At 45.4% G+C, this 72,089-nt stretch overlaps 1 protein-coding gene across 4 annotated transcripts; it reads right to left on the bottom strand.

Moving 5' to 3' along the window:
- Positions 1–20,379: 20,379 nt before the first annotated feature.
- Positions 20,380–66,363, bottom strand: URAD (ureidoimidazoline (2-oxo-4-hydroxy-4-carboxy-5-) decarboxylase). Of its 4 annotated transcripts, none has more exons than XM_088460158.1 (2): positions 63,025–63,270; positions 20,380–21,217 (listed from the first exon to the last, which is right to left on the bottom strand). In XM_088460158.1, exons 1-2 carry the CDS (start codon positions 63,197–63,199, stop codon positions 20,862–20,864), a joined length of 531 nt encoding a protein of 176 aa, XP_088316284.1. In that variant the 5' UTR covers positions 63,200–63,270; the 3' UTR covers positions 20,380–20,861. The 4 variants fall into 4 exon arrangements, 1 of the variants encoding a protein (XP_088316284.1); XR_015873083.1 differs by lacking the exon at positions 63,025–63,270 and adding an exon at positions 66,122–66,363 and having other exon boundaries at positions 21,135–21,217; XR_015873084.1 differs by lacking the exon at positions 63,025–63,270 and adding an exon at positions 24,707–24,895 and having other exon boundaries at positions 21,135–21,217.
- Positions 66,364–72,089: the final 5,726 nt, after the last annotated feature.

Genomic DNA, 72,089 nt, shown 5'->3' with positions numbered 1-72,089 from the left:
AATTAGCAGCTGAGTAGTTCACCTGCGTTCGGATTTTAGCAACTAAAAAAAGGCTATTAACGAAACACCTTACAAGCAGATTAACAATTACATGATGATTGTTTATGTGGCCGCAAATGATACATCGCCACACCATCGATGAGCCCGGAGAAGGCCCAAGAGACCATCGTCATTGCGGTAGACTATACCAGACCACAAGCTGAGCGAGCAGTCTTACTGAAAATTGGATCAGCCAGTGACATATGACTTGTTCCGTTCACATTGCCGCTCGCATCAGATAATTTATGTACGCCCAATAAACGCCTCGACACGCCTGCATTTTCCCATCTCCACCCCCGTCACCGCCCCCAAAACGGACAGTTCTGTCAATCACATTTGACATGTCACTTCCTGTTCGCTGTTCGCCGAACGAATTAAAAATGATCGCAATCAGCCGTACGCACATGCGCACTGTTACACCGACGCATGCGTGGTTGTACAACATCGGATCGCTACGAGCGAACGTCTGCTTACGAGGGGCTCTGAATGAGGGCCACTGACACTTATCAGAAAATGCATGTAGCCATAGGGATCATTGTGTCTTAGTTATATCCAATGCAGGGAAATTATACTAATGATCCAATTTCAATGTATATATCTCTTTTATTTTCATATATTTTTTTTAATATAACATCTTCATAATGGGGGTAAGGTGCAATCAGGGAGATTGCTATGCTCTTCAGGGACACAGGGAGATTGCTACTATTTCAGGGAGTCTCCTTGACAATCAGGGAGAGTTGGCAAGTATGATGCAATCAGTTTTGTTACCTCCCATTGTTTTCCTTTAAATGTACATCATTAAAAAATTACCTATTTGACATTCCCAATATTATTAACCTTTGGATAGTAATTATGTGTTACCCCGGAGTAGTAAGAGTAGTAAGGGTGATAATTTTGTGGGGCACACCCTACTTGCACGGCGATGGGGGGAGGGTTTCTGAGTACCCAGAAACCTCCCCTGCACGCCGATCCACTGCCGCGCAGGTGAGCGATATATATATATATATATAATTTTTTTTAAATACCAGAGCTCAGGCAGCTGCCTGCTCTTATTTACCTGCTGGGCTGGCTGAATATAGGGGGAGCTGCAATGCGCAGTCCGTCCCAGGCAGTTCCCGTGGGGCACTGAGTGAGAGAATGCTGAGAGCTGCTGCCGGGTGACCCACAATAAATCATGCTGTATTTATTTGCCTGCAGCATTAATGTTTTTAAGGGGCCTATTTATCATCACTTAAGTTTTACAAAAGCAGGGGAAAATGCATATTTTCACCTGCAATTGTAAAAAGTAAGTTATCTGACCATTCATCACGAAAGTAAAGCAGGAGATATCACCTTCCTATTGCGGAATGGCCCGCTGTCCCCATACACTAGTATGGGGACAGAATTCATCAAGCTCCGAAAATATAATATATTAGAAACTTGAGTGTGGTAGAATTTCCCATCTTCGGATGGCGAATGCTCCTGCTCCGGGCTCGCAACCCGCTCCATTCCTCCATTCCACTCCTTCTGCCGGACGTCAGGGCTCTTGTGCTGATGCGTGACAAGATTCACTGCTCCAAAAAGGATCAGTGAAGCCACTCGCAGGGACAGCTGATTTCACATCAGCTGCCACTGCGCCACAGCAATGATGATCTGGCAGCCGCGGCGAGTTAGAATGTTAATTATCGGGATCCTGATAATTAACATCATGAATAGGCCCCTTAGTGATAGAGGTGTGTGTCTGTGTCAGTCAGTGTGTGTGTACCCTGTCACAGGCTGAGTGGTATATTTTACTGTAGCGGTCCTAAATCCTGTGTAGGATGTTTCAATATTTATATATATATATATATATATATATATATATATAAATATTACACATGGACCGGCACTCCTCTGCTGCAACAACAACTTGCTCCGGTGCCCTCAGAATAAAAGAACTGATAACGAAGCTGAAAAACTGCGGCACTCGTAGAAAATATACTTATACTTATTTTCATAACAGTCTACGAGTACCGCAGTTTTTCAGCTTCCTATATATATATAGGAGGGAGGGCGGCACTCAGAAAAAAAATACAGATTACCAGCAGGTAAGCTTCTCCAACATTTCGGAGCACCTTTTAATACTCCATCTTCAGGGAACAATAGATAATAATACAAAATAACTTACAGTCAGGTGCATAAATATTGGGGCATTGACAGAATTTTCATATTTTGGCCTCTATTCACCACCACAATGACTTTGAAAGGAAACAAACAAGATGTGCTTTAACTGCAGACTTTCAGATTTAATTTGAGGGTAATTACATCCAAACAGTGGCATAACTAGGGTATTTGGAGACCAGGGCAAAATTGAAAAGGGAGGCCCTCCCCAACATCCTGATATGTGTGCGCGCCTAAGGCGCGCGGGGGGGGGGAAATGGGTGTGGTCACTTAAAATGGGGCGTGTCAACATGACACACCCCTTTATTTTCACGCTGAACATTCCTATCCAATGCAACTTAACCCCAGTAGTACCCCTTATACAGTACCCCCAGTATGCAGTTGTGGTCCCTCTTATGCAGGCCCATAGTAGTGCCCCTTATACAGTATCCCCAGTAGTGGTCCCCCTTATACAGCCCCCAATTAGTTCCCCTTACTCAGTGCCCCCAGTAGTGGTCCCCCCAAATGCAGTGCCCTATGTAGTGTTCCCCCTTATGCAGTGCCCCCAGTAGCAGTCCCCACAGTGCACCCAGTAGTGGTATCCCCTTATGCAGTGCCCTTTATATAGTGACCCCAGTAGTATTCCCCCCCTATGCAGTGCCCTTTCCCAGTAGTGGTTCCCCTTATGCAGGCACACAGTAGTGATCCCCCCTATCTAGTGCCCCCTGTAGTGGTCCCCGCAGTGCCCCTAGCAGTAAGCACCTTATATAGTGCCCCCAGCAATATTTCCCCCCCCTCCCATGCAGTGCCCCCAATAGTGGTCCCCCCTATTCAGTGGTCCCTGTAGTGGTCCTTCCTGTTATTGCCCCAGTTGTGGTCCCCCCAGTGCAGTGCCCCTAGTAGTAGGGCCCTTTTATAATGCCCCCAGTAGTAGTTCCCCCCCCTAGTAGTGGTCCCCAGTTGAGGTTCCTCCTCCTGATTAAGTGCCCCCTGTAATAGCCCCCCCAGTAGAGGTCCTCCCAATAATGGTGCCCCCAGTAATAGCCCCCCCAGTAGAGGTCCTCCGAATAATGGTGCCCCCAGTAGTAGCCACCCCCCCTGTTGTGCCCCCACCCCAGTAGAGGTCCCCCCAGTAGTAGTCACCCCCCTCCCCCATTGTGCCCCCAGTAGTGCTGACAGGTTTTAAAAAAAAATATATAAAAACATACTTACCTGAATCCACGCTGCTGCTCCGGACCGCGACACCTCTCCCGCCAGTCCTCCCGGGCTGGCGCGCTCAGCATAATGGGAGAGACGTCATGATGTCATGACGTCTGTCCCATTACCCACTGCAAGAGCCGGACGGAAGTCCGGATCTTGCAGTGGGTGCTGCAGCAGTCAATGAGAGTCTATCTGACTCTCATTGGCTGCTGTTTAACACACGCATCGCCGCCAGCGCTGGAGGCGATGCGTGTGTTATGCACAGCCTGAGCCCGCATTCTGGCGCTATTGGGCAAGCACTCAAGGGGAGGGAACGGGCTCAGATGTGCAGCACAGGAATGACGCTGGAAGCCTAGCGCCGGTCCTGTGTAAATGTGTAGCGCTGACCGCACTCACTGCGGTCGGCGCTACACTGGTGGCTAACTAGGGCAGACCGGACCATAGCCGGCGGCGCCCTGCCCTAGTTATGCCACTGCGTCCAACTCAGGTGAATGGTGTAGGAATTACAACGGTTTCTATATGTGCCTCCCACTTTTTAAGGGGCCAAAAGTAATGGGACTATCAACTCAAAAGCTATTTCATGGACAGGTGTGGGCTATTCCCTCATTATTTCATTATCAATTAAGCAGTTAAAAGGTCTGGAGTTGATTCTAGGTGTGACATCTGCATTTGGAATCAGTTGCAAGCCATTATTAGGCTGAAAAATCAAAACAAACCCATCAGAGAGATAGCAAAAACATTAGGTGAGGCCAAATCAACTGTTTGGAACATTCTTAAAAAGAAAGAACACATCGGAGAGCTCAGCAACACCAAAAGACCCGGAAGACCATGGAAAACAACTGTGGTGGATGACAGAAGAATTATTTCCCTGGTGAAGAAAAACCCCTTCACAACAGTTAGCCAAATCAAGAACACTCTCCAGGAGGTAGGTGTATATGTGTCAAAGTCAACAATCAAGAGAAGACTTCACAAGAGTGAATATAGAGGGTTCACCACAAGATGTAAACCATTGGTGAGCCACAAAATAGGAAGACCAGATTAGAGTTTGCCAAACAACATCTAAAAAAGCCATTACAGTTCTGGAACAACATCCTATGGACAGATGAGACAAAGATCAACTTGTACCAGAGTGATGGGAAGAGAAGAGTATGGAGAAGGAAAGGAACTGCTCATGATCCAAAATATACCACCTCATCAGTGAAGCATGGTGGTGGTAGTGTCATGGCGTGGGCATGTATGGCTGCCAATGGAACTGGTTCCCTTGTATTTATTGATGATGTGACTGCTGACAAGAGCAGCAGAATGAATTCTGAAGTGTTTTGGGCAATATTATATGCTCATATTCAGTCAAATGCTTCAGAACTCATTGGACGGCGCTTCACAGTGCAGATGGACAATGACCCGAAGCATACTGCAAAAGCAACCAAAGAGTTTTTTAAGGCTAAAAAGTGGAATGTTATGCAATGGCCAAGTCAATCCCCTGACCTGAATCCGATCGAGCATGCATTTCACTTGATGAAGACAAAACTGAAGGGAAAATGCCCCAAGAACAAGCAGGAACTGAAGACATTTGCAGTAGAGGCCTGGCAGAGCATCACCAGGGATGAAACCCAGCGTCTGGTGATGTCTATGCGTTCCAGACTTCAGGCTGTAATTGCCTGCAAAGGATTTGCAACAAAGTATTAAAAAGTGAAAGTTAGATTTAGGATTGTTTAGTTTGTCCCATTACTTTTGGCCCCTTAAAAAGTGGGAGGCACATATAGAAACCGTTGTAATTCCTGCACCGTTCACCTGATTTGGATGTAATTACCCTCAAATTAAATCTGAAAGTCTGCAGTTAAACACATCTTGTTTATTTCATTTCACAGCCATTGTGGTGGTGAATAGAGGCCAAAATATGAAAATTCTGTCAATGTCCCAATATTTATGCACCTGACTGTATATAACACCACCACCGCACCTTGTGCAGACCCATTCTCCAGCATCCGGCCACTTCCGGTAGACTGGAGCCCACATCTACTGTTGCCGTTGCCATATAGATCACTAAAAACAAAAAGTGCATACAAAACAGTGTTTACATGCGTATTATAAAGATTATAAAGAACTATTCAATACAAGGCAGTATCTAATATATATATGGTATATTAGTAAACGTAGATGCAAGTAGCATATGCGCCATAAGATCCACATAATGTGGACAGTGTACCATAGCCTCACAGAGCCACAAACACAATGGATTTAAAATCATATTATGACAGGTATCTAACTAACTGTTAATAACTAACCTTCTTTCTGCAGTCATTTTTTACCACGGTCCATCCCTCTTTTTAGGGGTTTGATCTGTATCAATGGCATGAAACGAAAATCCTTAATGTTATGCCCAAGTTCTGCAAAATGTCTCGCAACAGGAGGTGTACTCTGGTCTACAATAGACAAAGCCTTCTTGATAGACGAATGGTGCATGGCTATCCTCTCCTTCAGCATGCGAGTGGTTTTACTAATATACAATTTCTGACATGGGCACATAATAACGTAGAGCACATATTTACTTTCACAATTCAGGCCCTCACGTAGATTGAATTTTAGTCCATTCGTGGGATGCAAAAATTTGTCACCCACCAGGAGCAATCTGCAATAGACACTGCATCGGAAAGCACCTTTTTTAAGTGATTGCCAGTCCTCATTCACAGGACCCAGACTGATATCTGCATTGGTCACTAGGTCTTTTAAATTACTGCTTCTTTCATAAGCAAACAAAGGATTATTCTGGCAAGAGTCCTTTAAAATAGGATCAGACTGGAGAATATACCAGTGTTTTAACACTGATTCCCTCATCTTGCCTGAAGAGATAGAATATGTTGATGGAAAAATCAGCCAGGTAGATTGAGTTGAGTCTTCCTTAGGTCTAAGCAGGGACTCCCTGTCAAGAGAAAGACACTTGGCAATTGCTTCAAACACCTCACCTTAGTTGTAGCCACGTTGTACAAAATCAGACCCCATGTTTTTAAGTGTCTGTTTAAGGCTCTCCCTACCTGAGGTCATTCTCACAGCTTGAATGAACTGTGAGAATGGTAGACCATGTTTAGGAGGCATTGGATGAAAACTGTCAGCCAGGAGGATCGTATTGAGGTCCGTCGGTTTTTTGTAGATGCTTGTTACAAACTTATGATCAACAATAGTTATTGTGACATCCAAAATATTGAGTGCTTGAGGGCTGCTAGAGCAGGTGAACCTGATGGTGCTGTTTAACCCATTAAGTCTCAGGATAAATTGATCAATTTCTGCAATATCCCCCATACAGATAAAAAAAGATATCATCAATGAATCTGGAATACAATTTGATATACTGGGAAAATGGGCTTATATTCAGAATATGAGTTGTTTCATAATCATACATGTAAAGATTGGCGTAGCTCGGGGTCATATTTGACCCCATAGCCGTCCCTTGCAGCTGGAGGTAAAAGGCGTTATCAAAAAGAAAAAAGTTTTTGTGTAAAATCACATCAATGAGGAGAAGGAAAAATTCCATAGGTGGGCCCGTATAAAAGGTATTGTTTGAATTAGCTTTTCTAACTGCATTTTTGCCCTCATCATGATTGATGTTAGTGTACAAACTAACTATAGCAAGGGTCACTAACAGACAGTCTATTGGTGGAGGCCCAAACTCTTTTCATTTCAGTAGGAAATCTGTGGTATCCCGGAGTATTCCCGGGGTATTGCTAACAACCGGCTGGAGGAAAAATTCAACATACTGAGATAGTGGTTGACATAAAGACCCGTGGGAGGAGATGATTGGTCTCCCAGAGGGCTTCGTCAAAGATTTATGTACTTTAGGTAAAATATATAAAAGAGGTGTCACTGGGTGTTCTTGTCTCAAGAATAAACCTGGATGTTCATCCAGCCAGTTGTTAGAAAGGCCCACCTGAATAATAGTCAACTTCCTGTTTAAGGGCAGTGGTGGGATCAAATCTCAGTACTTTGTAGCATGTAATGTCTGCTAGCTGTCTACGTACCTCACTGACATAGTCACATTTATTCATGACCACCGTACTACCGCCTTTATCGGCGGGGTGAATGATGATCGATCTGTTATTTTTAAGCTGTTGAATAGCTAACTTCTCATTCCTAGTTATATTTGAGAATGAGGTTCTTTGTATATGCAGGTATGGAATAACATCCTGTTTTACCAGTCTCATAAATGTTTTGATCAAAGCATTCGAGCAAGAGGGGTCAAAGATACTTGGTACATGGAAGGGGGAATATGTTGTAACAGCACTCTGATTTTTATTAAAGAAATCCTGCAATTTAAGCTGTCTATGGAACTTATAGAGTTCCACTGCACAATTGAAAGGTTTCTACTTAAACGTCTGAAACGTCTTTATATATATATAAAATTGTGGTTAGATGCTTTTTTATTGGTTCGTTAACCAAGGATTTGGAAACCCCCCTTTCAAAATCCTGCATTTGCCTCTGCACATACAGATCAGAGTTACCTTGGTGGGGGTCTTCTTTCAGTAATGGCTCTTCACTAATGCCACACCCCAGCAGAGGGGCAAGATTTCCCCAGACACAGAGAGATGCAACACAGTTCAGATGTAATTTAACAATAATATTTATTCCACAATCTGGTGTAATAATAGGAACATTCTCACCTAGTGCTGAGTATCACTAGTGAATCAGCTCTCTGGCTGTACTTGGGTAATGTCAGGTATAATAACAACTGCTGGCTCCCTGCAGTAAGTGTGACTCTGGATGCAGGGTTGCTCGCAGTCCGATCTGTTTTAGCTTTGTGCTATTTCCTCAAACCCCTTTCTCAGTTCATTGATTTCTCCTATTTTCTTACTCTCAGCGGTTGTGTGTAATTCACTGCCAAGCCCTGGAGCTGTCTTTCTCCCTCTCACCTTAATGTGCAGATCACCCAGCACCTCCTTGACCAGCTCTGCCTCACCTGTAACCGTCACTAACTGTCGTCTTTGTTAAGGCACATATCCACTACACGATATAAACGAACCATTGAATGATAACGTCATAGTTATCTTTCAATCGTTCATTTATCGTGCAATGAATATGCTGGCTATGACCAGCGATGGGCGCTCCCACTGGTCGTTGTCGGCATCTGTCATCGCCTGAACCTGCTGTCCAGCTTGAACGATATATCATTCAGTGTGGGTTCAATGTCCACTGCACAATATAATGAATGACTGAACGATAACGATGTCGTTATTGTTCAATAGTCATTAGTCATGCAGTGGATATGAGCCTTAACTGTCTCTTCAGGCTGTGCATGTGCTCATCTCCCTAGATGAGCCATAATAGTTCAATATGACTGCAGTGGCCTGAACAGCACTGGCAAACCAACAAACTGGTACCTTGAAGTGTTTGGATACCACAATCACCTACATAATCTAATGATTCGCTCAGAAACACGGGTAAGCACATGCTATTTTTTAGGAATAACAATTATTTAAATAACAGATGCTTACACTGGTGCGCTCCACCTTCTGGGTTTTATATGTTGGTTAGTACATAAGGTCTTTGCACATTTTGCAAGATTCAAGTCTACGGGGAAGATGTACTAAGCCTTGGAGAGAGATACAGTATATGTACAGTATATTTACTAAAGTGAGAGTTTTTAGAAGTGGAGATGCTGCCCATAGCAACCAATCAGATTCTAGCTATTATCTTCTAGAAGGTGCTAGATAAATGATAAGTAGAGTCTGATTGGTTGCTATGGGCAATATCTCCACTTTTGAAAACTCTTACTTTAGTAAATTAGAGAAGAGAGAGATAAAGTAGCAGCCAATCAGCTCCTAACTGTCATTTTTCAAGCACAGTTGTTTATGTATCAAGCAATAAAAAGCATGGAGAACTTATGTAGACCAGTGGAGAAGTTGCCCATAGCAACCAATCAGCTCCTACCGATTATTTTATAGACTCTACAATTTAGATGTCAGTTTGGACACCTCCCTCCCAAATCTAACTCTCTCTGCACATTTTAAATCTGCCCCACCTGCAGTGCAGCATGGTGTCACCAAGATGATCAGTTGAGAGAGGTATCTCACTCTATTCCCAACGCTGAGTCAGGCCCTTTATCTCTTTCCAAGGCATAGTACATCTCCCTGTATGGGAAGGATGTGGGTAACATTTAAATCCAGACTATTTTGGACCCTCCATTAACTGCAATGTTTTATTTTTACAATCCAAAAGTTCTGCTTTCAGGAGCATCAATAAGGTATTGATTTTGAGTAATAAGATTTCGTTCTGTCATATATACGTACATTTGACATGTGCACATATAAATGCACTTTGCCTTTTAATTTGTGTCTAGATGGCGTTAAAAGCGTTTTGTAAAAATAATGGGCAGTGGGCTATAGCACAGGATAGCAGAGGAGGACCGGCTCTGACCAATTTGTTGCCCTAGGCAAGATTTTAGCTGACACAGAGGCATCATGCCAATGTGAGGTCTCAGTCTCACTCTTCCACACCCTCTGCTAAGGCTCCATCTCTTCCTGCCCCTCTTCAAACACCTCCTCCTCACTGGCTGACTCCTGCTGGCAGCCACTTGTACCCAGGACATCTCTCATGACACTTCCATAATCCTGTACTAGCGACCTCTTCACAGCTGGACATTTCGGTGTATGATGTATAATCACAGCGACTGCCAGTGCCTAATGCGATAACAGAGGAGGCAGGTGGTATCCTTCCCTGCCCCGTGATGGTATAGCAATATTTTACCTATGCTATGTACTTATGCTATGGTTATCTGTTATGCAATGTTTGTGTGCAACCAGAAACCTGTGTCTGCGGGTGAGCTGTGCATGCAAATTGAAGGTAAACCCATGGACTTAAGAATTGGTTCCATGTTAATTAGTCGTGGAGCCAACCAGAGGAGCTCAGGCTCTGCATACCACTTGGTCGCTGGCAGGGGAAGGTACAAAGTCCCTGACCTAGGGGCCCAGGGGACAAATAAGCACAGCCACACCCTTAACATTGTGCAGATATGCCTCCCAGCACCTATGAAGGGGGCCTGAATTTCCCAGCATGACATGATTACATCCCCATAGTGTGGCCACACCTTCTTCAGGGTCGGCTAGAAGACTGTTCATGCGGATCCGTCGCATAGGGCAGTACCCGTCAAGTTTACTGGCCGCAAACTGACTGGCCCTGGAAGTCTGCAGGAAGAGATCTGCAGCGCCCAGCAATAAAGAACTCCACCCTCCACCCACATCCTGCCGGTAAAAGTATGTGCTAATGGGGGGGGGGGCAGGAGGTGTGCAGCGCTGTGGCACAGGGGGCACTGTCGCCCTGATACAGTACTGTCCCAGGGCTACACAGACGCTGTAATAATTCTTGCACTGGGTGCAAGTGGACCTAGGGCCAGTCCTGTCTCTTCATGCAGTGTCATGGAATTTTTTATGGTCACCTTGGTCACTGGAGCTAATGGAAAAGACATTCATTCAGTTCTACTTCCTCACTGGGATTCAAACTGTGATGTAAAGTGAGCTGGCCTTTAGTAAGGTAAGGAAGACGGCCGATAGGCACTATGTGAAAATTTATTAACTAAAGGGTCATTGGCTGGGCTATTTTTCTGAATAAATAGGTTCAGGAACTGTGGGTGGAGCTATAGAAAAACTATTTTATATATATAATATAATTATATACATACATATTATATATACACATATATATAGTAATTAGAAAAGAAGGCACTCAAAGCCACATTTAAAATAAAACTTAACATATGTAAAACACATTTTGACCCAGGACATTATGTCATAGCTAGTGAGAGAGGGTCAATAATAATAAGTTACTGCTTGTTCCTGCTGAGAGAGAGAGAGAGAGAGAGAGAGAGATTGATTGCCGTTACCGGCCAGCAATAAAAATTTATAGTTTTGTCAAATGGTAGAGGAATTGGGATTGGCACCTCACAGTGGCGAATAATAACTGCATCAAATTCCAAAAATTCATAATTTTCGGAATTTGATGAATACCACAATTTCCACATCCCCATACTAATGTATGGGGAGTGTGGAAATTAACGCAGGGGAACTTAGCAAGGAGATATCTGTGACATCTCCTGTGCTAAGTCTGTTCATGAATACCAAAATAATGTTATTTAAGGAAAATGTCCTTAAAAACGTTATTTTAGTGTTGATGAATAGGCCCCTGTAACATAGCAAAATATGGCAAAAGTGAAGCGCTGTAAATGCTTTCCGGATGCACTGTATATAACTTTATGGCCATTTACCCTGCTTCTGATGTACACAGCAATGCCTCATATATGGCATTTCATGTTTGCTATGTGCAGTTAATATCAATGATTTACATACTAGTGGCAATTATTAAATGTGTCCCGTAATTCATGTAGCATTCCACATAAAGCCACAGTCAAAGGAGCATAAAACACACCCAAATTTGCATAGATCATGACCATATTTATCACAGCGCACTTAGCTTTTTCCTGGTTCCTATAGTGCTGAAGTTGAGTCCTACATTTTTCTCAAGCATTTAAAGTAAACTTTCTAGCCCAGGGCGCCCCTGATTAGTAAGTCAATTCCAATTAATGTAGTGTCGGGTCTATTAATTTTATATTTTCTAGTAGATAATATATAATGAAAAGGTCCAAATTCGTAGCCAATCTATTACTAGTACACACTTGATTCACATAACTTTCATATATGTGTACGGGTATACTCTTTAGAAATAGTTAATGTTGCAGTTTTATTACCTTGTGTTTTTGTACTAAAAACAATGTAAAGAAGAAAACACTTTTTCTTTCTTGAGAATCCTGCACCTGCTTCTGCAGCTAAGAGTGGATTTTCATCCCAGAAGGGGACCATGAAGAGTGCTTCCAAAAAACAATTAACTCAAATAATCCTTTGCAAACCTTCTGTAAAAACATTTTCCAACCTGTACAGGGACATTAAAAAAACAGAGTTAGTTAGAGGCCTTCAAACTGCCGTTGTTCCCACTGTCCACCATATCAGATATGTGAACAAGTGGAAAAGAGCATTAAATGCCGCATTTCAGATTTATGGTTTAAATCTTACGTTGTGTCTTTCTTGGGAATTCTTTCTTGAGCACCATGCCTGCTTGCAGGGAGTGGATTTTTGTCATCCCAGAAGGGGACCAGGAACAGGAAGTGTGCTTTCCAAAAATAGATAAACAGTTGCCTTAAATAATCCTTTGCAAACCTTCTGTTCTGTAAAGGAATTTCCCAACCTGTACAGGGACATTAAAAAAAACAGAGTTAGTTAGTGGCTTTCAAATTACCGCTGTTCCCACTGTCCACTTAACCATATTACTTAGATATGTGAACAAGCGGAACAGAGCATTAAATGCAACATTTCAGTTTAAGGTTTAAGTTTAACGTTGTGTCTGGAGATAATTTAGAAAGCAGAAAAAGAACTCTATAACAAGTGGCAGATGACTAAACTCACACACAAAGGTTTAACAGAAATAGATACAACACCAGATCAGATGTTTACCCTGGAGGATCTGTCTGATTCTTCATGGTGCCCCCAAGACCAAGATTGTGCAAATTCTGCCAAAAGAGAGACTGACACCACGGATAGTAAACATAAGAGTCACCTTCTGGATGTGAATTGTCTCATTTGCATGGGGAAAACCCAACTCTCAGATGAGATGGATCTCAGCCAGTGGACGACATTGAAATCACCATTAAAAAGTCACAATAGAAGATTACAGTGTGGAGATTCTTTCTTCACAGTCAGGAGAGGCCTCAGAGAACATGTAAAAAGATGCTCTAGGTGCTGAACTTCAAGGGATTTCTCTGTCATGTTCTGCAGTGTGGAAAGGTTTCATTCATATGTTTTCTATAAAGCAGTTCAAAGTTACAGCCTTCAAAGTGTCTGGCTATAACGCTCACCTTTACAAGGAATTACCAAAGATTATCACAAGAAAAGGATTCATCTGTCCAGAATCTGTCTGTGAATCCATGGATCATAGCTGGCCTTAATGCACTAAGATATCCAGTGATTCTGTGTTCTGTAGCCGACTTAATTCCTACCTGAATCGCAAACTGAAATACGCAATAGTGAGCGTAGACAACATGGAGGCCTTTGTTATTCCGCTGCCTGCATGCCAACCAATACATCCCAGACTACACCCACTGGGGGACCAGGTCATGATAATGACCGTCCTCATCTGTTGCTAGACCTTCTTCTTCCAAACCATCCATCCTGGACTTCCTGTCCAAAAAGGGTGAGCAGGGTACAGAAAGAGGAGCTAGATGTCCACAATGACATTTTTTTCATCTATAATAGATAGATGTTGTGAAGAGAGAAGAGCTTCAGATGTTGGAACAGGGGCTCTCACCTATTTGGCTTCCATCCAAAGAGCAGAGCTCTGTTCCTCAGGAAGTGTCTATGCCTGATCTGATGATAGGTAGTGTCTGTCTTTTGGTAAACACCCTTCAGGAGATGGCAACCCAGAATAACAACAACTATAATAATGTGTCCACTGATAACCAGCCTGATCCCTTAACAGTAACATACCCCATATGGCCAACTCATAACATGACACCCAGTTTGCAGCCTCCTCTTCATTATGACACTAATCCAGTCGCCGTGGTTAATCAATCAGCCATGTATGGTGCACCCAATTTTTGGCCTTCTACATTCTAACATCATAATAGCACACTATAAAACACTATACCAGGGGTTCCTAACCACGGTCCTCAAGGCACACTAACAGTCCAGGTTTTAAGGCTAGCCATAGCTGGGCACAGGTGACTTAATTAGTACCTCAGTTATTTTGATTTAACCATCTGTGCTTAAGCATGGATATCACTAAAACCAGGACTGTTAGTGTGCCTTGAGGACCGTGGTTGGGAATCACTGCACTAGACTTATAATCTTTGCTTTTGTTTATGTTTTTGAATAGAACAGTTTTAGCATTTAGGATGTCCACTCTATATAGGTTTGTAAATATAGGCTTTAGTTTGTTAGAGCATATTACTTTATAAGCTGTTAGGATAACATTTCTGCTATGTTTAAGATTAAAAAAACTACTTTTTGTAAACTAATAACTTAAAAAAAAAGTTTTCATTGCAATATTCATGTTTTTTTTTTTAAAAAAGATATTTTTTATTACTGTTTTTTTTGTTTACAAAATGCAATAAAAATATTTATCAAAAAAAAAAAAAAAATTGTTTTTATTTTTTACTGATGGTGTGGCTAACACGCACACAGAAAAAAAATTATTGTTTTTTTCACACTGGGGGTGAACCCCTGACAGAGGCAGCAGCCCCTTGACAGACAGCAGCACAGCACCCCTGCGCAGCTACGCCGATGACAGTGACAGCCAAGTGTGGCTGACATGCACAAAAAAATATATATATTTATTTTTTGGGCAGCAGCCCCTCAACAGACAGCAGCACAGCACCCCTGCGCAGCTATGCCAATGACAGTGACAGCCAGGTGTGGCTGACACGCACACAAAAAAATTATTTATTTATTTTTTGGGCAGCAGCCCCTTGGCAGACAGGAGCACAGCACCCCTGTGCAGCTACGCCGATGAAAGATATGGCTAACATGCCACACAAAAAAAAATGTTTTTTTTTTAACACTGGGGTGAACCCCTAAAAAGAGGCAGCAGCCCGTTAACAGACAGCAGCACAGCACCCCTGCACTGGTGGCTAACACTAATTTTTTTCTTATTTTTCACACTGGGGGTGTGTGAAGAGAACTCCTGAAGGACAAAGCACCCCCTGGACAACACAGCACGACAGCGAGCCAGTCCCTATGGACAGGACAAGTACAACAGCCAGCCCCTATGAACAGGACGACGACAGCCAGCCAGCCCCTATGGACAGGACAACGACAGCCAGCCAGCCCCTATGGACACGACAACAGCCAGCTCCTCTATAGACAACAGCCAGCCCTTATGGACAACAGTAGCCAGCCCCTATGCACAGCGTCAGTGTGCAATTAACAATAACACAACAGCACAGCACAGCTCCCAGCTCCCTCTTCACTCTCCACAGCTGGAATGAAAAATGGCAGCCAATCGCGGGACCTTTATAGAATCCAAAACCCGCGAGAATCCGACAGCGGCATGATGATGTTTTGCCTCGTTTTCATATGAGTCAGGCGGGAAAACCCGAGCCAACTCGTATCTGCCTTGGATCCCCATAATTCAGGTGGGTTTGGTTCTCAGGGAACCGAACCCGCTCATCTCTAGTAAAAATATGGTCAACCATTGAGATGTGTAATGTGATCAGATTGTGTCTATAGGGCACATCAGCAGCTGAAATTCATAGCCAACTTGTCGAGGTATACGGTTATAATGTCATGTCATGGAAGCAGGTTTAGATTTGGTGCACTGCCTTTGATAATGGCAGGACAGACATTCAAGTTGAGCAGCAATCTGACCAGACAAACACATCCACTACAGATGACAATTTGTGCCGCATTGAATGTCTGATACAGGAGGACAGACGCATGCGAGTTAGTGGAATTGCTGACTACTGTGAATGCTGTCCGTTATTGTGACACATTGAGCTGGTTGCGGAGGGCAATTCATTGTAAATGACCTGGGTAGCCTGCGAACAGGCGACGTATTGCTGCATGATAACGCCAGGCCATACTCAACCAACTACACGCATCAGTAGTTACAGCGCTACCATTGGAAGATACTGGATCATCTTCCCTATAGCCCTGACCGGTGCTGAGTGATTTCCATCTCTTTGGACCATTGAAGAAGCACTTGGCGATTTGCAACAGGCAGTGATGGTCAGCAAGCCTTCATGTCCTGTCTTCAAGCGCTTGACACTGACTACTTCTGTGGAACAAATGCTTAGAAAAGTATGAGGAAAAACAATTTGTACCAACTACCAAGGACATACTATTGATTATTCGAGTTGAATACGTTAATGCAATGAGAGGTCTTGTGACCTTATTTATTGAACCACCTTCGTATTTCTCAGAGATCAGTGGTATGTTACTCCCCTTGCCCTCTAGTATGCATCAGGGACATCATGGTGTTCAAGCTAACAAGCATAAGGCCAAGGACGCTTTGTTCTGGCCCAGCATGTCTGCTGATATTGATTGTGCTGTGGTGTCTTGTGCCCCTTGCAATGCTCTGTATCCCTATCATGCCAGGGAACCCATAATGCTGCATGAGAACCCAGACTTCTATTGTCACTGCTGACATTTTTAATTGGGGAGGTGGGACGACAACCTTGTATTGGTGGATTCATACTCTGGTTGGTTTGAACTGGACTATTTGCTCAATATCACCAGTACAGCTGTCATTAACTAGATGAAGAGACATTCTCTTCATACCCTAGCAGATGTTCACAGACAATGCCATGCAGTTCATGAGCACAGAGTTTAAAATATTTGTATCTCAGTGGGACATCACACACAAGACTAGCAGCCCAAGGTACCCCCAGTCAAATGTGATAGCTAAAAGAGCAGTTTGCTCAGCCCAACATCTCCTTGTGAAATGTTCCAGGGATAGGTCAGACCTGTTCTTGGCACTTTAAGCTTGAGGTACACAGTGCTCTGACTAATTCCAGGAAACAGTTAAAAATCGAGTTATGACAGATCATCACAGCGCTTGGTTAACTTGGCCAACCTGTGCACATAGAAACCCCAGTGGACTTTGACAAATTAGTACAAGGACTTGACAATAGACCCAACCAGTGGTGGATTTTTTTTTAACTAGGTGCTGCAATGCATCTGGCAGGAGCCGAAGAGAGAAGAGGACAGAGCCGGCTGGGCAGCTGAATGAGCAGCGCCCCTTCAAGAAAAAGGTAGAAGCCACAGCTGAGCCCAGCAGCTACATTGTGGAAGCTGAAGGCACCGTGTATGAATGCAACAGACGCCTATGACTATGTGTGCCTAAGTCCCCAGCTACAACCAATTCAGCTGTCATTTGTACCAGGGAGCCCATTGCTCCACTCTAATACTACAGCTAGCTCTATTTTTCTTTATCAGTTCTGGTGGGGTCTCAAGACACAATCCCAAGTTCTAGGACTTTGCTCTTTAATTTCCTACTCATCCCTTCTGGCATTGTGTATTCAAGTTCCTGTTTGCATACTGTTATGCTTCCAACATTATCACACTGTTTTACAGGCACACAAGAATTGTTATTTTCTTCTGCTGTAAAGGAGGGATGTAGATATATAGGTATATAGCTGGTGGAGGAAGTGATCTCCTGACCAACCAGTGCGCTGGCAGATATGTTGTTTAACCGTTAAGTGTTAGTGCATTAAAGGCATGCTAATCAAAACTCTTGTGTCCTATCATCTTTGGGTCATCTCTAGCAACAAAGCTGCATGGATCATAAACAACCTTCAGGGCTACATCACCAGTAATTCCATTTTGAAGAGAAAATTTTTGGTATACAGGGCTGTACCAAGGGTAGTGCTATTGTTTCCATCACCCAGGGTGCAAGGCAGAGTGAGAGAAGTATAGTTGCTGACTTGGTGGCTCTTACCTGTAGCTTTGGGGTGTCTGGAGAAGTGCCCTGTAACTTGGAGAGACGCCATTCACACCCTTACAACACACCCGGCTGTCTGATCCCTGCCCCCTTTTCTGTGATGACAACAAGTGCATAAGGATCCAGCCTATGGTGCTTCTGCTATATAGTACAGCATTGGTGCAATACATTCAGTGTTCAATGATGATGACAAAGGGCATGCACTTTTAATTGGCTGAGTGTGTCTTGATCCCTCCCACTGATGCTATTATTATTGTTAGGGATTGTCTATGATTGATCAAAGAGTGAGAGCTGTGTTAGGCAGTAGACTTTCAGGTGGTTGTAGAGATGTCACATTTTAGCCTTCTTAGTACTAAGGTGAGTGCACATGATTATTAAAACAGCATTTTAATGGTGCATGAAGCACAGATATATGACTGTAGGGACTTACAGAAAAATAGGCATCCTTGACATAGGTTGTGAGTTTAGATGTCTTGATCAAAATGTGAATCAATATCTAATTTCTCTATTGTGCTAGATGTATGCAGATTTGTACTGGTAATGACAAGCACTGACAACTGTCCTCTTCATGCTCATACAAATAATTATGTTGATTTGTATAAGAGATGAAACTGGTCATGCAAGTTGCAGCCTCAGGCAGAAGGATAGCTAGGCATAACCCTGGGCTTAGACGTAATTTACATAGGCAAAATAAACAGTATTGATTGTGATTATTGTGTCTCATGGGTTACTTCACACTTAGCACTTTTCAATTTGTGGTTTTATTCATATTAAAAATTGACCAGTTCAAAAATAAGTTATTTGGTATTTTTCAACTGTGAAGAAATTAATATAATGGTATGAGAGCTTTCATCCGAGCACCAGTACCCAGGAAGTTCCAGAAAATAAAATTAAAACAAGTTGTATGTATGAATTTTACGAATTTTACATAACCATCTTTAAAAATGTTATTTAGTACTAACAGTTATTTACATATACCCATATGTTCTGTAGAATGCACATTTGCTATTAGGCATTATTAAAACTGCTAAAATGTTGATAATACAGAAGGAACAGCTCTCCGTCTTCTGTCTGAAATTTTTGAAAAGCTGCCACTTTAGAAAATATATCCCTATTTAGTTTAGTCCCTGGTAAATAAACGTTTGCTTTCCAAATCAGTTTCCCAGGTTTATTTTAATGCCTCCTCCACCAAGTTAAATCTTGCTTAAATTCTGTAATTTAATAAAAATATAAAGTGCAGATAATTAATTTATGTAGTGTATTAAATTGTTTTTCTTAAAAGTCATATTTTATTGATTTTTTTTATTGCATAAAGATTACAAACATTTAAACATTTTGGGAAAATACTTCAAGTATCTTAGTTTCAAAATTAAAAAAAAAAACATTTCAAATTTCACACTCAGAACAAACATAAGAAATACAGTATAGGAAGAGATTTAATAATTAAATTATTTTATATTCATTATTTTTTGACAAATCAATTATAATTTGAAGGAAGTTGAAAGAAGTGTAATATTGAAAAAGTGGAGTAAAAAGTGGATTAATAATTCTTCATAAATTTCCCCATCCTGCTCACCAGAATACTAAACACAATCAGGCATCCATTCACCATCCTTTAAATTTATTTTTTAGCGCCCATTCTACTTCTTTATGTCAATTTTAAGTTCCCATGCTTTTCATGACTGTAGTAACGTAGGAGATATCATTGATACCTCCTGGTTACGTGTGCAGCCATGATCATTTCCACACTCCCCAGGGATTATTATTATTATTATTATTGCCATTTATTTATATGGTGCCACAAGTGTTCCGCAGTGCCTTACAAAAGTACATAAACAAAAAAGTGACTTACAGTACAATATAATACAATGCAGGACAAGGACATGGATAATACACATTGCTACAATGGTGACCATAACACCCAAATAAGCAACAGAGCATTAGCAACCAAGTGTTAGGTGCCAGTGGGGAGTAAGAAGTAGATGAAAATAAAGTAAGGAGAAGCACAAGAGGGTAGAGGGCCCTGCTTGCAAGAGCTTACATTCTAAAGGGGAGGGACAGACAAATAGGTATGACACAGATGGGGTAGACAGACAGGAAGGAGCATGTAGCAGCAAGTTAGGATTAGAGCTGGAAAGCTTTGATGAAGTAGTGGGTCTTGAGAGCTTGTTTGAAGGATTGTAGAGAGGTCGAAAGTCTGATGGGGAGAGGGAGAGACTTCCAAAGGTGGGGAGCATCATGGGCAAAATCTTTTAGGCAGGAGTGGGAAGAAGTAATCAGTTGGCATGAGAGGCAGCGTGCATTTGTTGAACAAAGAGGGCGGGCAGGAAAGTGAATGTAGAAATTATGCAATTCATCAAATTCGAAAAATGTATAATCAAAATTTGACGGTGTTGCTGTACGCCATTCTCAGAGGGCGTACAATCCCCGTAAGGTTTCCCAAGCTGCCGTTTACAAGGCAGCTTGTGAAGCAGTGGGACCACAGCAGGACTCTGCTCCTCCTCCCTCCCCCTTCTATGCTCCGTAGATCCCGGCTCCCTCCCCCGCCGCTGCATGTCCCTGCAGTGCAAAATGTCTCTCCCCTCTTTCCATTCCCCAGTTGCACTTGTAAGTGCTCAATTAACTGTTTAAAATAACACAATTGAAAAGCACTTCCAAGTGCCACAAGGGAACAGACAGAAGAGGGGAGACGCTTCACGCTGCAGTAACATGCAGCGGCAGGAAGAGCAACGAAAATATATATTTTCTATACTTACCGCAGCTGTAGTGAGTGCTGCGCATGTGCCGCTTCAGTGAACGGAAGCGGCACATGCTGAGCATGCAAAACAGCTGCGCTAAGATAGGAGCAGGCAGGGAAAAGTATCTATTTCCAAAAAGCTGTCATTGCAAAAATGACAGCCTTTCAGAATAGATAATTATGAGCGATGGAATGATGAATTCCTCCAGTAATTAGGTAGAACTTCATGTGAGTGTTAAACCTATTTATCTCCCTATATTATTTTGTAGTGGTGAATAGACCCTTCATTTTCTAAACTTTACAGTTTTGTAGGCAATACGGCACCCTTAAATAATATATCTTGTAGTCTCAGGTGACAAATCTTTTTAACCTCATCAATCCCCTTGAGAAGTTCTGTTGATGGATCATTTTGAAGTCGAGACCTTAATTCCTCCATTATTTTTCTTTTGTCAGACATTTTAGCGCATATGACGAAGGGAAACCCAAACTTGTCCTTGTATTGTGAGTTGAGAAGGACTAATATCTCCTGTTCTCCGGGGCTTAGCGAAGTGAGCCCAGCTTGTCTCTGTTCCTGCTGTGATTCTACTGTCAGTGTTCCACTTGTTAGCTCTCTCCCGGCCAGGTCAGGGTGACACCTCAGGATCCCTTCTTTGCCTGCGTGGAAAACCAAAAAAAAACTGAGACAAAAAAAATATATATTGGGCACAACTTTTTGTAATCTATCGGTTCACGAAATGTCCACAAGCATTAACGCTTTTGCAAATATTTGCAAATAGTCTTCACAATACCTATCACAAAATAGGTTGCCATTTATTTGAGGGCTACCAGCCAGGTCTTTGTTGGCAGGGTAGTGATTATCTGGCAGTAAAAACATTCAGTCACTACACTGGGTAACCAGGAGAATAATGCAATGTGCTTGTGGAATTTATGACTTCCCTGGAGCAAAGACAAGATAAGAAATTTAGGATATTTCCAGTCTTTTCAAGTAAGCTGTTGAAGGCTTTGATGTACCTCATAGCCACAGAGCAACTCCATTCTTATTCTGCTGTGGTTGGTGGGGACGTCCTGAGACTATTGTTGAACACTAGGAAATATTTGCTAAGGTAACTGTATGTTTTTTTTTACATGGTCCCAGTACAGAGGGGGAGGTCTGAGCACTCATTGACTGCTAGAATAATGCAACATTGTCTCATTCATGCACATCTGTTTTTGTTTTTGCTTTAGCCAGGATTCTATAAAATCACAAGAGAAAAAATATATCTTATTGCATTTAGCTGTATCTTGATTTAGAGGCAATTTTTTAAACTGTGTAGTTTGCACAGCTTTACACACGATAAAATGTTTATTTTATCTACAGATGTGCGTGAACCCCCGTGTTTTGGTTATGGATCTGGATAAAGCTTCATATTTGGGTTTTGGTTTTGCAAAACCACCCTCACGTGTTTTGGTTTTGGATCTGTATTTATAAAAAACTAAAATAAAATAACAAAATAAAGCTAAGAGTAGTAAAGGATAGCGCCAATAGCTTATCCCGGACCCAAAAGACACACTTCACCTCTGGATATATGTAAAAAACAATTTATTATATTATAAATATCAGATATGAATAGAAAACTAAATGGACAATCAAAGGACAGAATTACAATGTGTGTAAATAATCTGCATATAAACAGTTTACTGAATTATAAACAGACCAAAAGTGATAAGTGAGACACTCAAATAGACAGTATACAGTCTCATCCGGGATTGTATATGAGGAGCTCCAGCTTTTTGCTCCAATATTATACAATTGAAGTTGTTCTTTAGTATCAGTCAATCTTTGAGTATAAATAAATAGAAAAGTGGCATATGCATATGACAATGTATCAATGTATCACTTTCACCAATGTAATGTAGCCAGCTCTGACCAACTCTTGGTAGATCTTAAGGGGCCTATTTATCATGTTAATTATTGGCGTCCGAACGGACCCAGACAATTTACATCCTAACTCGCCACCACTGCCGGAGAAATTCATCATTGCTCAGGCGCGGTGACAGCTGATGCGAAATCAGCTGCCCCGGTGAGCGGCTTCACTGCTCCGACTGGTCACACATGCGCACAAGAGCCCCGATGCCCGGCGGAAGGAGGCGGACAGGGGTGGAGGGATCCTAAAGGATCCCTCTTCACAACCTGGACCTTTTTCCCATAAGGAAGGAATGGGTTGCGATGCCGGAGCAGAAGCATTCACCATCTGAAGATGGCGAATGTTCCCGCAGTCAAGCTCTGTAAATATTATATTTTCGTAGCTTGATGAATTCTGTCTCCATACTAGTGTATGGGAACAGCGAGCCATTCCGCAAGAGGAAGGTAAGTAGGAGATATCTGTGATACTAGTGTATGGGGACAGTGGGCCATTCCGCAAGAGAAAGGTAAGTAGGAGATATCTGTGATACTAGTGTATGGGGACAGCGGGCCATTCCGCGAGAGAAAGGTAAGTAGGAGATATCTGTGCTACTAGTGTATGGGGACAGCGGGCCATACCGCGAGAGAAAGGTAAGTAGGAGATATCTGTGCTACTAGTGTATGGGGACAGCGGGCCATTCCGCGAGAGAAAGGTAAGTAGGAGATATCTGTGATATCTCCTGCTTTACCTTCCTGATGAATGGCCTGATAACTTAATTTTCACAATTGCAGGTGAAAATGTGCATTTTCATCTGCTTTTGTGAAAATTAAGTGATGATGAACAAACCCCTTAGTGGGATTCCAGTTACTGATATAATACTTAGAACTCAGGTGCTACTTCACAAAAAATCCAAGCTAATGCAAGTATATAGTGAAAGGCTGATCAGTAGATCTCATGTCTCTGTGCACTGAATGTAAAAGGGGAGAAGGACACAGGGACCGAACTTACAAATAATCGTCGTGCCCGCTGGTGATAGCAATAACCAGGGAGTGTATGCAGATAAGCTGCTCACCTGGTGTCAGTCCCCGGCCGTACAAAGTTGGATCCCGCCGCCGCACCTACGAGTGTGGAAATGGTTGTCACATGATGTAGCGGTTCTCCTGGTAGGGGCAACGAGAGGTGAATGCCGGGTCCCAGTTGCTGCGCATAATGCAGCAGTAATCCTGGTCAGAGTGGCAGATGATGAATGCCAGATCCCGGCCGTAGATGGTAATCACACTGCTAGGGGAGCTTATCCGAGCAACCAACTCCAGAGAGCAGCAGCAAAGAGTTCCGTCTCCCCTATGTGGATGCTAATATGGGAAAGTGCAGCTTCAATCCAGACAAGCTCCCACAAGGTTGTGATGGGTGAGGAATGCAGACTTACTCCGGGGACACCCTTAACATGTTTCTTTCTCATTGAGAATATCTTCAGCCCCTTAACGCATTTCTTTCTCATTGAGAATTTCTTCAGAACCCTTAACGCGTTTCTTTCTCATTGAGAATTTCTTCAGAATCCTTAATGCGTTTCTTTCTCATTGAGAATACCTTCAGAACCCTTAATGCGTTTCTTTCTCATTGAGAATATCTTCAGAACCCTTAACGCGTTTCTTTCTCATTGAGAATACCTTCAGAACCCTTAACGTGTTTCTTTCTCATTGAGAATACCTTCAGAACCCTTAATGCGTTTCTTTGTCATTGAGAATATCTTCAGAACCCTTAACGCGTTTCTTTCTCATTGAGAATTTCTTCAGAAGTTCGATTGCCCAATAGAAGCCTATGGGTTTCTTATTGCAGTGTGTTGTTAGAGGGATCCCTCCCAGCACCCCCCGCAGTGCGTGCATTATATGACGAATTCACAGAGGGACTCTCCATAAATCGTCAAATTCTATATTTCTATAGAGTTGAGGCTACCAAAAGGTAAAAAATGGCAACTAGATGGGCCAAGTGGTTCTTATCTGTTGTCAAATTCTATATTTCTATGTTTCTAAACCCAGACGTCCTTCTATCGCAAAGGACAGCTCTTATCGGGAGAGCTGTCCTTTGAGATTTTCTCTATGCATACCGGCGTTAGACAAGTCGGCATCCATGTGAAGAGTGGCAAGATGCCGCTTGATGCATCCGGCCCTATGCCTGGAACTTCAGCAGAGTTCGGTGCAAATCAGAATCAGGCGCAATATTCACCTGTATATTGAAGTAAATAAATCCATATAGCATGTACCTCAATTTTAGATATCTGTGCTGGCTGTAGTATTCTGGATATTTTATAGGTTGCTAATTCATCCGCTGTATAACCTAAAATAAAATATATTACTTAAGACATAGCTGGAAAACAAGTCATTAGTGAGTGATATAAGAAGAGAATGGAAGGTCTCCCTGTTATTATTACACACTGGCTGTGCATACTGGGGCTTGTACTTACAGCAGGGTGATCATGATAAACAGGTCACCTGGGAATGCAATGTGCCCCAAGCTGCCCCGTTACTCTGACTGTTCTTTGAAATTCATAAGACTGTGCACATCCACATTCAGGACACATTCACCACTCACCATATACCCTGGAGCCCTTATTCAGCCAAACCTCAATTCCCACATTTACTCATGAGATATTTATATGGGGATAGGAAACAAACCACTGTTAGCACTTGTAACCTAAATGTTCATTTCATTCATAATAAAGGTTATTAAAACATACATATTATATTTCCACATCCACCTATCTTCAAATTGTGCCATGCACAGGTACCATGGGCCTGATTCAGAGCCGCTCGTAAGCTGCCGCTCGTTCGTTCCGAGCGATGTTTGCACAACTGCGCATGCGTACAGATCGTAATACGCATGCGCGAACCAGTCAGTGCAGCCGAAAATCGTTTGTTCGCTAAATAGCGAATGCCTGCTATTTTGAGTGACAGGAGGAGGCGTTTGTGGGTGGTAACAGGGGAAGGTGCTTGAAAACGGGGAGTGGAGATCAGAACGCAGGCGTGCTTAAAGGTCAAAACGGGCATTTTATGGGTGTGCATAATTAATACAGCAGCGTCATTGACCACATCACTGGGTTATTTTATAGTCAGAACTGCTCGCAAGATTGCGGTAGGAAAAACCAACCACAAGAATAGCGAGCAGTTCATACGCTGGTCGATGTACTCGATTAATCTAATAAATAGCGGACATGACGTAGGATGCGAGCGGCCAGGGGGCGTAGTTTTAAAAAAAACGACTGCATGTTTGGTTCGCTCGTTCAGACCTAGAGGCGTGAACAGACCGCAAAGAGCGAACGGTTCATTTGAATAGCCACCCCTTTTTTCTGAACGAGCGAGCGCAAATAGCGTCCGGCTCTGAATGAGGTCCCATGTCTGCTGGTGCTGGTTTTCCATGTACTTCAGTGTGCAACTCATTCACTAGTCTGGGTAAAACATCAAAAGACAGAGGTCCGATACGAGTGACCCATGCCATGCCTTGCACCGCGTATTGTTATACTTAATCTGCGACTTTATACCAATTCCATTGTGACAAGAATTTTAATCCCTAAGTATCAAGGGCACTAACAGCGACTTTGTGTGATAAAGTATGAAAATACAGGAGTCGCTATCCGTGGTAGGGAGTCTAAGGGGTCTATTTACTAAGTCTTGGGGGCCTATTCATTATCGATAAATGGCCTGGTAACCATGCAGAAATGCTAGTTTCTGTGTATTTTATATGATATTTTCATAATCAGGGGTCCGGCAGGACCACCTGATATTCAGCAAACTCAGAAAACTGAAAGTTTTCGGAGTTTGCTTCCGTGAACAAGGGCTAGCTTCAGGCGGTGTTTTGTCCTATGGGAAGGAGTTCCAGGATGCCAAGAGGGATTCGTCTGCCGCCTCCTCACTACCATTACTGTATTCAAACTACATTAGAACAACCCTTCCCTCCCTCAGCTCATCTCAGCAGGTGCAGGTAGACGTTAGTGCCAGAATTACATAATCCTGCAAAGGCGCATATGCATGTGTGTTCTATATGTACACTCGCAGCACGATTTTGTGCAAGATATGTGTAGGACTCACTCTGCAGTAGCCCCGTAATGTTCATATTAATCCAGTAATAATATATATTTACAATTTACAAGTAATACAATTATAGTGGGTAGTATCAGACAAAGCAGAAATCCTACTGTCTATAGGACAATAGGGTTTGATTCATACAGTGTATGTTAGTCCAGCTAAGTTGCAATGGGAAAAAACTGCATAGCGGGGCTATTTGATCCATTCACAGAAAATTGTTTGAGTAGAGTAAAGCTGGCCACACATCTAAAGATTATCTGTCCAACCAGCCAACTAGTAGATTGGTTGGAATGAAAATCTGGTAAGGAATACAATCAGCAACTTGCTCCCAGACGCTGAAAAATGGACCAAAACTGTTGTATGAACAAATAGTTTAGATCAAACATTTAACAAACTTGTCTGAACGACCATTTTCATCTGTTTTCTGGCAATTCAGAGTAAATTGCTGATCAACATTTACTCCCTTTCCTTACCAGATTTTCATTCCAACCAATCAACAAGTTGGCTGGTTGGATGTAAGTTGTTCTAGTGTGTGGCCAGCTTAAGAGAATAAAGGTTTCGGGGGGACTGTACCGGAGGGAGGTAATCAGATAGAATATCCTAGTGAGGCTAGCAGGGTAGTTTGATAAGCTTGCCTGAAGAGACAAGGTTTTATTGAACGCTTGAAGGTTTGGAGGCTAGAAGAATGTCTTGTTGTACAAAGGAGGGTATCCCACAGAGTGGGTGCAGTGCGAGAAAAGAAAGTTCTGTAACCAGGATTGGGAGCATGTTGTGTGTGTGGATGAGAGATGCAGATCTTATGCAGACAGGAGACGTTGAGTCAGGGGATATTTGGCACAGTTTTGTATATGGCTTTGTATATTTGTAGTATTTTGTATTGGATTCATTAAGATACTGACAACTAGTATAGGAACTAGAGAGTACAATTCTGCTCATTGCAATAAAAAAAGATTGTGAGGTGAAATTTTGGTTGGGAGAAGCTGGGTCTGCAAAAGCAAGCTCTGGGCCCATGTAAGGCCATGTGTTCCCCCAGGCTTTGCCTGCTTACTATGGGGAATGTGAATGCATTGACCTCCCCTTCAGGCTGTGAATGCAGCTTTGGGAAATATGGCGTATTGCACACATCCTTGCACACATTATTTTCATGGCTCATAATCCACCCAGCTGTGATGGTGGATGGGCAGATGTTACTGGAGCCCCATCCTCCCCCACTAATCACCCCACTGGGACCTGAAGAGAAGCTTGTGTACTTTTTATCTGCCCCTCCTATTGCCACTTCTAAGGGAAGGGCAGTAATAAGAAAACTGCAATAGTCAATGTGGGAGATAATGAGTACATACAGTACAAAAAATGTATATCTCAACCCTCTGGTGCACTAGGCCTGTGTATAAATATGTACGCCATAATCAGGGGCGTATCTATAATGGGTGTGCGGTGCACTCGGGCCCCCTCCTCTTTTAAAACGCCCCTAGCCATAATACGCTGTATGCACACCAGGGTGTACATTTATGTTCCTTGTGTTAGCTGGGCTGTGTTTGACAGTGCATCAATGACACCATTACCAGGCTGTCACTCACAGCCACTGGTCTAATGCCCAAGAGCCAGAACAAGCGATTACAAGGGTAGCACAGTTTTCATAGCAGTCAACATTGCTGCCTCACAGCACTGAGGTCCTACAGCATAACCTTAATGTTGACATTCTGACAATGAGTCTGATTCAGAAATGGACGGTAATGCAGTCGCAACTGCATTCTCTCACCGTTTGCAGTTGCTAAAATATGCTAATGTCTCTCCGAAGCACAGCTGAGTGTAGGGATTCCCACTGCTGCCTACTCATATTCGTCCAACAGCATAAACAATGGTAACATCGACGCAAATCTCTTATGCTGTGCAGGATATCTCAATGACTTATTTATGGACGCCCACAAACCAGCGTTTCAGCAGTCAGACACGCCTGCGTTCTTCTAACCACCCATCCATTGCTGACTACCTGTCACTCAGTTTGTGAATGGTTCCTATGTACGGATGTAATCGCAATGCAAATGCTGCGCATGCACAGTGCAACTTTCATGCATACGCATTTGCAAACAATTGCTCGATCTGCGAAAATGGGTTGGGTATGGGATGCCGGCGCTCAGGATCCCGGGCGTCAGAATCCCGACGCTAGCATCCTGACCAGGTTACAATGCCGACACCTAAAGGTAAGTATTCCTAACCTAACCCTATCCCTAACCCTCCCTTCCTGATGCCTAATCCTAACCTCACCCCTAGTGCCTAAACCTAGCCCACTCTCCCCACACCCTAAACCTAACCCCCCCTGCAGCCTAATCCTAACCCTCCCCCAATTGCCTAACACTAACCCCTTACCCTAACCCTTCCTCCAACCCCAGTACTTACCTTCGGGATTCCAGCGGTCGGGATTCCGGTGGACGGGATGTCGGCACCGGAATTCTAATAAGTGTTGGGATTCTGGCGTTGGCATTCTGACCAACACAAAACCAGCGGTTGGAAATCAGACCGCATCCCGCGAAAATATTGGCTTTTAGTAAATCTCTGAATCAGGTGCAATGTCGGCATTTCACATGTTCACATTCTGAGAATGTTGACATGCTGCCTGTCAACATTTTAACAGTGTCTACACCATAACTGTCGACATTTTGGTATTAAGTTTTTGCATGTCTCTGCCTGATTCTGAGTCGGACGAATCTTTTCCAGATCTCGCTTTGCGTGAAATGGGAATTTCAGAGCTGTAATTGGTCGGCAACCATGTGATTGCTATAAACTGCCCTGTCTTCTGGGTGCATCATGGGAGTGTTGTGGGGGCGGAACCTGAGTTCCATGCTGTTCTGAGTTGGGCATACGGAGACGGATCTCTTGCTCCCAGCACGGGGCTGGTTCATGTGCTGATACTAATGATGACTGCTGCAGGTGTAGAAGGAAAAACAGCAGCTTCCTGCTTGAAGCCACAGGGATTCTCGCATTAGCCCTACGGAAACCCGCAATAGCATAAGGCAGCAATTGTTAACATTGTATTAGATAAGTTAACACTGTGCAAATTAATACTGTTACAAACGTCTTTTGGGGGAAAAATGGACCTAGTTAAGGAGAGTTAGCAGCTATGTACTGTACTGTGCAATATTTTTCCCATTCCACCAAGGATGGTCCCTATGTTCTTCCAATTGGATGCACACATATTAAGTAGGAATTTCATGGGGAAAACATTCCGGAGGGGCCAGTACAGTGGGGACATGAATATGGAGCGAGGCCTCTCCTACAGGATGTCCTCTGTGCTTTGCTTTCCTTTCATCCTCCCCAATCTCCTCCTCTCTTTTTGTGGCCAGGCACTTTCTCTTTATTCTCAGCCCTCCTCACTGCCCCTCCTCTTCCTTATCTCTTACTGACTATTTGGAAAAAAAGGTCCTTGCTTTTGTGTCTGCCTAATTTGTGTTTCTCAACCTGCTGGCAACACCTTCCTGTAATTGATGGAGTGAAAGGAAAAAAAAAAAAAAAAAATGAAAAAAATAAGATAGAGAGAGAAATGTTGACCTACAGTACAGCCAGGGCGGTTTGTCGAGATCTTCTGTTTTTGAAGATTATTCATTCATACATAAATAATTATTTTATTCTCCTGCAGTAAAGAGCTGCAACTATTAGCCATCGATAAGCTTCTTACTTCTGATTCATTAATGCTCCTCCCTGCAAGATCGGTGCGATGCACATATATATTTTTTATTATTATTAATTATTTATTACACAATCCAAGTTACCGGCACTCCTGTTGTATGAGCAAATGATTCCTTGCTGCGGTGCTCACCCTGAGGATGGTCGTCCCCTGCATATATAGATTTCCAAGAAGAAGGCACTCACAGGCTGAATAGACTTGAAAAAATACTAATGCTTTATTGCATTAGCGCATCTACGTTTCGGGGTACATTCCCCGTCATCAGGACACAAATAATGAATAAAAAATACAAATGATTTATACTCACAGACAAGGTGCAATTTCCTGCCGCATGCTGTCCTGGTCTCCGGTGTCCGGCGTTCTACTTCCGGTTTCCATGTCACCATATGACCGGAAGTGACGGTATATATAGTGATACCCACTGCTACTGTTCAACCAAATCGGTGAATAAGTGGTAGAATCGGACATCCAGGAATATCTCACAAATCAATCATATATACATCATTAGAACCGAACAGATGCTATATATTGTATTTTAACTTTTAAGATTTATATATTTTTTAAATCTGTAATATTATGGTCCTGATTCTGAGCGGGACGTAAAAAGGATGCAAGTGAGGCTGCTTCATGCTAGTCTGCACATGTGTCTGAGTATCTAAAAAGTCAGACAACGCATGTGTCCTATGGCGCGACCACCCCACGCCACCACCCGCAAATGGTACTTCCTGTCAATCACTCTGCGATGGGTCTGCATAGTCACTGCGATGGAAGTCCGAATCGCAGTGGTCGGCTTGCGCACTGTGATGCATATGCTTGCGCAGAACGCAACAATTGGCCAATTGCGTGCATATTAGCAACTGTGATCCAAGCTGAATCAGGCCCTCAATTCTGCAGCAGAGCAGACTGTTAGTGATTGACTGTTTCGGAGTAGGGAGGGGGCAGCAACAGGGCTCCGTTTATCAAAATAGAGTTGTGTCGTCGCCGTTGTGGGGGAGTGACGATGGCAGGATCCTCGTCAGCTGATAGAGATTTCCTGGCCCCCTTTTGGCATCCGCAGTGGCCAGCTAGCATGGGGCAGGTGCTAGTTTCGATGGTAGCATCTAAAGAGGCACCAAGCTGGAGCGTCTCAGCCCTTGCATACTCAGAGGCACGCTTGTACACCAGGGGAAAGGCTTTTACTAGCATAAATTTAGAGGTGCAACTACAACAACAGATGCTAAAGCAGTCACAGAAGCATGCAACGTTGAATTGGCCCCTATGTGAATGCATATTCAGCTTCATGCATGTGCATCGCACTGTCCACTAGTTTCCACCCACAACTTTTATAATTGGTATCAGCACTTAAGTTGTAACCAACCTATGCTGGGTGCAAAAGAGCCTTGTGAGACAGGCATCCCATGTTCATCTGCCAGGGGCATATCTACCCAGTGGCCAGGATGGCACTCGCCAGGGGCGCCGACCAAATGGGGGGCGCCATCCGGCAGTGCCACCAACAGCCAAGGGGTGGACAAGTCCCCCGGTCCCACAAGTGTAGGGCAGACCACAGTGACAGCGGTCGGCCCTACACAGTTTACAAACACACAGCCACCAGCGGCGGCTGTGTGTTTGCAATAGCAGACAGCCAATGAGAGTCAGACAGACTCTCATTTGCTGCTGCGTCATCTGCGGAGGGAGCCGGCTGGAGCTCACTCATGAGATCCGTGTTCCAGCTCCCCCCGCAGCGTGTGATGGGAGAGACGTCATACGTCATGACGTCTCTCCCATGCAGGAGAAGAGCGTCCAGGACTCACAGCAGACAGTGGCGGTCATGTCAGGAGCGGGGATCAGGTAAGTTGAATTTTTTTGGGTTCTTTGTGTGTGTGTGTAAGCCTGGCTCTACGGGGGGGGCTCTGAAATAGGGGGTGGCTGCTACTGGGGGCACTTTATGGGGGGGTGCCCACTACTGGGGGCATTGTATAGGGGTGGCCACTACTGGGTGCAATTTATGGGGGGTGGCCACTACTGGGGGCACTGTATAGGGGTGGCCACTATTGGGGGCAATTTAGGGGGGGTGGCCACTACTGGGGGCACTGTATATCGGGGACTACTACTGGGGTCTACTACTGGCAGCACTGTATAGGGGGGGCTACTACTGAGGGCAATGCAGCATAGGGGGAGTAGGGGGGTGCCAGTCCATTACATTGCCAGGGGCGCTTGGATCCCTAGATACACCCCTGTCATCTGCATTCCTCTAACAAGCACAGAAATCCCATGTTCCTCTCCTCTGCATACCTCTAGCAAGCACTAAAGTCCCATGTTCATCTGCATGCCTCTAACAAGCACTAAAGTCCCATGTTCATCTGCATGCCTCTAACAAGCACTAAAGTCCCATGTTCATCTGCATGCCTCTAACAAGCACTAAAGTCCCATGTTCATCTGCATGCCTCTAACAAGCACTAAAGTCCCATGTTTATCTACATACTTCTAACAAGCACTGAAATTCCATGTTCATCTGCATGCCTCTAACAAGAACAGAAATCCCATGTTCATCTACATGCCTCTAAAATGCACGGAAGTCCCATGTTCATCTGCATGCCTCTAACAAGTATGGAAGTCCCATGTTCATCTGCATGCCTCTAACAAGCACAGAAGTCCCATGTACATCTGTATGCCTCTAGCAAGCACTAAAGTCCCATGTTCATCTGCATGCCTCTAACAAGCACAGGAGTCCCATGTTCATCTGCATGCCTCTAACAAGCACGGGAGTCCCATGTTCATCTGCATGCCTCTAACAAGTATGGAAGTCCCATGTTCATCTGCATGCCTCTAACAAGCACGGGAGTCCCATGTTCATCTGCATGCCTCTAACAAGTATGGAAGTCCCATGTTCATCTGCATGCCTCTAACAAGCACGGGAGTCCCATGTTCATCTGCATGCCTCTGACAAGCTCGGGAGTCAGGCAACACACCTAGGACACTCTCATAAGTCCACATGTCAACCACCCAGTTGCCGCCTAGAAATGGCTATGTACGCTTGAGATCTGACACATACTGAGCTTCTTGCCACTACTGACACATCATGCAACACATGTGCAGACAACTTTTAGGGCCCAATTCAGAGATGGACGCAGGAGCGCCAGCCATCATTTCTTGGCGTTCACTCAGCTGTGACTTTATGCAAATGCCGCTACCAAGCCCTTCCCTGGTGTACACCTGTGCAAATGTATGAGCGAGGACGGAGACACCCACTTTCAGCATCCGTACATGCTGTGAAACCACCTGGTGCATCTTTTGACACCACCATTGGTCGCACTTACGAAACTTGCAGATTTACACACTGGCGTCACTAGGGGGGTGCGGGCCGCATCGGGTGACACCATCCGAGGAGGTAACACCAAAATAGCAGAGCTGCTCTCCTATTTTGGTGTCACCCCCTCGGATGGTGTCACTGAGAAGACAGTACCCGGAGAGAGGCAGGGGAGAGACTGTGCCGGCTGCCCCAGCAGCTGCTAGAGCGCTACGTAAGCCCAATGTGTGCCGAGACCTCCCCCAAAATCGGCATACATGGGGGAGTGGCTTCATGGGGCAAAGCCACGCCCCTTCAATGAAAGCACACCTCTTTCACTTTCGCCAAAGGTGCATGGAAGAAAACCAACCAGTCAAGCTGCCGCACTGGGTGTCGCCCAGATAAGTGACGCCTCTGGATTTACCATCTAAGTATGGCCTCCAAAGTATTGAGCACCTGTGTATACTACCACTTCAGTGACATGCCAGAGACACTCCCATAATACACCCATAAGATGAACCATCTCGGTGAGCTTGTTTAGCCACCTCCCAGGACCGCACAGCGCTTTATTATTACTATTATTATTTATTTATTTATTTATTTGGCACCAAAAGGGGTCCGACGCGCCTTACAAAGTACATAAATAGAAAATAGAATCAGAATTAACAAAACAAGAAAACAGTGACTAATGGTGGGTACACACTATACAGATATATCTGCAGATATTGGTTGTTCGTACACACTGAACGGGTATCATCTGTGTCTGCCGCAGGTCCCGGCGACCAGGGGACGTGTCGGGGGCATGTCCAGGTGGGCGGGAGGCGTGTCCCGCCCCCCTCATTGCGGCTGCCGCTGTGGGTGTACGGGCAGTCTGACGACTGCCCGTACACACCTGCCGATGGACAGATATGTCTGCAGACATCTGTCCATCGGCTGTGAAGCACAGCCAATGCAATATGTCGGTCAACGCCAGCGTTCATCGACATATCGTAGATATACACTGCTCAATGGGCAGCAGATACATTGGCCGATCAATTGATTGACCAATATATGTCAGTGTGTACCCAGCTTTACAGTACAGAACATTGCAGGATAAGGTATAAATATTGCTGTATCAGCAGTCATAATATTCAAATAGGCAGCAGGGTGGCAGAACCCAAAAGTTGCGTCCTGTCATAGGCAGTAGATGACGTGAAAGTGAGGGAAGGAGAAGCACATGAGGGAAGAGGGTCCTGCTTGTGAGAGCTTACATTCTAAAGGGGAGTGGCAGACAAACAGGGGTAACACAGGTGGGGGAGACAGTGAGACGTTTCTGCTGAATACCAAACAATTCTGAACTTTGGGGTTTCGAGTCGAACAGAGTCCCGGCTTTGGTCACTCTGGAGGTTTCGAGCAGAACCGAGTTTCTGGCAGGGGTCTACCCACAAGGTGGATCTCGGATCTAAAAACTGGATCTTGCATGTTTATGATTGCATGTTATTGATGTTAATAGTACTATAGGAACAAAAACAAGTCCCATTTACATGATTTTTGCTGTTTTATCTATTATTTTTTAAAGAAACCCCAAACTAAAACCAAAACACTTGAGGGTGGTTTTGCCAAAACCAAAACACGATGATGATTTAGAACCAAAACCAAAATAGGAGGGTCTGCGCACATTTCTAGTTATGGTGAGGATGGCTTCAAGACATCGCTAATCCCGTGTGTCTCAATCATAACAGCGCCTATGTGCGTACACATAACTCAGCATGTAGTTCTAAATCAGGCCCTTACTGTTTACGGCGCAAGCGCCATCTGCTGTTAATTGCAAGAAGCATCTGCTTTTCACTTGGCTGTTCACTTGCTACTGAACATATCTTAATTTAATAATATATCACCACAGTGCTTCAGTCACTATCGCTATCTTAGGGTGGAATGATAACATGTTAATAAATAGGGGACTTTTTCTGTCATTCAGTAGCTAATTTGGGAAGCATGTCCTGGCAAGTAGCAATTTTGTTCAGAAGAAGACTCATCTTAAATAATCATAAGTTCATTCCTCTAACTGAGGAGAAACAAGAGCAGGGACAAGAACAGGTAAGCTTCGTAAAATAAGTAGAGATGTGCGCCGGACCATTTTTGCTGGTTTCTGGTTCTAATTTGTCGGGGCCAGTTTTGATTTTGGATTTGCCAAACTGGTGTGACTGTTTTTTTTTTTGGATTTCTTTCCAAAAATTGGCAAAAAAAAACTAAAATCACATAATTTTAGCCTTTTTTTTGTTCCTAGAGTATTGTTAACCTCAATAACATTAATTTCCAATCATTTCCAGTCAATTTTGACCACCTCACAGCTCACAATATTGTTTTCAAAATTAAATTTTGTGACTGAGTGAGTGAAAGGATTGTTTCACAGTCAGTTGTTTTTCAAAAAAATACTAGTCTTCTTGGTCCCCTTGTGGGATGAAGATCCATGCTCAGCAGCAGAAGCAGCAGGCCTAGCGCTGACGGATTCTTTTGAAGAATCCTGGATAGGGAAGAAATCACCTAGCCTTAACAAAGTGGGTGCAGGACTACCTCCGATCATTACTGTGGATATTGAGGATAAAGGTATTGGCAGTAGAGATTTCAGGTGCTGGGATCTAGTTGAACTTGACAGAAGGGAGCTAGCTGATGCTGAACTGCTTGTTGTTATTTTTTTAGCACCAGTTTCTGATGTTGTCGAAAACTTTCAGGAGTTCACTTCAAATGACTTAACAGGGAGGAGGTTCATAGATGGTTAACATCCCTACCTCTGCTTACCGTGGTTTTACAAACGATACAGATGGCTTGACAATTGTAGTCAGGATTTGGGTAAAATTAATTCCACACATCAGAGGTGCATTTGTTGGTCCTATGCCCAGGCATGACAATGGTCTTCTCTTATCATGGCCAAGAGCTGCTTTCACTGGTGCCTGACTTACGCAAACAACATCCTCATCCTCAACATCCTCATTAGCCCCAGCATCAGCTCCACAAATCCTCCTCATCCTCATGCACTTCCTCGGTGGCATCCTCAATTTCTATGTCATCAGTTATAATTGTGCTGCTCATCCCCACATTTGCAGAGGGAGCAGAAATGGTGGAAGGAGGCCTTATATAGAATCCAAAACTCACGAGAATCCGATGCCACAAGGATGATGTTTTGCCTTGAAGTGGAATCCGAATCAGGAAGGAAGATCCAAGCCGCCACTCAGATCTATTCAGATTGTCAATGTTCAGGTGTGTTCGGATTCCAAGGAATCCGAACCACTCATCTCTAAAAATAAGTGCTTGGGGTACATTTACTAAAGTGAGTGTTTTTAGAAGTGGAGATGTTGCATATAGCAACCAATCAGATTCTACTTAGCATTTAACTAGCACTTTCTAGAATCTGATTGGTTGCTATGGACAACATCTCAACTTCTAAAAACTCTCACTTTAGTAAATGTACCCCTAGGGCGGGATGTACTAAGGTTGCGGCGACTATTCCGCCAGTCACCGCAACCTTACTAATCACATATGTACTAACATATGTGATTTGTATCGCAAAGGACAGCTCTTGCGGTAAGAACTGCCCTTTGCGAAGCAGCCGATGCCTGGTGACGGGTCTCCGTGGTACCCTGTCCCCTCCGAGCCCCGGGAGCTTCCTGCTGGTCACATGTGCAGGAAGCCCTGGGCTCCTCCTCCTCCCTGCACCCAGAAGAAGATTAGGAGGAGACGGAGGACCCAGGAGGAGCGTGGGCCAGCGACCATGGACAGCAGGTGAGAGGGGGCCAGCGCTGGGTGACGGCGGGGTGACGAGGCGGCGGCGAAGCGTCGGGTGCAGGGTCCGGTAAGGAGCCCATAGGCTTCTGTAGGGTAACACCAGGTTTTTCTGGCTTTACCCTCCACGCCGAAAAAAAGGGTGGGCGGGGCTTAGTACATATGGAAATGCGGTAAAAACCCTGAAAACAGGGTTTTTACCACATTTTTCCTTTAGTACATCCCGCCCCTAATGTGAATTGAAAACAATGGTATTAATGGAAAAGTAGTTTAATACAATTCCACTATTGTGTAACTGTTCATGGTGGCGCTTGTAGAACCGGAAGTCCCAGTAAGGCCTGGTTGCCACAATCAATGATTTTCAATTATTTTTTTAGGGAGGTTTGAAATAAGGGAGATTATATGGGAATTTGCCTTTATTATATTAAGTGTATTACAAATTGCCATATTAATCACTAATAGAAGGAGATTTGCTAAAAGTCGCTCATTGACACACCTCCCCGATTGTTGGGATTCTGCTTATGAACAAGCCAATAGCTGTGTGAGGTGATACGTTCTTCTTGTATGTGTGTATGTTCTTCTAGGTCTCCCAGTTTCCTCCCACAGCATAAAAACATACAGGAAGTTTGATTATCTTCTTCTTCTTCCTACGTGCATTCTTATTAAGGGCTGTTGAGACATCAGACAAAGGACCTGATTCAGACACGGTCACTAGATGCGTACGCTCGCTCCCAGCGTATGTAAATTCTGAACACACCCAGCAAGGCAGGCGATCGCACGGCAAGGCATAAGCACACCCACTATGTCTTGGCGTGCGATTACTTTGTGTATGCAGACGCCCACCAGCCTGTCTTAAGACGCCCACTTGCGCATGTCATCTCCAGGAAGTGTGTGCAACCATCGGTAAAATCGAGTACCATCGGGAGCATTCGCAGTGCTTGTGGTTGCCTTTACCCTACCGCAAACACTGTGAGCAGTTCAATGTATAAACCAGCCAGGTGATGTGTACTATGACGCTGCCTATTAATTATGCACGCCTCTGAAACGGGGTTGAAACACTCAGGCACGCCTGCGTTCGCACCTCCACTCCCCCATTACTACTGGCCTGCCCCTGATACCACCTACAAATGGCCTCTCCTGTCACTCATTCCATTGGGCTGTCTTTGCTGGGCTAGCGAGCATGCGCACATTTGCAAACATCAACAGCAACGAGCGAACGCTTGCTAGCGACCGGCTCTGAATCAGGCCCAAAGCCCCATTGCTAAAGAGTATTCCCGCAGTGGCGCCGGCTCGCAGGCTATTACATTTAGCCCTTGGTGATAGATATAGCATTGCTGATAATATTTATCTTGAGAAAACCAAAAACATTAGGGAACTCCACGGTGCTCGTCCATTATTCCACCTAAAGCTGGTCATGTACATTCAATTGCCACAACACTGGGCACTGGCTAAGGAGAGGGAAACCCTTATTAAAATATTTTTTCTAGGCGGTACCATTAAACCTTCTATCGGATGAGGTGTTGTCATGTGTGCAAACCACTTATCATACTAACATAAAATAAAGACACTGAGACGTGGATTTGGCAGATAACTTGATGGCGATTTATTGGAGAAATTAATATTATTTATTAATTCTTAAATTAATTAAGGATGTATGGTGGCAAAGAAAGGACAGCCAGAAATCAGCCAGATCTGCTATGCCCACACACAAACAACAAAAGACATAGCAGGCGTAGATCGCCCAGAGTGCATACACATAACCATGTAAACCATGTCAAACACAAAAGGTAACGCTCACCATCTAACTTGACTACCCACCCGTTTAGGTGATGATACTGCCCCCCGTTAGGTTGGTACAGCCAACTACCAGTCAACGAAGGGAACGCCCTTAACTCATAATTGCACCTGGACTGGTGAACTGCCGTTCTTTCCGCCACTACATAATTAACTACAACAACCTGCCAATAATTGCAAAGGGAAGGGAGGGTGGGCAATCTGGAACAAAGAGGCTTTGGCCCTCACTTCTAGCCCCTTATATAATGTCTCTATTGAAAACCCGCCCCTGCTAACGATAGGCTAACTCTAAACAGTAATTTGCATACATGCCGGCCCCCATCCTAGAGGTTTAACACACCTCTTTTCTTATGCAATCTTTCGGTTTCACTTACCTCTGTATTAGTTAAATTGTAAGGAAATTATGGGAGAATCAGTAATATGATTGGGAGTGGTAGAGAAAATGGAATCTGAATGAAAGAGAACAGTGTTTACAAAGAATGTGATTGCAACGTGTGCGCCGTAATTTAAAATGTGTCTAATTGTATAAAAAGATGGATTTCTAAAATGTGAAATTATGTCGCCTAAGCATAAGCAGTGACCTGGGAATTAAAGAGATAAAGAGCCTGGCTCACACTGCCGATATCAGATGTAGTGGTGCGATTTTTTGCTACTGCGCATGCATCAGTACGCACCCCACATGTGTCTGTACAGAGTCACAATTTTAATTTCAGTCACAGGCAGTGAGAAGTGCATTGAAAATGTAGTGGGCGGTGACTGTGAGGTGCCTTAGTACATGCATGTAGATGGTATCTCATGGGCGTGTTATGGGGGCAGGGCCAGTACTGGTTTTAAATATAATTGGAAAAAATGCATAAGGGTCCAGCACCAGACCCAAGCCGACCGGGGTGTAATGCCATAGCCAAGAGACGCTATCACCGGGTCTCCACGGCCAAAGCATTAACACCCTAAGCCAGTCAGCCCAAGCCGGGGATCTCAGGGGAGGTGGGGACCCCCCAAGGAGGGGTCCCCCCTCTCCCAAAACCAGAAGCATCGGTTGAAGCCCAGGGCTCTTCTCCGCACCCCTGGGCTGTGGGTACGGGGGTAATAGTATTGTAAAAGTAGTTCTAAACTATTGTACTTTACAGTGGAACTACAGGTGTCATACATACACATATCCAACTCACACATATGTACCTGCTGCCAGCTGGTCTGTCCACTTCTCCATGTAAAATCCAGTGGGAGTACCTGAAAAAAAAAACAATACTTACCTACATTCTGGCGCCGGTCTCCATAGCATCCCCGCAGGCCCGGTGACAGGGAGGGACTACGGGTACACCTGTACCGGGCGCCGATGTCCAGTGGGGCCCCAAGACCGAGATGGGCATAAAGCGGGGCCACGGACAGCAGACCCAGTGCTCTAGCCGCGGCCACCGGTACCCATATATCCGCCGCCCAGCTCTTTTGTAGTCTGGCGCGGGCAGCTCTGGGCTCGACTTGTGTGTAACTCAGACATGTCCCGGGCCGGAAATGACCTTTTCAGTATGCAACACGGCGGCATGACCTATGATGTCACGCCGCTGCTTTGCATACTCAAAAGATCATGTTCGTCCTGAGACATCATCCCCGCTGTCATGCACGGAAGTGGAGATCCCCTTCAGTGTGGACTAGGGCTGGGTGCGAAGGAAAGGGCTGGGGGCAGAGGCTATGGCAGGTGAGGGGGTTTGTGGCTGGGTGCGGAGGAAGGGGCTGTGGGCAGCGGCTATGGAAGGTGAGGGGGTTTAGGACTGAGGGCTGGGAAAGGTGAAGGGAGTTATGAGCTGGGTAAGTTGAAGGAAACTGGGAAAGGTGAAGGATGCCGAGAGCTGGGGAAGGTGAAGGGGGCTGAGGGCTGGGGAAGGTGATGGTGGTCTGGGCATGGTGATGAGGGTCTGAGTGTGAGGAAGGTTATGAGGGGCTGAGGACTAAAGGTGGGTACACACTTTAGCAATATATCTGCAGATGATGGTCGTTCATACACACTGAACAACCATCATCTGCATGCTGCAGCGAGTCGAGCCAGACTGGGAGCAGGTAGGGGGCATGACCTAATTGCAGGAGGCGTGGCCACGCCCCCTTCAGAAAAAAAAACATTAGCGACGTGGCGCTGGGGAAGGGGGTGCTGTGTGCCCCTCTGCCCGGAACACAGCCAATGGGGGGCTCGATCAGCATGATCGCTCCCCCCCTTTGGCATAGGAGACTGCTCAGGCTGCTGCTTTAGCAGCCTCGGACAGTCTCCCAGTGCAGCCCAGCACACAGCAGCGTGTGCTGGGCTGCTGTGGATGGGGAGCTGTGCCGGACCCGGGTAAGTAGTACCTGCTTGCGGCTCCCCCCCCTTGGCGCCCCTGTGTACGGGCGTTCGGCTGATCGTCCGTACACACTTGCCGATGGACAGATATGTCTGCAGACATATCTGTTCACTGGATGTGCAGCACAACCAATGCTATATGTTGGTGAACGACGTTGTTCACAGACATATCGTCTGTACTGTACTCACTGGCCGACGGGGGCATGATATATTGGCCGATCAATTGATTGGCCAATATATCGGCCAGTGTGTACCCAGCATTAGAATAGCTGGCTACAGACACCATCTCTCCTACTCCGAGGCATCTACAGCATTGTGATCAAGACCTGACTGTGGGCCTGATTCAAAGCTGAATCAGGGCGTTTTTTTTTTTTTTTGTGCGGCCTCCTGGCCGCTCGCTTAGCTGTGGGTGACCATCGACCCGCTTGCGAGCACATAGCGCTTGTGAGCGGGTCTGAATCAGGCCCTGTGTCATCAGTGACAGTGTTGTAAGTAAGTGTATTTTTACTTTATTCACTACGGATCGCTATTGCGATCGCAACTGCGATTACGCACGCAGACCCACTGCGAAAATGCAATTCCGTCAGAGGCCAACATAAAGGAGCCCACTTCCCCTTTCTCACATCCGTAATACCTTGCAAGTCTGCGAAAACATCGGTACCATCAAGTAACTTCGAAGCCTTACGCACAATCGGATGTAGTCTGGAAGCCGACGGTCTAAATGCCGACTGCCAGCTTCCAGACTCTCTAATCCCGGCATAGTACTAATGACAGGCGTCGAAAACTCAACGCCTGTCATTCACCATAGGTAAGTCGGGCGCCGGGCGTGGACAGCCGCACGGGGGGGAGGGTTAGGTTTAGGGCTCTCGGGGGGGACTCAGGGTTAGGCACCCCCCCGGGAGGGTTAGGTTTAGGCTAGGGGAAGGGGGGGTTAGGGTTAGGCACCCCCAGGGGGAGGTTAGGGTTAGGCACCGCCCCAGGGGACTTAGGTTTAGGCAGCGGGGAAGGGAGGCTTAGGTTTAGGCACTTAGGGGAAGGTTAGGGTTAGCCAGACCTAAGGGAGGGTTAGGGTCAGGGGCTAGAATTAGGTTAGCGATACCTTAGAGACGATCAGGATCCTCACCCTTGCCGGGCTGCCGTTGTCGGGATTTGAACCGCCGGCTACTACACCCCGCATAATTACACAAGGTCAGACCTTACTCAGAAATTGCTAACCTTCCTGTAGGCAGTGAGATCTCAAGCTGCGTATGCCATCGCAGTGGCTAAGTTATGCACACCCATGTAATGGCGTTCAAACGCACTGACATGCCTGCGTTTCGCCGACCACCCCCCTGTCAACACCCCCAAACACTCACTTCTTGTCAATCACTCTGCGATGGGTCTGCGTGGTCTCTGCAATCACAGTGATGCCTTCCCGCATGCCCACTGCGATACATACGCACGCGCAGTACGCAACAATCGGCCGTCTGCGTGCGCAATTGCAATAGCGATCCGTAATGAATCAGGCCCAAGGTGAACTGTTCAAGGATATATTGCATCCACATGCACATACAGCACTTTACACTGCAGGGCCAAATATTCAAATTGTCCCAAAGTAAGAAGACATTTTGTAAGTTCAAGCCAAGAGTGAAAGTGACACATATACGCTCCCCCTATCTCCTCACCCATGTCTCCAACTGTCTCACTGCTTATTTTGCTGTGCAACACCTCCCAATCCCCTGCAAATTGAGACATATTGGGATGAATGGCCTGATGCGGGACAGTCTTCCAAAATTGGGACTGTGCCTCCAAAAGGAGGATGTTAGAAAGTATGTGTATAGGCATTGGGATTTGACATTGGAAGGGGGCCCCCAGAAGGGTCCTATCAGGACCTTCAAGGCATACAACAGGCTCGTGTGATACTGAGGAGGTGTGGCCAAAAAAGGGAGGTGTGGCCACATCACCTCTGAAAAAAAATCAATGCAAATGACTGAGAAGGTAACATTTGTTTCCCTCAACAGCTGGTACGGACCCCCACCGGGTCCCTTAAACAAGCCCAGGCCTCAATAATTAGTGCCTCGCAACTGAGTTTCACCCCTTCTACTATGGTAGTTATTCCTTTGGACCAAGCGCCATTGACTGCTGGTTGTCAAGTCTTTTTGCAAGAAGAACATTACAGGTCAGGCTTCCGTGTTCAACTTCTTATACTGCTGACAAGAAGTGATTTGTGACACACTATAATCCCTCCTGCAATCAACAATAAAGAGATGACTGGGCAGTGGGAGCCAGAGCAGATTGGAAATGGGCGGCCACCTCTAGGATGTTGCACTTGAGACAAGGTTGCCCTGCCTACAGGGCAATGTCCCTGACAGTGAGGATACCTGGTGATGGGTGAAACAAATGCAGTTTCTGTATGGGGAAATGTCAATAATAGTACACTATGCAGACAAAAGTGATTGGACACCGCTGTGAAAGCGAAATACATACCATGAGTATCATTGCATACAAGTACCAAATGGCCACTAATGTGGCCGTTTCGACAAGAACACTTGGTAGGAAGGCCCATGCACTTGCAGTTCTACGGAAACAACAAATGCTTTGGACGACAATGCCACCTTTCATGTTTCCAGGGCGACACTGGACTGGTATACAGAAAATTCAGTAACACGGATGAACTGGCCAGCTCAGGGTCCAGATCTTAACCCCATTGAGAACCTCTGGGATGAATTGGAGCGACGGGTGCGTTCTAGGCTGCCTCGACCTTCTTCAGTGTCACAGTTGGTCACTGTACTTAAGGCGGAATGGCAAAACATACCGCCTGCTGTTGTCCAGGAACTTGTGGACAGGTTACCAAGTATGGTGTCTGCAGTCAGGGCCGTAGCTAGGGTAGTGCAGTTGGTGCCATTGCACAGGGCACCACAGTTCAGGGGGCACTGTTTGGACCTGTCAATTTTCTGTTTATTATCATTCTTGCTTGTAGCTTCCTCTTATTTCATCCCCATCATCTCCTGGCCTCTCCTATCTCTTCCCTGGCCCTTCCCCATGAAGCCATGGCCCTTTTTTGGGTGCATTATGTCCCTTTGAAAAATGAGGGGGGTGCCAATGCTCTTTCTGGCACAGGGCACCAAAAAGTCAAGTTACGGCTCTGTCTGCAGTAATCACTGCACGTGGTGGCCCTACAAAGTACTGGTGTCAATAAAATCTCGTCAATCTATTGCTGTTATTGTCCAATCACTTTTGCCTACATAGTGTATATATCCATGTCAGCAGCTCCACAGATACCATGTCAGGGGATATTGATGTGGACTTTGTGTGGAGCAGCCTATGACCTCACCGAGGAGGAATTCAGCAGAAGATTGTGTCAGCAATGAGGTCCTGGTCGTGCTCACTCTGCAATTTGTGCAGAAATGATATATTCAGCACAGGTCCCATTATTCATTGATTACTTTGCTATACCTATTTTTTTTGTGAAAACTACCATATTACGTAGCACTGCCAGAGATTATTGACCATACCCCTTGACCATGTCTGAAGTTGATATCACACAGACACACACACACTAGGGTCCATTTATATTAGCAGCCAATTTACCTACAAATATGTTTTAGGACTGTGGGACTAAACTGGAAAACTTGTGGAACACTAAACTGAAGCACACTGGTTAGAGCACCAGTGCTGTGCGCTAACCATTGTGCCACCATGCTGCCCAATTGCTGGTGCTACTTATGATCCGTAGCACCATTCATTGTAGAAATAAAACAGTAGAAAAACATATTTATCCTCCTTCGCATAATGCTTCATGTATGTACAAAATACCCTTCAGATGATTTAAAACAGTTGTAGAGAGAACATGTAGTGTGCACTCCGTAAGGTGTAAAATCTGTGCTCAATCATTTAGGTCAAAGTGGCACATGCAATAGGATGCATACGTCATTAGGTTGTTTACTGCTTAATGCGCAAAGGTTAATCACTGGTAGGGATGTGCAGGCTCGGATAGGTTCGAGTTTGCACGTGGAGTTCGGATTTTTCCCTCCAAAAAAACGGAACTCAGAACGAGGCAAAACGTCATCTTACATGGACGAACATCATCATTCCTGGTCTTTTGTCCAGGAATGATGATGTTCGTCCATGTAAGATGACGTTTTGCCTCGTTCTGAGTTCCGTTTTTTTGGAGGGAAAAATCCGAACTCCACGTGCAAACTCGAACCTATCCGAGCCTGCACATCCCTAATCACTGGTTAATTGTAACTAACATGTCTAATCTGCCAGATCAGTTTCTTAACCCTTTAACGTAAAGTAAACAGGTCATGTCTTGAGAATTTGCACTGATTTAATTGACGGGCTCTTATCGGAGTCTGTGACCCAGCGATTTTAGTTAGTACATTTGTGGCTTTGGCAGGAGTCAATGGGTATTGCAATATAGGGGGAAACCACCATCTGGTGCCGTTACATGCCAAAACAGAGGCAAGACAGCAACAGGACAGTGTGTTTGTGGTTGCACATGAGCAGTTGAGACTGGGAGATGGCAGGAAGTGGAGTGTAGAGAGGGGTGAGCTGCAGCAGGTCTGCTGTGAGGAACAAGAGAATGGGCAAAGCATTATTGCTGAAGTGGTGAGGTGACGGGTTGGGTATTAGATGCCAGCACTCAGGATCCCGGCGGTCAGAATCCTGATGCCCCCCACAGCTCAAGCCTAACCCTCCCCCAAGTGCCTAAACCTAACCTCCCCCTTAAACCAATACTTACCATCGGGATGCCAGTGGTCGGGTTGCTGGTGCCGGGATTCTGACTGGTGTCGGGATTCCGGCGCTGGCATTCTGAGCGACTGTACCCCAACAGCCGGGATCTCAACTACATCCCGATGGTATGCTGAGTGACCAATGCAGAAGCGCCAGCTAAGCCTGAGAGCCGGAGACTCGGAGCCGCAGCTGAAATCCGTGAAGACCGAGTGAGTAATGTTCTGCTATGAGAGAATTGTTCAGGAGCTATTGAGATCTACTGAGAACTGTTACAGAGCTATTGCAGGAGTGCATGAGAGATACTGAGAATTATCAACAGATACTGAGATCTGCAACATTTCAAGCACTATGTAATCCTGGCTTGTGCAAGAGACTGAGAGGTATATTTGCTAAAGTGAGAGTTTTTAGAAATGGAGATGTTGCCATTAGCAACAAATCAGATTCTACTTAACATTTACCAAGCACCTTCTAGAAGATAATAACTAGATTCTGATTGGTTGCTATGGGCAACATCTCCACTTATAAAACCTCTCACTTTAGTAAATATACCCCTGAGGGTCTGATTCAGGTTTGTATGCAAAAACAATGGTTTACCTACATATACAATGTTTTGGGATCTGCACAAGTGCAGAACGAGTTCTGTGTGATCACTCACAGTCCTCCCTTAGCCGCAACATGATTGACATGCTACTGTGTTCTACAAAACTGGGTTGTGTAAACCCCATTTTGTAGGTGTGCCAAGCCCAGGGTCTGCATCATCAGACGCAGACTTCCTGGATCCAACTGACCAGCTGTAATGGCCAGTCTGACTAAGCTTTGGCCGATGGCCGTGATGGTGATCCGATGCTGCATCTTTGGATGCTGCACTCAAATCGCAGGCTCCTCCTGCTGCATTTGTATTTTAGTTGTACGGTATTGCACAGCCATTTCCCTGTGGCTGTGCAATACTGTCCACATCAGAATTAGGTTTCAGTAAACAGCGTGATATTCATCTAGTTTGAGCTACTAGAGAAACAGTTCCTGAGTATGTCAGTGTATATATAGTGGCAGCCATTTTGTGTGAATATGGAGCGGAGTTAAAGAGCAATTTGGGACTTATTGTTACTGTCCAGTGCTGAAGACAATTGGGATATATTGCAAGTGGAACTGTTTTTTGTCAGGAACACTGATATCAGGTCCCGACGGAGAGCCCAGCCAGCAGCATTAATTACCTCTGCTCTCCACTTCGTGGGCCTGGGCAGCTGCTGGATTTCTTCACGGCAACACTCCAGTCGCAGGGCGCAAACCTCTCCTCCACGCTGACTGGTGTCCCTAGAGCTGTATGTTGTCTTCCTCCAAAAATGCCCACATAGTCTCCAGTTCATCTTGTTGTAGCCAGAGTCTACCTGTGTTTTCTGTCAGCTGGGAATCAATCACCAATCAGCAACAGGCACTGCATATAAAAACACTTCCTGGATAATCATTCAGTGCCTATACAATGTCTTCTCAAGTCCTAGTATTTGGCTCCTGATATCATTTGATCTTGGACTTCCTGTTAGCCTCGTGTCCTGCTCCGTGTCATGAAACACCACTTTGTATACAAAGCCTGCAGCACCTAAAGGTGCCACTTTGGATACAAAGCCCACAGCACCTAACAATGCCACTTTGGGTACAAAACCTGCAGCACCCATTGATGCACATCTGTGTACTTTGTCTATATAACCATGACACATCTCAGTGTACTATATCTGGAGTTTGACGCAACATTGTGTACACAAGACTCACTCTCATTGCAAGCCTATGATGTTACAGTCTAGCTGGATTTACCTCTACACCTTTGACCAAGGATTCCCGTCCCGTCTTACTGAGTGAACCTCGGTAACTCGGACTCAAGATTCCTGCCTCCGTCTATTGAGGATAACTCAGCATCATTTGACTAGTGTTCTGCTTATGGATTTCATGCACTAATACCAGTCGTCCCACTCCTACTACACTGATGCATTCTTGTCACAGATTCATGCTCTTATCATTCTGGACTTTTGTTCTGATTCTACCCATCATTCCCAATTCTCCACTGTTTGTTCAATAAAACCTTGTGTTCTTTTAAAAGCTACTAAGATTCAAGTCTTAATTCTCCTATGAGGAAAAGCTATCTAAAACCTCCTCAGTTCTTGCTACCACGCTCTCAGCCTGCAGAGTCTGATTCATCTCAGGAGGCCAACTTTCCTAGAGTCGTGACATTTTTATTTTTTTTATTGTGCCTTGTCACTGGAAAACCAAAGCTAGTGCTCTCTGGAATCAGCAAAGGACAGCATTAAATGCTAAGCTTATTGCTATTACCAATTGTGGATTGCAAATACATGCATGTTATAGGTCAGTGATTGTCCAGCAATGACAGAACTTTGTGTGCACTTTAGAGTAAACTACTGAACAGTTCTGAGGTTTTTGCTAAATTTGCTGATCAGTAATCTGTGTTGCTCTTACTGTATATCCATATTTTGAAAAGGTTAATGTGAGTTTAAAGTATAGTATATTGAGACAACTGAGAAATTGCCCTTTTCCTAGTTATAGACAAAGAGGTGCTGCAGCAGTAGCAAAGATAGAGAAGCCCGTTTAACTATTGGAATGAGTTGTTGCCCATTGCCTATTCACTCAGGGACATAACTAGGGGTATGCAAGCAACGCTGTCGTACAGAGCACAGGACTCTTTATGGACACAATCGCTGCCATAGGCAAACACAAGGGGGTTCCGGTTACCTGGAAACCCCCCTTCCCAGCCCATACCATGACCACAATAGAAATAGTAAGAAAATAGAATTTTAGTAATGCTGCATGTTCTTCTCTGTATCACAAATGAAATAATCACTACCGCCTGTGGATCTTTTAACATGTCTCAGCCTGTAATAAATACCCATGTGCACCAACTAGGAGATATGGAACACATGCACTGTTAGGGGTGCTCTGCTATAGACCATCAACAGGGAAAATTATTAATACTGTATAATAATACACTATCCAGTGCATAAGAAGATCAATATGTACATATATGTCCAGGGCAGTACTAGGTTCTTCTGCTGCACCCCCAGACTCCCGGACTTGCTCCAATGCTCTAGAATGGTGCCTGCATCTGAAATAAAAACATTCAGCTCAGACAAGTTGGCACTACTGCCACATTTAATGGCTTACTGTGATCGCTGGCCTTGTATATGCTGGAATTATGACACACACTACACTTTGTATGACATATTATAGCTGGTTAAGTGCAAAGTATGCGCTCTTCTTGGATTGGCCACACTCACTGTAAAATCAAAAATCCCTCTCTAGAAATTCTGCGTTTGCCACTGGCTGTCCCACGGTCACTGCTAGCAGGGGGCCTGGCATGGCACCCTGCAGCCAGTATCACTGATGTAGTGCTACCCCGAGTGTCCTTTGGATGCTCCAGCCATGCATCCTGCAGTCTGTGCAGCAGTCCAGAGTGTCCTGAAGCAGTGCAATACTTCCCGGTGTTAGTTGCCCTGCCCCCTCGGCTCATCATCATGATGTCATGGCAGGGTCTGTACAGGGTGCACTGCCGCCCTGTTACAGAATTGTATTTGCTACTGTTTTGCTAACTACTGTGTTAAATTTGCTATAGTCCTTTTTGTGCTGCAATCTGCTGTCATATGTATGGTGATCCTTAGTTTCATACAGGGACCTGCCCTGGATCTATGCCCTCCTACCCCCTTTTAATAAATCCACTTGATTATTGCATTTGCCAAGGCTGTCACATTGTGTCATATTACTGTATGTATGGGGCTAGCCTCTCTGCTACAGCCTGAGGTGGCTAAACCTAATGAAGTCATTACCAAAGGAGAAGAAAGACCCACTGGAGCTGCTGTCTAGACTGTAAGGTACCATCTACCATCGACCTAACTTATCTGTGCCCACTACAACAGCCAGGGTGCCACACATTGGCCAGTGTACACAACCCCAGGAACTTAGTCTGCTTTCCTATTACTCCCCAGGGTGTCTCCAAATGATCTTGAAATCTCCCTGACATTCCAAGTGAATTATTATAAATGAACATTGACTAAGTGATCATTCTGTTGTGATCTAGAACTAAGCCAGAGTATATTTTTAAAAATAGCTTTGATGCTTTCAATTATTCTGAGGCATAGGGGATTTCCAACTCCGGGTTAATTTCTGGCTCGTGGGCGTTCTAAACAGATTTTTATGCTGTTAAAGAGGTTTTGTCACATATAGAGCAGGACCTATGTGCTCTACTTCCAAGAAGTGGTATTGTACTGCTGTATTTACAATGGGTGCAGAGTGTGCTGTGCACATAGGCCCCTGAATATACTTACATTGTGGCCACCGTTTACGAAATCAGTGCTGGGGGGAGAGGGGGGAATAAAATGCCTGTGTGGCCAGCCAAGTCTCCAGGGGGTGTGGCCAAGGCTTTGGAGGCACTAAGCCACCCTTTTTGAGGCACACCACAGTCACAGATGTTAGCGGCAGGACATTAAACACATCTGCAAGCAGTTTGGACAGTCGGGACATTTTGAACTGTTTCAGTTCACTGGCTCCATTCATGGCTTGTTCTTACGAATTGGGACACAGCAGTAACTTCTGTATCAGAGCATCTTGGGAGTTAAAAAAATTATTTTATCTATGCAGAGTGGCTGCTAATGTGAGATCTGACCATCTGTGGATAGGTAGATGACATCCGCATCAGTTATACTGCATTTGTATAGTTTGGTGTGTCTTAAGCTGGTTATGTACCTGAACGACGGTGCGACCCAGGGATGCGACAATGCTATGTAACAATATATATAGTATCGCCGTACACACTACATGATCCATCGTTTGATGACGCGGTATATCGTTACATGCTTCATGTATCAACACCACGTCATCCATGGAATCGTCCCATTGGCCGTGCAGAACAACCAATGGACGATACAATGAACGATGGGTGAAAATGACAAATTAGGCATACACACTATACCATGGTCATGCAAATTGGTCGAAACTACCAAGATTGCACGATATATCATATAAAGTCTCTCCAGCTCCAGACACGTTCAACAAAGCAGATGTGGGCCATTACTGTCATCATCAGCTCCATAATCTGCCAGTCATTCCTACACCAAATAGACAACTTTGTGTCTGTTTGGTGGTCATCTTGGGATGCATTTCACATTGACCTGTCCATACTGTAATTTAGCCAGCCTCCAAACCTCATCACAGGTTTGGCGCAGGGAGTTGTAAGTTATAAATTCGTCCAAGTCGTCATAGCAGAAGTGGATTGTGAATTGATGCACATGAGCACTTAATAAAAGAAGTTGCAGAGATAAAAAGATACAATTTGCATTTACTGTGTACACCTCTGCATGATGTCCTGTGACCTGAAGTGCTGGATGATGTTTTACTGAGCACACAGCGCCACCTACAGTACCTGCACGAAATAGGAACTACTAAATGCACAAATGCAATAATAATATATTTTGGGGCCTATTTACTTGCCCATTTTTACCTGCATGAATGTCATTATCTGGGCTATTTAAGAAGAGCCTAAATCAGGAGATTATCAGAGGTAATTACCGCTGCAGACTGATTATTCTTTAACAAAAAGCTAAGCTTTTTTTGGAGCTTGGCCCCTATAGACAGTAGCAAACACAGGATTTCTAGAGGGGGGTTTCCAAATGCTTGATTTTAGAGTGAGTGTGGCCAGTCCATGAAGATGGCAGAATTAGCACTTATCCAGCTTTAATATGCATCATACAAAGTATATTGTGTGTCATAATTCCAGCATATAGAGGACCAGTGATCACAGTAAGCCATTAGATGTGGTAGTAGGGCCATCTTGCCTGAGCTGAATGTTTTTATTTTATATATGGGCACCATTCCAGAGCATTGGAGAGAGTCTGGGAGTCTGGGGGAGCAGCAGAATAACCTAGCACTCCCCTGGACATATATGTACATATTGGGCTCTATAGCAGTACATCCCTAACAGTGCATGGTTTCCAGATCTCCTACTTGGTGCACAGGTTATTTATTACTGGCTGATACATGTTAAAAGATGGTGCTAATTATTTCAATTGTGATACTGAGAAGAAGATGCAGTACTCACTAGTAAAATTCTATTACATTACTATTTCTATTGTGGTCATGGTGTGGGCTGGGAAGGGGGGTTTCCAGGCAGCCGGAAACCCCCCCTGCGTTTGCCTATGCCTATAGATAACTCATACTTGCCAACTCTCGCTGATTGTCAGGGAGACTCCCTGAAATAGTAACAATCTCCCTGACTCCCTGAAGTCTAGTATTCTCCCTGATTGCATCTTACCCCCATTATAAAGCTGTTATATATATATATATTTAGATTTAAAAAAAAAGATTTATACATACTTGCCTACCCTCCAGATTCGGCCGGAAGCCTCCCAAAAATCGGGTGCCGCTCCCTGCCCCCCGGAAAGCCACCTCGACCCTCCCCCCACAATTACCTGTGAAACCTCCGCAGGACATGGGGGGGGGGGGGGGCGGTGACGTGATTCATGCTGATTTGCATCATTTTGGCCTGCACCCTGCTTCACAATGCCTGTAATATCGGTATTGAGTAGCGGGGGTGGGGCCAAAATCACAAATGTCCATCATATGTACGGCCGCGCCCCCTTGTGCCCTGCCGATCTGGGTGCTCCCTCCCGGAAGGGGCAGCCAGAAAGTCAGCAACCATGGATATATACATTCAAATGGGATCATTAGTATAATTTCTCTGCATTGGGTATAAGGCACAATGATCCCTATGGCTAAATGCATTGTCTGAAAAGTATCAGTGTGTTTTCATCAAGAAATAGATCTTAGTAACTGCTTTGGGGACAGAGAGAGAGAGATGAATATATGCAGGGTATCTCTGTAGGAACTATGCAAGCCCCAAAGAAAAGGAATAGGTGGGCTTGCACAGCTCCTAAGTAGACGCCCTGCATATATATATATATATATATATATATATATATATATGTAATAATATATATAATATACGTGTGTGTGTGTGTATATGTGTGTGTGTGTATATATATATATATATATATATATATATATATATATCTTAGCCCTGTACAAACATCTATAGATATATATATATATTATTATTATTTTCACCAGATATAGTCATATATATAATATATATATATATAGATCTATATATATATCTATAGATCTGTAGATATATATATATATAGAGAGAGATATATAGAGAGAGATATATAGATATATATATATATAGATAGATAGATAGATAGATAGATAGATATAGATATATATATATATAGATCTATATATATATATATATATAGATCTATATATATATAGATCTATATATATATATATATATAGATCTATATATATATAGATCTATATATAAATGAAGTAATTTAACTTGGGGTGCATGTTTACTGAGTGGGAGACATGATTACTAAAGTTACTACTTGCCTCTCTAGCTGTCTCTCACAGGGCAGGCAGCCAGGGACCAAACACAGTGAGATGATCTCACTGAGTGTGTCACACTCACTTGTGACTTGCAGCATAGCAGGCTGGCAGCGGCTGACTAGGCAGCCTTCGAGGAGCAACAATGAGTGAAAGGGCGCCCTGGGCGTCTCACTCACGTCGCAGCGCAGCAGCAGCATCAGAGTTAGACTTAGTCATTGTCTCGCGGGATGACATCATCTCGCGAGACTTCGACTGTGGAGAAGTTCCTCGGCGGCCGCTGTAAGAAACAGCTGAGCCGCCGAATAGAGCTGCCTGCCTGCCTGCCTGCGTAGCCGCTATAGCTGTTGCAGTGGGGGAAGTTTGCCAATCTGTGGGGGCCCTCTTTGTGTGGGGGCCCCAGGACGACCACCCCTTTCACCCCGCCTATAATCCGGCCCTGTTTGGGGATCATTTACATGTGGATGTAAGTCAGTTATAGTACACGCCTCTCGATGTAGCAGTACACGCCCACTTTACCACCGCGCTCATTGGTGCTGCTTTCACACTCTCCCTGAAATGCTTTTTCAAAAGTAGGCAAGTATGGGCTAGCTACACCTACACAAATGGTTACAGTTTCATGGATAAGGATCTTAGAATCTCTCTACGGTAGCTGGATATTGTACATGTGGCCCGATGTCCCCATATGCACTATAGCTTCCCCAGGGCAAATGCTACACGATATAGCCTCCTTTTGGATGCATATCTCAAGAAAACATTGTTAAAATATAGCTCCAATAATTTGGAGCTGAACAATGCAATGTTTGTTTTTTTCCTTGGGAAATCCCTTAATAAATACTTAATAAGCCCATTTAACTGGTAAACACCCTATTACAAGGGTATGTAGTCGACATTCTGGCATGCGGGATGTCAATGGTCTGGATACCGGCGCCAAAATCCTGACCGCCGGCATCCCAAAGATAAGTATTGGGGTGTTAGGGGGAGGTTAGGGCAGGGCCATCTCTTCCATTGGGCTTGTTGGGCAGTTGCCCAAGGGCCCGAAGCTTGTAGGGGCCCACCAACCTGCCCCCCTGCAGCCGCCGTCAGTTGGTAAATTTGTGATATTTTTATAAGACGGCCGCCGATACACTGTATTCCGATCTAACTCCCCCCTGTGACAAGTACTCACCTCAGTCCCAATTTCACTTCATCCGCCGGCTTCAGATCAGTCAGACAGAGTCTCTCTGCATGTGTGGGAGGTCTGATGGGCATGCAGGAGGGTTTAATTTTATTGACCATTTAAATTTTTTTCCTGAAAATGGGTAGAGGCCCCAGTGCATTGCTTTGCCCAGGGTCCACACTGCTGTTAAGACAACCCTGGGTTAGGGTCGGGTAGCAGGGTTAGGTTTAGGCATTAGGGGGAGGGTTAGGGTTAGGCACCGGGTAGAGAATGTTAGGATTAGGGTTTGGTTAGGTTTAGGAACTAGGGGGGTAGGTTAGGGTTAGGCACCAAGGAGGGTGGGTTAGGGTTAGGGTAGGGCTTAGAAAATTACTGCCCGTCACTTGCTATGGGTGTCGGGATTCTGGCTGTTGGGATGCCGCTGTCGGTATTCTGAACAGCGGCATCCTTTTCAGAGCAGTGAATCTTTTCACTGCTCCTTCCTACAGGTCACACATGCACACAAGAGCCCCGACGTCCTGCGGAAGGAGCCGGACAGGGACGGAGGGATCCTAAAGCTTGCAATCCACAAGCGGGAGCATTCCACATCTGAAGATGGCGAATGCTACCGCACTCAACCTCCGAAAATATTGTATTTTTGGAGCTTGATGAATTCTGTCCCCATATTAGTGTATGGGGACAGCGGGCCATTCCGCAAAAGGAAGGTAAGACTCCTGCTTTGCTTTCTTGATGAATGGCCAGAAAACTTAATTTTTACAATTGAAGGTGAAAATGTTAATTTTCACCATCGAATAGGCAACATGGTATGAATATTAGATGATCTCCTAGAGATCTGGTCATTCAGTCCAATTTCTGAAATGATGAATGGGTGCAGATTGGTCAAGTAGGAATGTTTTGTGATTGGGCCAAGTGACCAAATCTTCTGACATGTGACCACAATAGGCAGTTCACAATTAACAGTATAAACTGAAAAAAAAAAGTTTAGCCATTAACTAGAGTAAGAGCGACACCTAGTGTTATATGTAAATATTACAGGAGTGCATCAATATCATAGTATTTTATGCCAGACAAGACAATTGTATGTGTATGTATCTTTGTATCATGAGTGCAACTTTTTCTTTCTGGGTAAACTGAATCATGTCTATGTGATGCTGTGAGTTGTGGCATTTTGCAGCGAGGGACAAGGCTGTGATGAAGCGAATCGGATCGCCACGCTCACCAGCTCACCACATCGGGATGGATTTTATGAGAATTGCGTAATTTTGTCCCTGCGTCCTAATGACATAAATTACCATGCTCCACCCCTATCAGCAACCTGTGGCTACTGCATGTAAAGTGAGGGTATGTGTGTGTGAGAGGGAATAGGTACAAGATGCCGGCACTTGGCACCCAAACACTGGCATCCTGACAGGGTTAGAATACCGACACTTGTCAGTCAGTATTCTAACCCTCCCCGTCTCCCTACCCTAACCCTCCCTCCCCGATGCCTAACCCTAACCTCTCCCCCTAGTGCCTAAACTTAACCTCCCCCTCCCTGCACACTAAACCTAACCCTCCCACTAGTGTCTAACCATAACCCCTAACCCTCCCCCCAATCCCGCTACTTACCTTCAAGATCCTGACAAGTGTCGGGATTCCGGCACCAGCATCCTGAGCGCCAGAATCCCCGCAGTTGGGGACCTCATCCCATGTGAGAGATATATATGTGTTTGTTATATATAATATACGATCATATAATATAATATATGAATATGTGTATTATATGGGATGTAGTTATGACACCGGCCTCAATACCAACATCCAAATCCCAACAAGGGAGTTAAAATAGGCATAGAAAAATACCAACACCTATCTTATCTACAGTCAGATGCATAAATATTGGGACATTGACAGAATTTTCATATTTCTGGTGTGGGCTATTCCCTCGTTATTTCATTATCAATTAAGCAGGTAAAAGGTCTGGAGTTGATTCTAGGTGTGACATTTGCATTTGGAATCAGTTGCTGTCGACTCTCAATATGAGATCCAAAGAGCTGTCACTATCAGTGAAGCAAGCCATCATTAGGCTGAAAAATCAAAACAATGCCATCAGAGAGATAGCAAAAACATTAAGGGGGTCATTCAGACCCAGTCGTTAGCGCCGATGTGCTCGGACTGGGTCGATGGCTCCCCACAGAGCATGCGTGAGACCTGCTATGACCGACAGCGCCGGTCGTAGCAGGTCTCGATCCAAAGGGGGCGAGCTGTCGATGTTGATTGACAGCTCGCCCCGTTTGGAAGGCGGGCCGGGGGGGTGGCAGCCCAAACGGGGGCGTTCCCATGGAAACGCCTACCGTTTGGGGGTGGCCCCACTGACATCACTAGTGATGTCCGTGGAGAGCTTCCGGCTCAGACCCTAGGGTCTCGTCGTAAGCCCCGATGGTCGCGATGGTCTTGACCATCGCGACCATCACCTTAGGCGGTCGTAAGGCTGTGGGTGTTAACCCACAGCCTTACCACTGCAAAGGAGGACGTCTTGAAAATTCAAGACGTCCTCCCCTCATTCAGACCGACCGCACGCTCTGTGCGACCGGCTCTGAATGAGGTCCTAAGTGTGGCCAAATCAACTGTTTGGAACATTCTTAAAAAAAAAGAACGCACCGGAGAGCTCAGCAACACCAAAAGACCCGGAAGACCATGGAAAACAACTGTGGTGGATGAGAGAAGAATTATTTCCCTGGTGAAGAAAAACCCCTTCACAACAGTTGGCCAAATCAAGAACACTCTCCAGGAGGTAGGTGTATATGTGTCAAACTCAACAATCAAGAGAAGAGTGAATATAGAGGGTTCGCCACAAGATGTAAACCATTGGTGAGCCACAAAAACAGGAAGACCAGATTAGAGTTTGCCAAACAACATCTAAAAAAGCCATTACAGTTCTGGAACAGCATCCTATGGACAGATGAGACAAAGATCAACTTGTACCAGAGTGATGGGAAGAGAAGAGTATAGAGAAGGAAAGGAACTGCTCATGATCCAAAACATACCACCTCATCAGCGAAGCATGGTGGTGGTAGTGTCATGGCGTGGGCATGTATGGCTGCCAATGGAACTGGTTCCCTTGTATTTATTGATGGTGTGACTGCTGACAAAAGCAGCAGAATGAATTCTGAAGTGTTTCGGGCAATATTATATGCTCATATTCAGTCAAATGCTTCAGAACTCATTGGACGGCGCTTCACAGTGCAAATGGACAATGACCCGAAGCATACTGCAAAAGCAACCAAAGAGTTTTTTAAGGCTAAAAAGTGGAATGTTATGCAATGGCCAAGTCAATCCCCTGACCTGAATCCGATTGAGCATGCATTTCACTTGATGAAGACAAAACTGAAGGGAAAATGCCCCAAGAACAAGCAGGAACTGAAGACATTTGCAGTAGAGGCCTGGCAGAGCATCACCAGGGATGAAACCCAGCGTCTGGTGATGTCTATGCATTCCAGAGTTCAGGCTGTAATTGCCTGCAAAGGATTTGCAACAAAGTTTTAAAAAGTGAAAGTTAGATTTAGGATTGTTTAGTTTGTCCCATTACTTTTGACCCCTTAAAAAGTGGGAGGCACATATAGAAACCGTTGTAATTATTACACCGTTCACTTGATTTGGATGTAATTACCCTCAAATTAAATCTCAATGTCTGCAGTTAAAGCACATCTTGTTTGTGGTGGTGAATAGAGCCCAAAATATGAAAATTATGTCAATGTCCCAATATTTATGCACCTGATTGTATCTTAATCCCGACACCGGAACGCCGAAGGATGCCAGACCGAACGAGGCAAGTCCGTGGCGCACTTAGCATTAGCCGCGGGGTGGGAGGGTTAGGTTTTTTGGGGGTAGATTAGCGTTAGGCATGCCTAGGGTTAGGGTTAGGCACCCCAGGAGTGAGGTAGGGTCAAACACCCCACGGGAGGGCTAGGTTTAGGGTGCGGTAAGGAGGGTTTAGGGTTAGGCACACCCAGGGGGAGGTTAGGGTTAGGCACTAGGGGGGAGGTTAGGGTTAGGCACCACAAAGGGAGGGTTAGGGTTAGAGGGGTAGGTATAGAGTACTTACCTGCCCTGTCGGGATCTTCTCCCTTCGGGCTGCCGGCATCGGGATATGAACCTGCGGGACTTCATACCCATTCCTATTATATACTGTATGTGTGTGTTATAGTATATAACATGTGCATGTGTTATATATAAGTATGTGTGTGTGAGCTCTCTCTCTCTCTGGGGCCTATTCATCAACACTAATATAACGTTTTTAAGGACATTTTCCTTAGTTAATGTTATTTTACTATTCATGAAGAGACTTAACACAGGAGATATCACTGATATATCCTGGTTAAGTGGGTCATTCAGACCCGTTCGCGAGCAATGGACGCTCGCAAACAGGTCGATGTTGCCCCACTGCGCATGCACATGACGGAGGGAGCTCTGTCGTGCGCATGCGTGAGACCCGGAGAGCGACGGGCTCTCCATCGCTCCGGGTCTCGCACCAAAGGGGGCATGCTGTCGATGTTGATTGACAGCACGCCCCCTTTGGTGGGCGTGCCGGGGACGTGCCTGCCAGACGGAGGTGTTCCCATGGGAACGCCTATCGTCGGAAGCCGGCCCCACTGACATCACTAGTGGTGTCAGTGGGAGTGATTTTGGCTCTGATAGAGCCAAAATCACTCCAGGGCTTGCGGCAGCGAGACCCTACCGCAGGGTCTCCATCGCAAGCCCGTTGGTCGCGATGGTCTTGACCATCGCGACCATCATCATGAATGCTCGCATAAGCTGTGGGTGGTAACCCACAGCTATGCGAGCGTCCATGAGGACGCTACTAAAACAGGTAGGAGGGCCCTGATTCAGAGCGAGCGCTCTGGTCAGAGAGTTCAGCTCTGAATCAGGCCCTCAGTCCCCCTAATTTCCACACTCCCCATATATCAGTATGGGGATATGGAAATTATCATCAAATTCAAAAAAGTATGTATTTTCGGAATTTGATGGAGTTACTAACCGCCACTGTGAGGTGGCGAATAGCGGATAAAACTTACCTGTGTCAGCATGTGCAGGTCCCCCGGCGTCTCCCTCCGGCACTCTGGTCCGTCCTCTGGCTCCGGTGGCTGCTCTCACATGTGTTCTCCCAGCAGAGCACAATAAAGTTTAGAAAAAAAAATTTTTTTTTGTGTAAACTGTACTGTGGTCTGCTGGGAGAACACGTGTCAGAAAAGCCACCGGAGCCGGAGGCGCTGCAGCGGGGCAGGTAAGTTGGGGACGGGGGGGAGGTGAGTGGAGGGGGGTGAGGGGGACACAAAATTACCGCAGGTGTAGGCAGTGCTGCGCATGCGCTGGTTTTACAGATGTAACAGCGCATGCGCAGCACAGATTCCAACTGAGGTAAGGTAGTGTAGAGAGGGAAAACTATCTATTTCCCAAAAAGCTGTAATCGCAAAAATTACAGCTTTTCGGAAATTAGGTAGAACTCCATGCAAGTTCTAAACCTAATAACCTCCATCGATTTTTTTAGCTATGATGAATAGGCCCCTCTCTCTCTCTCGCTCTCTCTTTTGTCAGGTATATACAGTATATATATATGTATGCATGCATGTATAAGGAAACCCCACCCTACAAATCTTGCATTTGCCTGTGACATGGGCTAAACATATTAATTCCACACAGATAGGCCACTGCTCGGAAATGTAATTTATGCGCCCAGTGCTTTGAGCCAGACATGCTAACCACTGTGCCACAGCATTGCTCCAGATTGTGAAACTCCACCACATTACTCACAACCATACCCCTGTCAGCGAAAAATTGGTAAGGGGTTACCCCTGGGTAGGGATGACATCGGAAGCCAATGGTTAGCATCCATCGATATTTCCAATTTGATGGAGGTACTTTTTCCAGTGAATACCAGAAATACGATGGTTGCCAGCTATCGGATACAGCTTTCCGATACTCAGCCGATGACTGGCTGTGGAGGGGGAGCACACATCCCTTCTCTGCATAGCAGAGCAGCTGGTGTGTAGCAGGAGAAGCAGGAGAATAGATGCCATGCACATGTGCACGGCATCTATTCTCTGTATATCAGAAGCCTGAGTGCAGCCCACCATCTCGGAGTGCTGGACACTCCCCCTCAGTAATGTGGGCGGTGCTGCCACAGGCCCTGCCCCCTTGCAGCCAGTTAGTATTAGCACTATAACCATCGCGATGATTATAGTATCAAATTGTTGCAATGCAGTGGCTAATTGTCATCACATCACATGATTTGATATCAGAAGCCTGGCAACTATTTGATGCTGCGCTTCCGATGTCCATCCCCACCCCTAGAAAACAGATTTTCTTGCTCTCCCCAAAAAAGTGAAAACTTATTTTACAGAGAACACAGGGCCTAATGCAACAGTGCACGCTAGTGCACTGCTGAACGCAGATTCTCGATGTTCGGGAATCTGCGCAGGTGCCAGACCTATTCTGCGCATGTGCAGTACGGGTCTGCGAGCCAGCACGTAAACTAGCATGTCTCCAAAATGGAGGCCTGTCGCCGCCGTTACAGGGGAGCGAAGAAGCCAGGATCTCTGTCGGCTGATGTAGATTTCCTGGTCCCTCCCTCTAAACAGCGGCGGCCGGCTGCTATTTTTATACTCAAACACTAAAGTCATCCCCTTTTACATTTTACCATGAAAAATTGATTTTTAACACTTCCTATGTGGTGGGTATTGTGAAGGAAGGCTGCATTGCAAAAAATTTTATAAAAATTATATCATCTCCCTAATTTTAAGTGATTATGATATAAAGTGACAAAAAAAACAAAAACCTTTCATTAAAGCAATAATGGAGTAAAGCAGGCTGGTACAGAGCAACAGACGCTGTGCACTCATGGTCAGGGGTGTCCCTCCTCGCGGTGTCACCTGGTGCGGGGAGAGATGCTGCGCTCGCGGTGTAGCCATGCACTGCTGAAAAGGGGGCATGGCCATGCAGGAAGAGGGCATGGCCTCATGGCCCAAACCCTGTAGTCCCGACTCCCATGCTTTTTACTGGGAGGGCTGGAGCAGGCTTGCCTACCCTCCCGATTTGGTCGGGAGCCTCCCGAATATCGGGTGCCACTCCCGACCTCCCGGAAAAGCAGGCAAGCCTCCCGACTGCCACATACCCCCCCAGACTGCTAGTAAAAACCCCTGCTGCCGGAGGGCCCGATGACGCGATTCGCGCTGAATCGCGTCATCGAGGCTCCGCCCCCTGCTTCACAATGCCTTTTTTCCGGCCTTTTTTCCCCCAAAACGGCATCACAGTCCGGCCACGCCCCCCACAGAATGCAGGCATTCAGCTCCCTCCCGGAAGGAGGGAGCTGAATGTCTGCAAGTATGGGCTGGAGGGGTGCAGGATGTGCGGCTCCCTCACAGTGTCAGGAGTGTCAGGAGCCGAGTGCTGCACTTAATACTACAGTGCAGTACCCGGCTCCTGTCACTGAGGGGGAGTCTGCACCTTGGTGTCACCCCTCGGTGGTTGACACCCGTGTACGGCCCGCACTGCTATTGTGACGCCCATGCTTACGGTAGCTCCATGATGCCTGTCATCCTGAATGATAGGAGAGACAGTGCAGGTAGCAGAGCGGGTAAGGTGTCTCGCCATCATCCATACTGCACTTTCCCACCTCTACTGCACTCAGCAATTATTTCTACATCAGGATTCCCTTGCAGCCGAAAGCACCTCAGTGCATGCCAAGCTCCTATGTGTGCCCAGACAATTATGTGAAACGACTTGATGTAGATATGTTAGATAACTATATACATTGCAACTGTATAATATTACCAACATACACAGAATTACTGTTGCTGTAGATGAAATGTTAATCCCAAGGCTTCCTACACCTAAAGCTGGGCATCTGATTCAATTATTAAAAGGATTAACCCAGAGTTGTGGATTTATTTTATGCTAATATATATATTATAGAATGAACTGGTAATTTTTCTAAACATTACTCCCTGCGTACCCTTATCTTGTTAGATATACTCTAGAGCAGAATGTATCCAATATTAGCCACAAAGTAAGTATGGTTTTCACCTCTGCATGTGGGCATACATGTGTTGTATATTCTTTATACATGCCAAATACCGTAGGTCCATGTCAGCTATGTTTGACATGGAATTGAAACCACATGATGTCATGCAGATGACGTGGCAGTAGGATTGGGCATTTAGCCCCCATATGACTATTCCCAGAGAGAAACTGTCTTTGCAGATACGATACACTAAACAGTATATCAGACAAAACAAAACTGTCAGAGGGAGTAATTACAGAGACTCCTGACAGTAAAGAATTAACCTCAAATAAAGAAGAAAAGCTGGGACATGATCTTACCAAAAAAGGGCAGGCATTCAATAAACTCGTAAATTCGGTCTTCCATCTCATGAACACTGGAAAATGGCCGCTTGGACCAAATTGCTGCTGTTATAAGAAGGCATTTCTCTATGATGTTCCCAAAAATGTCCTGGAATTGCTCATAATTCATGGAGTTTATAGTTTGTACATCCATTTTGCTGACCACAGCCCTCTGACTAAGGACATAGGACTGCAAAATCTCCAGCCAAGTGGACTTAGGTTTAAATGTTTAGTTAATGTTTGGTATTTACTGGTTACTGATCCGTGAGGTCACTGAGGTATTTACTGGTTACTGATCCGTGAGGTCACTGACTTCTCCAGAATTTCCACCGAACATCACTGCAGCCAATACATAAATATGTTCAAACACACAGCATGAATATCCAAAGGCTGTTTTCTTTTTTTCATTAAATACTCCAACATACTACTCTTCTCTCTGAGTTACCTTATATTATTTAAGAAATAAGTAAGCAGTTTCACAATCATTTATGGGGGACTTCTGAAAATTAAGGATAAAAACACAATTACAAAATCTATGAATTGCAAAACAATAAAAGAGGAGTAATAACTTGTGAGCAAAGTGCAAACTCAACTGCCTCAGAAGTTCACAACGCAGGTGTCAAATTCAGCAATGAATGCCTTATTAATAAAGGAGAACATGCTTTTAAAACATTTATTAGATGTTTCTAACAGTAGGCCTGATTCAGAAATACGCTAATGCTGAAGCAGCTGCAAATTCGTACAGTGCAAAATTATGCAAATGTTGTAGCCGCCGGGATTTGTATTCAGACACCCGCTAACAGCTACGCAAATCCAGTGACTGTGTACAAAGAGCCTGATTCAGACCAGCTCCCGAGCGCTGAGCGCTCGCAAGCGGCTCGATGTTGGCCCAGTGCGCATGCGCACAAGGGAGTCGGCTCTGTCGTGCGCATGCGCAAGACCCGGATAGCGACGGCCAAGCCGTCGCTCCGGGTCTCGCTACAAAAGGGGCGTGCTGTCGATGGTGAGTGACAGCACGCCCCCTTTGGTGGGCGTGCCGGGGGCATGGCTGGCCAGACGGAGGCGTTCCCACGGGAACGCCTAGCGTCTGGGGCCGGCCCCACTGACATCAAGTGATGTCAGTGGGAGTGCTCTCGGCTCTGATAGAGCCGAAAGCACTCCAGGGCTTGTGGCAGACGAGACCCTACCACAAGGGTCTCGTCGCAAGCCCGATGGTCGCGATGTTCTTGAGCATCGCGACCATCTTTTTGGCTGCTCGCTATAGCTGTGGGTGGTCACCCACAGCTATGCGAGCGGCCAGGAAGCAGCCCTAAAATTAGGAAGGACGGCCCTGATTCAGAGCGATCGCTCTGTCAGAGCGTCTGGCTCTGAATCAGGGCCAAAGACCCATTATAGGTCTCAGATAAGTCGATAATTATCAGCCTTCTGAACAGAGCAGTAACTAGACATTTTGATGTCCTGTGCCAGAGAGAGCATTGGTGCCCCCCCATATTTTAAATAGGGACAGCGCAAGCCCAAAAAAAGGGGTATGATCTTGTGGGGAAGGGTCATGGCCCCAAGATAGTACCTCCAATTTAAATTATGGCATACAGTAGTGCAACCTTATTCACATTACACCACACAGTATGTCCCTTATACACATTATGCCATACAGTAGTGCCCCTTACACATTACCCCGCACAGTAGAACCCCTTATCACATTATGCCACACAGTGTCCCTTATACACATTATGCCATACAGTAGTACCCCGTACATATTATGCCACACAGTAGTGTTCCTTAAACAGTAATGCCCCTTACACATTACACTGCACAGTAGAGCCCCCTATACACATTATGTCATACAGTAGTACCCCTTGCACAATACACTGTACAGAAGAGCCTCTTCTACACATTATGCCACACAGCAGTGCCCCTTACATATTAATCCACACAGTAGTGCCCCTTTCACATTACGCCACACAGAAATGCTACTTTGCGCTTTAGGCATTATGCGATGGAGTGGTACAGATGGGAGGGGGAGTTTAAAGCTAGGAGGGGATAGAGAATAGGAAAGAAGGACCGGTGGGGGTGCCAAGGATGGGGGTGGGTGGGTTTGGAGCTGGCAAGGCAGAGAGACCATGAAAAGGGTAACCTGAGTGTGTGTGTCTGTGTGTGTGTGGGAGGGGGGGTGTCAGGAGTGCCACAAATAGGGGAAGAAGTTTGAAGCTGTGTGAGGGGAGAGAGCAGCAAAGGGGAACCCATGTGGGGTAAGGGGGGGCTGAGGGGGGGAGGGTTTTGAATTTTGTGAGGGGAGAGACAGCAGGAAAGGGTGACCTATGTGTTTGGGGGGGTCCAGCAAATGAGGGGAGGAGTATTTAGCTGTGTGAGGGAAGAGACAGCAGCAAAGGGTAACCTGCGTGTTTGTGTGAGGGGGGAGGGGGTTTGGAGGTGTTGCGAATGGGGGGGGTGTTTGGAGCTGCGTGAGGTGAGAGAGACCAGGAGAGGAAGGAGCCGGGCGCACCGCTAGTAACAACAGTGCAGCAGGCATCTGGAGACTGCCGTGGTGGCTGGCTCTGCCCCCAGGGCATCCTGCACGCAGTGCGCGGCGGCACCAACCACACTGCCCTAGTTATGGCCCTACTTCTGAATAACCCTATGGTTGCACAGAATGTCAGCAGGAGCTGAGACGCTGGAGCCATTTTGACTACATACGGGATTGTAATTGCAAGCTGAGACATGCCTCGAAAATGGTGGTGACACGCCTGTGTTTCAGTTGCCACCCTCCGTTGCTGCCCGCAAACTGTCTCTGCCTGGTAATCATTGTATGTGTAACACCCATTGTAAGTCTCAAGAGGCACAATATGCCCCAGTGTATATATTTCACTTATACTATATTAGAAGAGGAGGGGCAGTGGGGCAAGAGCTGCTTCTAGAACAAAATAGAAGCTTCAGCTCGAAACAGGAGCATGAGCACTAGGCGGGAAAGCAGGGGAGTCTCGTGGTCAGTGTGAAAGGGTATAAATAGAGCATCTACAGTGCTAGTAGGTATACTAGATTCTCGATCCCCCCTTCAGCGCATACTCCTCTGTCTTACCTGCTCCTGAAGGCAAGTGGCAGCAGTGGAGTGACAGAGGGCGTATTGCCACTGTGGGCTTCCCTATATAGCCATTCCCAGGAGGGTCTGGTGTGGAGAATAGAACAGCAACTCCTGGCCTTAGCAGCTAGTCTCCACAGACCCTGTCAGCAGCAGTCGACCTCACAGAGCTGTATGAAGAGAGCTGTGTCATAGGGGCTACTGTGCCCGAAGATCAGGAGCTGAAACAGCTGTGATCTCAGGAGAGCTGGGGGAGTGATGGGGGAGCCTGAATCACTGTACATCCCCAGTGAGTGACAGGGTAAGATATACAGCTCCCACACACTGGGCGGGATGCAGCAAAGGTAAACATGTTGTCACACCCTGAATATGCGGGTTTGACCGCATTTCTCATATGCAACAAGCAATGGAATGCAATGCACTCCAGGGCTTGCTTACGGTGGGTAACGCCATCTTCCTGACAGTGTTACCCTACAGAAGCCTATGGGCTTTTATCGGGAGAGTGCTGTGAGAGGGATCCAATTGGATCCCTCTCAGCACCCCCAGTGGCGTGACCGTCCTTTTGCACATGCACAGAAGGACATCAGAGGAGCTTTTGAGTCATAGACGCGGAAGTCCGTCCTTCGCATAGGTCCACTTTTACCGCTAGCGCCAGTATGCATGCGAAGGGTGGCGGGATGCATCACATACTGAATGTGATGAGTCATGCATCACGTCCATTGTATCTCCATTTAACTATTTATGTCCAGTGTGAAGCTAAAACCAATAGGACTGTTAATCATACTTGCCTACCCTCCCGATTTGGTCGGGAGCCTCCCGAAAATCGGGTGTCGCTCCCGACCTCCCGGGAAGGCAGGCAAGTCTCCCGGAACCAGCCGCAGCCATCCCGCACCCCCCCGTTGACGGCCACATAGTATGCAGCCCGGGGGATCAGATGACGCGATTCGCGTTAAAACGCGTCATCGAAGCCCCGCCCCCCGCAGTACAGTGTCTGTATTACGGGCTCTGCACAGCGGGGGGCGGGGCCACAATGACGTTTTGAGCCACCACGCCCCCCGCTCCGCCCACCTGATGTGTAAAGAGCGTGGTCCAGGCTGTCCCCTCCCGGAAGGGACAGCCTAAAGGTAGGCAAGTCTGCTGTTAATGCAGTAGTAGTGTCAGAGATAGACTCACATTAATTTTGACTAATAGTGTGATGTGACAACATAGTCATAAATATCAGACCGTCAACACAGTAGGAAGAGACGCAGAGGGACTTTTATCCCCACCATAGACTCTGGCCCTGATTCAGAGCCGGACGCTCTGACAGAGCGCTCACTCTGAATCAGGGCTGGTCTTTTTTTTTTTAGAACGGCCTCCTGGCCGCTCGCATAGCTGTGGGTGACCACCCACAGCTATAGCGAGCGGCCAGGAAGATGGTCGCGATGGTCAAGCCCATCGCGACCATCAGGCTTGCGACGAGTCCCTTGTGGTAGGGTCTCATTGCCACACACCCCAGAGAGATTTCGGCTCTAACAGAGCCGGAATCTCTCCACTGACATCACTTGTGATGTCAGTGGGGCCAGCCCCAAACGGTAGGCGTTCACATGGGAACGCCTCCGTTTGGGCAGCCTCCCCCCCGGCCCGCCCACCAAAGGGGGCGTGCTGTCACTCAACATCGACAGCACGCCACCTTTGGTACAAAACCCGGAGCGACGGATTGCCCGTCGCTATCTGGGTCTCGCGCATGCGCACGACGGAGCCGGCTCCGTTGTGCGCATGCGCTCTGGACCACCATCGACATGGTTGCGAGCGCTCAGCGCTTGCGACCGGGTCTGAATCAGGCCCTCTGTGCAGAGGTCTGTTAATACTAACAGCCTTTGGAATATTCAGTGTGAAAATGCCATCCAACAATTAGGGAGGATCCTTAGCTGTTATAGAATTAGAGACTAACTTATACAGTATCCTCAGCTGACGTAGGAAGAGAGACCAGACTTTATAACTCTTTTAGGGGTCTATTCATTATCACTTAATTTCTACAAAAGCAGGTGCAAATGAACATTTTCACCGACATTTCATCAAAAAGGTAGAACTAGAGGTATAACGGGCAAATACAGGATTTTTAACAGGGAGGGGGAGGGGGGAGGCCCCTCCCCCTAGTGGCAAAAGACCACAATTTGCAGGTCAATCTTGAGGGGGCGGGGCCAAAATGATGCAAATCTAATGGAATTGTGTAATTTTGACTACGTCTCCTCCCCATTGACCTGTGAATCGCGATATTTTACCATAAGGGAGCGGGGCTTAATAAACATGGTACCCGCTCTCTCTCATCTGTCAGGGGGGGATTTCTGGGTACTCAGAAACCCCCTTGCATGCGCTACTGTATAATGATCTGTTAGTGGATATGGGGCCTGATTCAGAGCCGTTCGCTATTTGCGGTCGTTCGTTTAAAAACAAGGGGTGGCTATTCAAATGATCCGTACGCACATTGCAGTCTGTTCACACCTCTAAGTCTGAACGAGCGAGCAAAACATACGCTCGTTTATTTGTTAAAAACGCCCCCTGGCCGCTCGCACCATACGTCATGTCCGCTATTTATTAGATTAATCGAGTACATCGACCAGCGTATGAACTGCTCGCTATTCTTGTGGTTGGTGTTTGCTACCACAAATTTGCGAGCAGTTCTGGCTCTAAAATAACCAAGTGACGTGGTCACTGACGCTGCTGTTTTAAATATACACACCCATAAAACGCCCATTTTGACCTTTAAGCACGCCTGCGTTCGGATCTCCACTCCCCATTTTCAAGCACCTTCCCCTGTTACCACCCACATACGCCTCATTCTGACACTCAAAATAGCAGGCACTCGCTATATAGCGTACAAACGATTTTCGGCCGCACTGACTGGTTCGCGCATGCGTACTAAAAACCGTACGCATGCGCAGATGTGCAAACATCGCTCGGAACGAGCGTACTGCCGCTAACGAGCGGCTCTGAATGAGGGCCATAATACTAAATAAACCTAATAGCTTGCTGTTATATTGGTATAAATATTCTTATAGAAAAGTATTGGGTAACTGTGCTCTAAAGAATTAGTGCAACCCACAGGAGGAGGATATGAAATAGTTGCTATATTTGGAAACATCTATTGTGCTGCTATCAGTGAAAATAGACATTAAGGGCCAGATTCAATTAGCCGTGAAAAGCCGAGATGAAGCGCAATGTTTTTGCCTCATTCGCCTGTTTTGAAGCTAAGTTTTTGCTTACTTTCACAATGTGCTTCCCCGCTTTTCGCCCTAGTCAATTGCAATACAGGCGAAAACGCATATGTGCGAATGCAGCGAATAGCGAAACTATCGAAAAGGACAGTTTTTTTGGGGAGAATTCTGTATGTACCCCCTAAAAAGCATAACTGACACGGGGAATCAATATAGATATAGAAGTGTATTAATAACCCTAATAAAAGTAATAGTTTACTTAAATTGAGTCAATTTGCATAAATGTGGAAAAATTATGGAAAGCTATTTCTTTTGTGAAAAATAATTGCTGTAGTTAAATTGGGGGTTAAAATAGGTACTAGTATATTTTTGCATCAATAAAGTGCAGTTTTAAAAAAAAATTAAATACACCTGCTACAGCCACCTGTAATCCTAAAAACATCTGCCCCATCCATAAGGCACCTCAAAATACCTGTCCCAGACCCATTTTCCAACACTTTTTACATTTTAGCCACAAAAATGACATGTCTTTTTTGGGATGAATTAAGAAAATCTTTTAAAAAATTTTTGGCCTAATTAGTCATTAAGGGGTGTCCAAAGGGTTCTGAGCCAAGTCCCCACATTTTTTACCCCAAAATATGGATTTTGCACTTCTTTTTATCCTGCCTTTGGGTGGAGAAACTTTTTCACCTGCTTTTGCCTATAGAGTTTTCGCCAAGGTCCTGGAATTGAATAGGGAATTAAATAGGGCAATACTTCAGAAACAGGCGAAAAACACGCTTTTTGCCTCTAATTGAATATGGGCCTCAGTAACAAATTAGCAGCTGCAGCCAGGCACTAGCAGACTGTGAAAAATAGCTGATTCTTCCAGATACAGACGTCGAATTCTACACCACCAAGGAGGATACATAACAACATGGTTGCTGTTAATATCTGATAAATAGTAATAGTGATTCACTGTAAATCCAGCTATTTTATATGATAGATCAACCTAAGAACTCTAACAATCTATATTGTACAGTATTTATTTATTTATTATTTATTAACAGTTTCTTATATAGCGCAGCAAATTACATTGCGCTTTACAATTTGAATCAAGATTAACATTATACTGGGTTGTAAAAGACATACATACATGACATACATAAGGGTAAGAGGGCCCTGCTCACAAGCTTACAATCTATAGGGAAATAGGTGTTGATACACAAGGAGAGGTGCTATTGCAAATTGGTCCAACCCAATTGCAGATTTTCTTGGTGGGCTGTATAATCCAATCACACTGGAAAGTTGGCCTAGGGTTAGGAGGATGTTCAGAAACAGTGAACTATTAATAGTACAGTATAAGGTATTCAAATTTGATATCTATATGGGATGTAGTTATTATCCTGACTGTAGGGAAGCCGGCATTCAGAATACTGCCAGAATACCGCCAGCAGTCGGAATCCTGGTGCCAGAATCCTGACCACCGGCATCTCTATGTTAAGTATTAAGGTTAGAGGAGGAGGGATATGTTTAGGGTTAGACGGTATGCAGTCGGAAAGCCGGCGGACCTAATCCCGAAACCCGGCTTCCCGACTGTTTAATCCCGGGCGAGGGTTAAATGCAGGGCCGGATTAATAATGGGGCGTATGGAGCTGCAGCTCCAAGCCCACCATGGAAATAGGCCCACAGGATCCACTGCAGTGCAGACAGTACTGACAGGGAAAATAAAAATCCCTGTAAACACTGTCTACACTGCACTGTATCCCGACAACATGACTGTCTGTATTGCAGACAGTGGAAATAGGATCCGAATCCCGAACCATTCACCCCCCCCTCAGCCGTCCAAAGCCCCGCCCCCGGACATACTGAAGCTCCGCCCCTGGCTTTCCAAATATCCTCTGTGCAGTTCAAACCTCTGCCCCCTTGCTCCCGAAGCTCCGCCCCCATGTGACCGAAGCTTCGCCCACATGTCCTGCTTAAGCAACCTAGCCTGGGTCGCCCATTGTTGTGTACCTCAGGTGACCAGAAGCTTGGGTTCCCTGGTCATCTAAAGCTACCCCTGCCTACTGTACCTCTGCAACTGGGCTGACAAAGCTGGCCCTGGACACAGAAATTATGAGGTTGAGGTGGAGTGCAGAGGCTGAGCTGCCTTGCACAGGAGGGAAAGCACCTGTCACCAGCTGAAAAACAGCATGCATAACCAGATCAGTGTAATCCCTGCAACCTATCCATGTGTGCATGTGTATATGTGTGCGTGTGTATGTATGTACTGTATGTGTGTGTGTGTGTGTGTGTGTATATATATATATATATATATATATAGTGTGTGTGTGTGTGTATATATCATATGTATACTTTGGGAACCTTAAAAAAAGAGCCTGGAGGCTCTGAAACGTTGGTTTCTATGCTAATATAGATCGTCTCTGACTTTGAGACTTGGAGTGCCGCAATTCTTTCTACTTTTTCTATGCATCACTGAGGGCACCCAAGCAGCCTGGTTATATAGTCAGGAGAGGGAGGAGGAGAGAGAGAGAGAGGATGGCAGCTATGTTTGCCTCCTTCTACAGCCGCAGTCTCAGTGTGCCCATGATGGCACGCTGGCTGCGGTGCACACAGTATGGGGTGAGGTGGGAGTGAATGATGGGGGAGGTAGGAGGGTGCAGGGCTGTGCTATATTATAGATACAGGGCCTGATTGATGGTCAGACGCAGATGAGGGATACCACGCAGTTTTCCAATTACCAGGAAAACTGCACGTGTGTAGAACAGATTCTGCAATATCGCTCTCAA

Source organism: Taudactylus pleione, unplaced genomic scaffold (assembly GCF_031769625.1).
Source record: "Taudactylus pleione unplaced genomic scaffold, aTauple2 ptg000043l, whole genome shotgun sequence".
NCBI lineage: Eukaryota > Metazoa > Chordata > Amphibia > Anura > Myobatrachidae > Taudactylus > Taudactylus pleione.
The sequence above is the reverse complement of the archived record's forward strand: the minus strand, read 5'-3'. Positions and strand labels throughout refer to the sequence as shown.

What these genes read in the sequence shown, in the direction of transcription:
- URAD (XM_088460158.1), bottom strand. Translation starts at nt 63,199, where the DNA reads ATGGATGTACAAACTATAAACTCCATGAATTATGAGCAATTCCAGGAC. An exon ending in TGAATGCCTGCCCTTTTTTG is followed by an intron (nt 21,218 to 63,024) that starts GTAAGATCATGT and finishes TTTTCCACGCAG; the next exon opens with GCAAAGAAGGGATCCTGAGG.